This window comes from Python bivittatus, unplaced genomic scaffold (assembly GCF_059951505.1).
Source record: "Python bivittatus isolate LINGU-HERP-01145 unplaced genomic scaffold, Pbiv_v1 ctg000060_np1212, whole genome shotgun sequence".
In the NCBI taxonomy this organism is placed as follows: domain Eukaryota; kingdom Metazoa; phylum Chordata; class Lepidosauria; order Squamata; family Pythonidae; genus Python; species Python bivittatus.
The window spans coordinates 47588-108535 of record NW_028277044.1 but is presented as its reverse complement, the minus strand read 5'-3'; the positions used below and the strand labels follow the sequence as shown (position 1 = coordinate 108535).

General features: G+C 39.4%; 1 protein-coding gene and 1 long non-coding RNA gene across 2 annotated transcripts; one reads left to right on the top strand and one right to left on the bottom strand.

The window, feature by feature from the left end:
* Positions 1-413: 413 nt before the first annotated feature.
* On the top strand, positions 414-44638 carry SCEL (sciellin). The gene is made up of 15 exons (XM_088136617.1): positions 414-435; positions 1460-1577; positions 3626-3688; positions 10309-10377; positions 17094-17162; positions 21085-21144; positions 21536-21583; positions 24463-24522; positions 25504-25563; positions 28284-28346; positions 29060-29107; positions 32258-32344; positions 37208-37313; positions 41443-41545; positions 44541-44638. Exons 1-15 carry the CDS (start codon positions 414-416, stop codon positions 44636-44638), a joined length of 1074 nt encoding a protein of 357 aa, XP_087992743.1.
* A 9473-nt stretch (positions 44639-54111) lies between these two features.
* Positions 54112-59371, bottom strand: LOC112542592 (uncharacterized). Its single transcript, XR_015795420.1, has 4 exons — positions 59195-59371; positions 56046-56134; positions 55348-55498; positions 54112-54674 (listed from the first exon to the last, which is right to left on the bottom strand). It is a non-coding gene; the product is annotated as an uncharacterized LOC112542592 (long non-coding RNA).
* Between the last annotated feature and the right edge of the window lie 1577 nt (positions 59372-60948).

Genomic DNA, 60948 nt, shown 5'->3' with positions numbered 1-60948 from the left:
AGAAGGCACAGGTTATGGACAGAGGTTTGGCATTCTATCCAAAGACTCGTGTCCACATGTCATTTGGCAGCTTGAAAGATGGTTAAGCCCTCCATCTCAAGCACCCTCCTACACCCACCCATTCTCTCCCTACCACACAACTGATGTTCTTCTGACCAACAGGTGATGTTCAGTGGAGCAGGAACAAAACCAGAGGATTCACAAATTCACAAATGCTTTCCTTAACTTGTAAAAACTGTAAACTTTAAAACTGTAAAAAAAAAAATCTGCACCTTGGCAGCCTCATTCCTGAGACAGAATTGAGCTTGGCAGTTGGGGCAGCAAAACTTAAATTGGCATAATTTTCTGCCAACTCAGAGACTGGAGGATAGCATGTTAATGCAGCTATGAGCAAGAATCCTGTATGCCACACAATGTGGGGAAGAAGTTTGGAGAGTGAGTGAGATGATGATTGTCTGGTAATAGTTTATGGGCTGTGGACATAAGAGGTTTCTGAGGCTTGCATATGGCTCATGAGCCACAGGCTGCCCCACATATACTCTAAATCTTCCTTAAGAGATGCTCTTTATTTTTACTTGTATTGCTTATTAAAATGTATCTGGAAATAAATGCTTAATTATAAACCTATATTTATAACTGTATTAACTATATTTCCATAACTATATTAAGGGATAAGACCCTCAAGTGCCAATTGGAAGAGAAATAATTGCTTGCTTGATCTGTCTCACTTAAGTTCTTAGTTCAGTCAATTTATACTTCACTGGAATCTAAGTTGTTTTGAACTCAGTGGGATATGCATCTTTGAATCCAGATACAGGCTTGCACTGTAATTGTTTCTGGCTTAAAATAATTAGTACTTGTTTGTCATGTCAACCATATCCTGATTCTAATTTTTGAGATTTATATGGGGAGATAAATTAGTAGTGTTCCACACCTGTCCTTACACGTTGCACGTACAAGATTAGCTAAACAAACAATTACTATTATAGATTGAAATTTTATTAGAAACAATAAGACATTACAACGTAATATATAAAATTAGTAATGTTATAGCTCCTCATAGGGTTGATCTTTTTCCAGTTAAAGTTACTGACTATAGCATATTTACAGACTTAGATGTGTTTCAGAGATCTGAAATAATAAAAATCTGGAGGAACATTTTAAGGGTCTAGTATGATGGCTTTATTGGGCTTGACCATCATACATTTTTGTAAAAAGTAACAAAAGTTTCCAACTCAGATTGCCTGAATCCAATGAAGGCTTAAACAGAAGCGATAAATATTGAGAGGGTCCAACTTAAACATAGACCACATTAAAGGCCAGTTAAAACAGAAAATCCTGAGGGTTGACTGAAGGGACCCAGCTAGACTCTTGGGGCAACTAAACTCTGTGACATTCCAGAGAATATTTGATTACATTATACTACGTACTGTTTAATATATTGTTGGTATACTTACAGATATTAAGAATGCTTCCCTTGCAATGAAGAGCAGACAGCAAGTTATTAACGAGGTCAACAAGCGAAGGACCCTTTTGCAAGATAATAGCTGGATAAAGAAAAGACCTGAGGAGGAAAGGTAAGGAAAGAATCCATTGGCTTTTTGGCAATATGGTCAGGCCTTGCAACTTTTTCTGGAATTCTTATGTAAATCCATGGAGGTGATTGACTTGTTTTCATTGGTTAAAGTCTGTTCAATTTTATGAGCTTAGTTTTCCAGGTAGATATTTTCCAGGTGGATATTTACAACTTGTAATTTACATACCTGAAGCCATGCCCCCACTTCATTGCACATACATAGCCTAGCAATCTTTTTTTTTCTGCTGTGTTCCCATGAAGCTGTCTTTTTCTTGTCCTGAGCCCATGAGGGAATCAGTCGTGAGTTCTGTTCTTAGCTTAACTTCTTAGCTTACTGCTGTTAAAGCAATATTGTTCTCCCTATTCTGACTCTTTCCAAGAGCATCTTCAAAGTGCATAGAATCTATTAGGCCTTCTCTCCTATTACCTTCGACAGAAGTCATGGAATAGGACTGAGTGACTGAGCACAGAGGCAGGAGGGGCAGCATAAGAATTAAGAAGGGGGATGGCCAATATCATGCCAGTATTGTTTTCTGCCGACTGTAAATTGAACAGAGAATTATTTATTTATTTAGTTTATGTAGCTGCCCATCTCACTTTTATTTAACTATAGGTAGCTTACAATAAAACCAATAAAATACCTACAATTCACAGTATAAAAAACAAATGAAAATAAAACACATAGCAGCCAGGTGTAATCTAACCAATCATCCACCCAACCAGAAGATGGGCTCTATGCCATGCCCAGGGCCCCAGGTTTGGGCACAAAGCCATCAAGGCCTTACAAAAGGCCAACAGGGACAGGGCCAATCTGATCTCAGGGGGGATGATGTTCCAAAAGGTATCTCTCCTGGGCCTTGCCAGCCAACGCTCCCTAGCTGACGGTATCCAGAGCATGCCCATCCTGCCAGATCTGGTAGGAAGGGTAGAAACAACTGGGGAGAGACAATCCTGTAAGTAATATAACTCGGCTCTGAAGGCTAAAGGTAAAAAGTGGTTGATCACTTTGTGGTTCATTGTGTTGTGCCATCAAACCAGTGCAGCAAGTTGATGGTTCAATGTACTATGCAAATTGGATTTATTCAGTTAATAAGGGATTAGCATGTTGTGCAAATGGAGCCATGGTGATCTGCCAGGTGGAAATAGAAGGGAAAAGAAGATGAGTGTTGGAGAAGAGGTTTAAATTAAACATAGGCAGCTCAAGAGATAGAATATTTAGTACTGCTTTATAGAGTTTTTTCTGTATACATCTTGTAAATCTTGGAAACTTCATAACTTCACTCCAGATGGCACAATACTTACAACAAATAATTAAAGAAGAGTTTTGAAATGCATCTGTTTGCTTTCCTGTATAGGTTGTGCGTGATACACAAAAGATGTAACACAAAATGGTTAATTTAATTTGATGGTTTTCAGAGTTTGTTCCAATGAACCTTAGAGTGTCTTAGAAATTTAACGTTTCCTCATGTGAAAAACAACCCAAAATCAAACTAATCAAAAGTTAGGAATCATTCTTGTTTGCAGATCTAAATGCAGTGTGCCTAATTGACATAGTACCATTTCCTAAAATCCTCTGCAATGTTTAAGACATACAGGGGTCCCCCATGACATAAGACTAGGTCCCAAGGCTTCTTTGAAGATTAAAGCAGGTTGCCAAGAAAGGGGTAGGTCATTTTACTGAAAGTTTGAAATGCTTCTTTGGAAGGGATGCATGAGACCAGATTGAGAGCTACCTGAGAAATTGAAAGACATATGCCATCCTAGAACTACAAGTCACTCAATTCTGGATTTAAAGTGCTGGCTTCATTTGGACATAATGAAGATCCAGGGTTTATTGGGACAGAGTTCAGCTGCAGTGAGCTTGGGGTTTGGATGCTTTCCATTTTTTTCCTCTTACTTTAATCCACTTAAAAATAACTAAAGTATTTTGTGTTACTCATTAAACTTATAGTTTAAAAAATCCAGTTTCCTAAGGTATTGTTGTTATGATGTCCAGTCAGATTTATTGTATTTAAATAAGGATGATATCTAATTCTTTATTTATCGCAGCACCAATGAAAACTATGGCAGAGTGGTTCTTAATCAGTACAAATCACAAGATAGCTTGCACAGGTACAGTAACATTTTAGTGTATGTATTCTTTCCCATGTACCTTTCAGCTGTTGCATATATATGTTGCAGTTCTTTGTTCTGTTTAATAATTTGTAGTAAGAACCTGCTTTATTAATTGAGTAAAACCAGGCCTTTGGTTTAATTCAAATGCTAGCATTTTCTGTTACTTGATTGTGATGCAGTAATTTCTTCATTATTTAAAACAATCACAAAATCTAATATATACATTAATTCATGATGAGAGATCTTGATAGTCAGCTGTATAATTAGTTTAATTAATAATAATTGCACTATTTAATTTTTAAAATGAAGTTGATCCACAGATCTGTTTCCAATAGAGGCGAATATGTGTAGCTCAGTGTTGAACTGTGGAGTCCTTGGGGCTTGGTTCTTTTCTTGCAAACGTTTCATTACCCAGCTAGGTAACATCTTCAGTGCTAGAATGGGTTGGGGTTTGCTCTCTATTTATATACTGTTGCATGCCTTGCCAGTGCTGGTGGGGGTGGGGGTTTTGTTTTGCTCCTCTGGTAGGAGGAGCACTTGTGCTCTGTGAGCACAAACGCATTACAGCAACCCAGAACAGCAGAAAAAGGACCACCTATACAACATCTTCCAACAAAATGGATATCCACACAACTTTATCAAAAAGTGCCTGACCACTCAACCTATTACAACACAACCTACACAAGCTATGAAAAGGATCACACTGCCATACATCAGAAATGTCTCAGAAACCACCAGCAGACTATTACAACCACATGGCATCTCTGTAGCATACAAACCAACAAAATCATTCCAAAATACCTTAAGTAAACCAAAAGACCCAGTAGCACAAGAAGAAAAAACAGAAGTCCTCTGCAACATACAGTGTAAGGACTGTAACAACCACTATGTAGGACAGACAGGCAGAAGGCTGGCAGAGTGCATCCATGAACACCAACTAGCAGTCAGAAGACATGATGAAAACTCCTTAATCTCACAACACATGGACAGACTTAACCATAGTTTTAACTGGGAAACTGTCAACATTTTAGACCAAGCTAAATCCAAAAATGCAGAAGAATTCTTGGAAGCTTGGTAGGCAGCAAGATAAACAGCATCTACATACTATTCAAAGAGACAAAAGACCAGAAGATCACCTCACCAGCAATCATCACCCAGATAAGCAAAAGTTACCACCAGGCACACAATCAAGCAGTAAGCATATGCTAATCAAGGAACTACCAGAGGAGCAAAACAAAACCCCCACCCCCACCAGCACTGGCAAGGCAGGCCACAGTATATAAATAGAGAGCAAACCCCATCCCATTTTAGCACTGAAGATGTTACCTAGCCAGGTAATGGAACATTTGCAAGAAAAGAACCAAGCTCAGAGAACCCCAAGGACTCCAAAGTTCAACCCTGAGCTACACATATTTGCCTCTATTGGAAACAGATCTGTGGATCAACTTCATTTTAAAAATTTAATAGGGCATGTAAGATAGTAAAAAATAGTACTCCCTATCTCTTGAACAGTTTATTCATTAAATTGAGATCAGATGTTGCTGGTCTGAATACACTTAAATATATTACAGCTGCCATTTACAGCTGCAAACATTTGGATGACCAATAGAAGACAACTCAGATCAGGAAACACAAACTCCTTGTTTCCATTTCTGGCCATCCAGAAAATCACTTTTGCAGCTCAGATATGATAACCATAATGGAAAGTGATTTTATCTTAATTTTGTTTTCACATGTAATATATAACCAAAATGTGGAAAGGAGTTATTCTATTTATTTTAAGGATAAAAGTATTATTTATATGGCAGTTCCTACATATATATGTAGGAAAGAAAAAAAAATTCTTGTTATTTGCAATAGTTATATTCTATAAAAATGCTGCAAATAATGAATTAGCAAATGCTGAAACCTCAGCTGGTTTCATGTGTGTTGTGTGATTCCAATGTTTTGTTGCTCAGCATGTCTGCAAATAAGCATGACAGCACCGTGAGTACTGATTTTGTGGTTACAGATACATTTTTGCAAATAAGTGAACTCGCAAATACGGAACCCGCGAATGACAAGGATTGTCTGTGCTTGTTAAATTAGGTTCATCTGAAGCTGTGTAAAAATATATTTACACTGATCAAGCATGGGTAAAGGCCTTTCTTAGGCATTAACTCATGGTGATAAGGGTGGCAAAATGTAATTGTTGTGCCCTTATTGTGTCCACAGAGAGGCTGCTGGTGGCTCTGAGGGTCCAGTCCCTCCTGGTTAAGGAAGACTTGGGGAAACACTTACAGGGCAGCTGTGAGGCTTATTCTAGGCATCTGTTGAATAAAGTTGGTTGGATTCTCTCAGAATTGGTATCTGGCTGTACATATCCTATGAAGGTGCCTGAGGCATGCTCTTTTACCCTGTTATCTGGGAAGAAATTGAACCTGTTAGCCCTTATGAACTAGACAGGACCTTTGAAACTGTGAGTTCAGCCAACTGTGTTTTAGATTCATGTCCCTTTTCGCTAGTCAGTACCACCTGGGAGATGATGTGGTTGGGTCTATGTGGTGATTAATACTTATTTGCAGGAGGGGGTGGTGCAAAGAGGTGGTTATTTGCTCCTTCCTCAAGAAGCCATGACTGAACCAAACAATTTTTGCATAGTTTCCAAACTTCCCCTTTTTAGATAAGGCAATCAGCCTGCAGCTCCAGAGCACCTGGAGGAAGTAGATTATCTGGACCTTTGCAGTTGGGATTCACACTTGGTTATAGCCCTGAGATGGCATCGATCACAGTTGCAGATGATCTCTGGAAGGTTCAGGATGGAGTACATCTCTGTATGGCCTTCAGTACATTGATTGTGGTATCCCTCTGGACTGCCTCAGGGGCTTGGGAGTGGGAGACACAGTGCTGTGATGGTTCTCCACTTTTTTCTGCAGCCAGTTCCAATTGGTTTTGATGGTGGGGAGGAAAGAGATTGAGCCTGAGGCCCCTGCTTTGTGGGGTCCCTCAGGGCTTTATTGTTCTTGTTCCTGTTTAACATCTACATGAAGCCACTGAGCTTCATGTATAATTGGACAGTGATACCCAATTATACATCTCTGCCCCAGACTGACCATGTGATATTGCTGAGGTTCTTTCTCAGGGTGTAGAGGGGTCTAGATGGGGAAAACAAGCTTTGGCTCAACCCTGGCAAAGCTAAGCAGCTGTGGGTTTTGCAGTTCTGCAGATGCAGAAACTTTCCATTTCATGCTTTGAATGGGGTTGCACTCCTTCAGACAGAGTTGGTGTGCAGTTTGGAGGTGGCAGTCGTGGTGCAGGTGGTAGTGATGGCTAACAGAGCCTTTGCACAGGTTTATTTTGTGAACCAGGTCCCCTTTATTAGGGAGTGTCATCTGGTGGGACCTAATCATGCCTGCTCTGTAGCAGTGCACGCCCTCTGAAACAGCATCCCCTGTAGAGATTCAGGTGGCCCTGACTCTGCTAGTCTTTTGTAAAGCATTATAGACTTTACCCTATAAAAGCTGTTACCCCTTTTTAACCCCTGGAGGTTGAATGTGCCCTGCTGGCTGATCTGTTTGGCCTTATTCTAGTGGACTGCTTTTAGACCTTGCACATATGTTTATGTTTATTCTGTTATTTAATATTTTTTTAAAATATGGCTGTGAAAGGTTATTTATTTATATTTTGAATTTAGATACTGCCCAGAGTCACTTCTTTGTGAGATGGGCAGTATCTAAATTCGAAATATAAATAAATAAATAAATAAATAAATAAATAAATATTATCAATGTTACTGTGAGTTGGATTCAGGATAAATTAACTGAAACTAAGATATAATTTAGTCATTAATTTTCAGTGTAAGAAGACAGATAAAATCACCATGCCATCTCCTCTGGGAAGTCATCAAGTTCTCTGATTTTTCTTTTTCTTTTCTTTACCTTTTTAAAAAGATTTTTAAAAATCTCTTTTAACAATGTCACTTGCTTGTTCTTTTATTTCTATGCACATAATCACACCTTTCTTTTTTTCCTCTTAAGAATGATCAAGCAGGATTTATAAAAACTAGGCAAGAAGCAGACAACATTAGGTTAATTTGCAATTTTATCATTAGATGCTGAAAAAGCCTTCGACAAAATATATATGTAAACGGTACATTTGCCGTACTAAATAGACTCAGATTTCCTCTGAAATTCATAAAATGGGTCAAGATATTATGTGAGTCGCCCACATCTAAAGTAAAAGTTAATGGTATGCTTTCTGCTACTTTCCCATTATTTAGAGGAACTAGACAAGGATGTCTACTTTTACCCTTGCTTTTTGATATTTGCATGGAACCCTTGGCTTGTGCTATTTGACAACATGAGGAGATTTATGGAGTAGTACATAATTCAGTTGAACATAAACTGGTTTTATATGCAGATGACATTATTCTGTTTATTTCTAAACCTCACACTCCAGTGTGATGCAAATGATAGATGCCTTTAGTAATATAGCAGGATATGCTACTATATCCAAATTGGAGTTGATGCCAATAGGTGAAAATTTGGTTACCCATCCATTTAAGGAATATCAATTCAGTATTTGTACTGAATTCACTAAATATTTAAGTATGTGCATACCAAAGATATAACTCAGTAACATGTAATATAAATAAAATATATGAAGAGGTTTCTTTAGATATGGATAGATGGGAGTCATTATATCTTATCCTTTCAGGAAAGGTGAATGCTCTCAAAATGTATTATTCAGATTAATTTATAATCTGAGAGGAATTCCTTTTCAAATATCTGGAAAATATTTTCAGAAAATAAGTTCTTTGTTTAGAAAATTTTTATGGAGTTCTTCGATTCCAAGAATATTGATATTTGTTATCAATAAATCAATTTGATATGCAGATGCTAAGAGATGAGTGGAATAAAGAATTACCTATATTGTCTAGACCAGGGGTCCCCAACCCCCGGGCCATGGACCCGTACCGTTCCATGGCCTGTTAGGAACCGGGCCGCAGAGCAGGAGGTGAGCAGCAAGTGAGCGAAAGTGAGCGAACTCTCCATCGCTCACGTTACTGCCTGAGCATCGCCTCCTGTCAGATCAGTGGCGGCATTAGATTCTCATAGGAGCGCGAACCCTACTGTGAACTGGGCATGCAGGGGATCTAGGTTGCGCACTCAGAATTCAACACTTATTTTACTCCGTGCGTGGCCCGCCCATTATTTTATTTACCACTGCCATCCACGCCTCCTTCCCGCACTGCGCACTTGTCTCAGTCACAGTTTTGGTAAGCCCACAAGCTTTTTTTTTTTTTTTAATCCATTCAATTGCGTCTGGTTCTTCGGAGACTCCCTGGACAAGTCCCGACCAGCAACCAATTTCTATCCCCACGCAAAGCGCTGCCAGTATTTCCTCCCACCGAAATAATAATAATAATAATAATAATAATAGAAATAATAATAATAGAAATAACGTGCACAATAAATGTAATGCACTTGAATCATCCCAAAACCATCCCCCTCCCCAGTCCGTGGAAAAATTGTCTTCCATGAAACTGGTCTCTGGTGCCAAAAAGTTTGGGGACCGCTGGTCTAGACAATGGGAGAGTGTCTTAACTTCTATAGCAAGAGTGTCAATGGACCTTAAACTCTGATTTATACAACAAAAAATAATATTTAAAATTTATTGGACTCTATTATGTTTGTATAGAAAAGAACTGTCTAAGACAGCATTTTGTTGGAGATGTAATGAGGATAATGCTTTTTTAAAACTCATGTTTTTACAACGTCCTGTACTTACTAAGTTTTCGGAGAAAATAGTAGACCATATAAATGTGACTGTGTGACAAAAGCTAAATTTTCAGAGGATAATATTCTCTTGAATTACATACCTAGTACATGGAACTTGACAATGGACAATGTGAATGGATTCTCCGTGCCCTTACTATGGGCAAAAGACTGATAATGCAGCATTGGAAAGATAAATGCTCGGCCCCATTCACTCAATGGATTGAAGACCTGATTGCACTTGCCACTTACGAGCGGATTGCTTATAGATGTAGACTTTATATGGACAAGTATAATGGGAGTCATTTATACAAAATACAGTAGTTTAAAAAAAAGATAGTCATATAAATATATTAGAAATATATATGTACTTGAATAATATTTGCATTAGATGTATATATAGAATTGTAACTGCTTACTGTTATAATGACTATCATACTATTTTTTGTCGTATTTCTTTCACTTTTTTCTAAAGTACATTTCTCTTTGACAATGTATATATCTCCAACAATATTATCATGGTGTTCTGTTTTATCTTTTGTTATTAATTAAAAAGCAATAGAATATAATTAAGACATAATTTAGTCATAAATAACAAAAGCTTATAATAATGTATATTTCACACTTCTTGTTTATAACACTCTTAATTCTGAAGATAATTTTGTAATATTAAACGTGTGTTACTTAAAGAAAATATATTATCTACATCTTAGCTGAGATGCTGCAATATTTTAATTTATTCCATAGTTCAGAAGATAATTTTATGATAGAAGCTAATCAGCTGGCAACTGTTATATCTCTGTGAGATGGTAACTAACAAATATTAGCTATCATGAATTAATCTTCCTTTCTTAATAATAGGAACCCAGAAGGGGAGGATGATGAGAAAGCTTTGCTTAATCGATATAGATCTGATACTACTTTAGACAGGTAAAAATTTAATTTATACTGGGTTTTGCTTTATATTATGGAATCTGAATGAAAACAAACTTCAGTTGTTAAAAAAGCTTTATTAATTTAAATATTTCATTTGCATTTTGTGACTATGATGTAACATATATTTACATTATTTATATTTATTAAATTGTTAATTAATTATATTTATTATTTATATGATATTTATATTTAAAAATTAACATATTTGAGTTAAACATCTCTGCTAAGTTTTTAAGCTCACCTTGCAATGCAATCCAATACATGTGTACTTAAAAATAAGGCAGACTTAAGTCAATATATTTTATGAAACAGATCAGATAAGGAGAGGATTGGAGATTCAATGCACCTGAAGGTTTGGAAAGGCTAAATAGCCTTACATGAAATGTGATTACTCCAGGGTTATCAGATCTGGGCTACAATAACTAGACAGCAGCAAAGAGGTATAGAAAAGTTTAACTGTTTGCTACCATCTCATACAGTAGTTGTTTTGCATCACAGATCTGGCAGCTCTAGATTAGTCTAAGCTAATTTCTAATGCTGTTGTGAAGACACATGATCCTCAGAGCAATTTGAAAGATGGGTAGGAAATAAAATTGATAGTAAATATCACAGACGGTGACAAACTAGTTTGGCTCCTACAGATACCTTTTAAAAACAAAAACAAAATGTGTATACCAAAGATATGGATGTTAAAATCAAGTCCAGTTTAATATAGAAAAATGCTATCATCTCCCATTTCATTTGCTTAGTGAAATAATTATTGTCAAATAATCTGTTAACTTCATAGGAATATGGTCCAAATTAGTTTAGCGTCTTACGCTGCATGGCTTAACTTTAGATACCAAAGAGTGAGTTAACAGTAAAGTGTATTCAAAAAGAAAGAAAATGCATTCATTTCTTTACTAGAAAAGAAAGAAATAGCTTTTCCCTATATGGTGTGGAATAGACGAGTTGCTATAAGGTCACCCTGTTACTTTAACAGCTGTATGGCCAGAAGTTAATACAGTGGTACCTCGGTTCACGAAAGCTTCTGTTCACGAACAATTCGGTTCACGAACAGCTCCGGCCGCAAAATTTTGCCTCCATTCGCAAACTCCGCATCGGGTTACGAACAGGATCCGCGGCCATTTTCCCTGCTGACACGTGGTTGTGGCTTCCTGTAGGCGAGATCGCGGTGGCAAACAGACATCCTGTGAAGCTTTTTGGTGTGCTTGTTAGCATGGCTCCGAAAAAGGTGCAGAGCAAGCTTGATCAGAATAAGGGTTTGAAGAAAATAACCATTGAATTGAAGAAGGAAATTGTAGAAAAGCACGATCGTGGTATTCATGTGACTGATCTGGGCTCGGAGAACAAGATGGCGAAGTCGACAATCTCGACTATTTTGAAGAATAAAGATGCCATCAAAGGAGCTGATGTGGCAAAAGGAGTAACGACATTAACCAAGCAGAGGACACAAGTGCTAGAAGAGGTGGAAAAACTTTTGTTAGTGTGGCTGAATGAGAAACAGCTGGCAGGTGATAGCGTTAGTGAAGCTATGATCTGTGAAAAAGCCAGGAAATTGCACAGTGATTTACTGCAAAAAAATCCCTCTATAAGTGCAGCAAGTGAAGAATTTAAAGCCAGCAGAGGCTGGTTTGAAAAATTCCGCAAGAGAAGTGGCATCCACAGTGTAACAAGACATGGTAAGCCTTCCAGTTCTGACAAGGCTGCTGCAGAAGCCTACAAGAAAGAATTTGAGGAATTCATGAAGGCGGAAGGATACGTCGCTCAGCAAGTGTTCAACTGCGATGAAACAGGGCTCTTCTGGAAGAAGATGCCAAAGAGAGCCTATATCACGCAGGAGGAAAAGGCACTGCCAGGGCACAAGCCCATGAAGGACAGATTGACCCTTTTGCTGTGTGCGAACGCAAGCGGCGAGCTGAAGATTAAGAATGTACCATTCCCAGACCCCTCGTGCATTCAAGGAACACAATGTGAACAAGGCCAGACTACCTGTCATGTGGAGGGCCAATGCGAGAGCTTGGGTCACAAGGCAATTGTTCATGGAATGGGTGCACGAGGTGTTTGCACCCACTGTTAAAAAATATCTTTCTGACAACCAACTGCCTGAAATGTGCCTTCTTCTGATGGACAATGCCCCGGCACACCCTCCAGCCTTGGTGGATGATATGGACGCCAAATACGACTTCATAAAGGTCAAGTTCCTCCCCCCGAACACGACATCTCTTCTGCAGCCCATGAACCAGCAAGTGATCTGCAACTTTAAGAAGCTGTACACAAAGGCGCTCTTCACCAGGTGTTTCAATGTCACTGAAGAAACATCCTTGACTCTGAAAGAATTCTGGAAGAAATATTTCAATGTCCTCCACTGCATCAGCCTCATTGACAAAGCCTGGGAAGATGTTACCTACCGGACCTTAAATTCAGCCTGGAGGAAACTGTGGCCAGAATGTGTCACTGAACGTGACTGTGAAGGGTCTGATGCAGAGGTAGTGGAGGAGATTGTGTCCATGTGCAAGAGTATGGGTCTGGTTGTCGATGGTGCAGACATAGAAGAGCTTGTTGAGGACCATAAGGAAGAGGTGACCACGGCAGAACTTGCAGAACTCCAGAGTGAGCAGCAGAAAGCACTTGGTGAGGAGCATTCCACTGAGGAAGAGGAAGACAGGGAGGAGGTTAGCAGTGACGTGATTAAATCTATTATGGAAAAATGGAATGAGTGCCAGGATTTCTTTGAGAAGCACCACCCCAACATAACTGTAACAAACAGAGTGCTGAATCTGATGAATGATAACGTGGTCTCTCATTTCCAGAGGGTTATGCAGCGCAGGAAAAAACAACTGACTTTAGACAGATTTTTCCCCAGAACTGAGCGTGCAGCTAAGAGACAAAGAAGAGAGGAAACCCTTGAAGGAGATCTCCCCGATGTCCTTTTGGAGGGGGACTCTCCCTCCAAACAATAACTGCCTCCCCACCCACCTTCCTGTCCTCCACGCCAGAAGTCGCCTCGAGCAAGGTCAGCGTCCTCTCTCTTCATACTGTGCTGTACTGTACTTTGTTTCATGTTTTTGTGGTTTAAAAATAAAATACATATGGTTAAGAACGGATTAACCATATTTACATTGAACCTTATGGGGAAATTTGACTCGGGTCATAACCAAAAATCGGTTGTCGACCAAATTCGGAGGGGTCAGAACGGATTAGCCGTATTTACATTGAACCTTATGGGAAAATTTGATTCGGTTCGTGACCAATTCGGTTTGCGACCAGAATCGCGGAACTAATTAAGTTCATGAACCGAGGTACCACTGTACGGTGCCTTGAATTGCAGATATCGAAAGTTCTAATTGCCGGATTTTTGCTTTCCCTTCTTGGTAAATATATACAGGATTGCATTCAGTCCTGATAGCAGGAATCTGATAACTGCATCTTTTCAGTGGAAGACAAGGAAATATTTTTTGCCAATGACTCCGTCATAGAATCATAGAGGTGGAAGGGACCTAAGAGATCATCAAGTCCAACCCTCCACACTGCAGGAGTCACTACACCATCCGTGATAAATGAGGATTTGGCCAGGGCTGCGGCAGCGGAAAGAGGGCTGGGCATGGCGTGGGCGGCTACAGGTGGAGCTGCCGCGCGATTTGCTCTCGTGGGGAGGGCCGACAGAGGAGTCCCGTCATGCCCGTCTTCCGGCAGGCGCCTCCGAGGGCCTGGGGCTTCTCCCGACTGGTCTCAACGCAGCGGTCACGGCCTGCCCAGCTGCTCCCGGCGCAGATGGACCCAGGGCTGCTGTGGCTGCGAGCTGGGAGCTCCTACGCTCATGGCACTCCTTCCCCTCTGCTGAACTTGGAGGCGCGGGAACAGCGCAGGCCAACCGTGTCCTCGCTCAGTCCCTGGACGGAAGCCAATAGCCGACCGCTGCGCTTCGCGTGACCTGCTGAACCAGCGCCATTTTAGCCGTGAGCGTGCAGGATTTGTGTTTCAGTGTCATGGGAATGCAGGAAATCGGATTAGTTCCATGACCTCGGTTAAGTCAACCACAAACACGTGATGGGTGTAGATGGCTGTCGCCCTTGTGCATGCATCAGAATGAGGCTGGTGCAAAAATAGCTTCCTTTGGGGATGCTGCCCCAGCGTAGAGCGGTTGCCGCCCTGGCCGCCGGGCGCAGCTGCTCCAAAGGAAAGGAAGCGGGTCTCTAAAGTCCATAAAGGCCAGAAAAGGGCTTGTGCTTTCTCTTTGGTGTAATTTTATTGGGTTAAAGAAAATCAGTGTTAAACATAATTCCCTCTTTGGTTTGATGTAATGACTGTGTTTTAGAGGGAATTGTTTGTTTGTTTGTTTATTAAACTTGTCCCCGCCCATCTCCCCCCAATGGGAGACTCTGGGCAGCTCACAACATATTAAAACAATAAATAAATATACAATTAAAATTTATAACAAGACACGTTTACAAAAATAAAAGGAAAAAAATCCAGGAGGCCGATGATAGCAACACCAGGCCTCTAGGGAGCTAGCCAACCCCACATCTGATGACCTCCCTCCCCACCCCAGGCCAGATGGCAGAGCCAGGTCTTCAAGTCCCTCTGAAAGGCGGGGAGTGAGGGGGCCTGTCTCACCTCCAGGGGCAAGATGTTCCAAAGGGCAGGGGCTACAGCAGAGAAGGTCCACCTTCTGGACCCTGCTAGTCGGAGTTCTTTTGCCGAGGGGGTCCGGAGCACGCCCTCTCTGTGTGATCGGGTGGGACAGGTTGAAATCGTGAGGGAGAGGCGGTCCCTCAGGTAACCTGGCCCCATGCCATATAGGGCTTTAAAGGTGATAGCCAACACCTTGAATTGAACCCAGAAGCAAACCGGTACCCAATGCAGCTCACAGAGCAATGGTGTTATATGGGTCCTTTGGACCCCAGAAATAGCTCGCGCGGCTGCATTCTGGACCAGCTGAAGCTTCTGGATACTCTTCAAGGGTAGCCTCATGTAGAGTGCATTGCAGTAGTCTATCTGGAAGATAACAAGGGCATGAGTGACTGTTCAAAGGGCATCCTGATCCAGGAAAGGGCATAACTGGTGCACAACCCAGAGTTGTGCAAAAGCCCTCCTGGTCACGGCTGCCACCTGCTCTTCGAGCAGGAGTTGTGAGTCCAGGAGGACCCCCAAATTATGCACTGGGTCTGTCTGGGGCAGTGCTACCCCATCCAGCACCAACGGTGACAATGTCCTGGATACAGAGGAGCCATTAACCCACAGCCACTACGTCTTACCAGGGTTCAGCTGGAGCCTGTTGTTCCCCATCCAGATCCTTACAGCCTCCAGGCACCGCGAGAGGGAGGTCATGGCATCACTTACCTCACCAGGGATGGAGATATATACAGTGGTACCTCGGTTCACAAACTTAATTCATTCCATGATTCTGGTCATGAACCGAATTGGTCACCAACCAAATCAAATTTCCCCATAAGGTTCAATGTAAATAAGGCTAATCCGTTCTGAACCATATGTGTTTTTTTTTTAACCACAAAAATATGAAACACAGTACAGTACAGTACAGTATGAAGAGAGAGAACTCTAATCTTGCTTGAGGCAACACCAAAAAGCTTCACAGCAAGTGTAAGTCTGCGACCGTGATCTTGCCTAGAGAAAGCCACGACCACGTGTCAGAGCAGGGAAGATGGCCGCGGTTCGTGTTCGTCACCCGATGCGGAGCTCACGAATGGAACGCTGCTGTTCACAAACAGAAGCGTTCGTGAACCGAGGTATTATGATGATACCTCATCCCATGATGACGGATGATCTCACCTAGCAGTTTCATGTAGATGTAGAAAAGGAGCGGAGAGAGAACTGAACCCTGCGGCACCCCACGGAGGAGGGGCCGAGGATGGGACCTCTCACTCCCTATCACCACCGATTGGGATCGGCCCTGAAGAAAGGAGGTGAACCAGCACAAGACAGTGCCACACACCCACAATTCCCTGAGCCGTCCCAATAGGATACCGTGGTTGAGAGTATCGAAAGCCGCTGAGAGATCAAGGAGAGCAAGGTTGGTCGCACTTCCACCATCCCACTCCCACCAGAGATCATAAGTGCGACCAATGCCATTTCCATTCCATAACCGGGCCTGACATCTGACTGATAAGGGTCCAGATAATTTGTTTCCTCCAGGACCCTTTGGAGCTGTGATGCCACCACTTTCTCAACCATCTTCTCCAAAAAGGGAGACTGGACGGAAATTGTCCAGTATGGTAGGATCCAGGGAAGGCTTCTTGAGGAAGGGGTGCACTAACACCTCTTTAAAGGGCACTGGAAACACTCCCTGTATATGATGGATATCTTCAGGTTATAGTAAACTTCCCAATCAATTATGTATGATGATTAATGGAACCTATTCCATTTGAAGTGGTAAGGGATCACTTTAACTGCAGAGGTACTTTGCTTCTTTGTTAAAGGGCTTGGTGGTGTAGTTTAATGTTTTTACTGCTATGGAAGAATGTGTCATTCAAGAATCTTAATCAGTTAAAATATTTTATTAAATTAGAAAAACTTTTCAAACAGTAACATGTTGGTGCTGTTCTCATGGTCACTGGAGAATTGCATGGAAGAGCTAATGTTTTTTTTTTTCCCAAGGAAATACTAGCTTTAGATGTTTTAATTTAGGCCAACTTTTTTAAAACAAAAACTAGTTTATACCTAATGTGAAAACTAACTTTGCTCTTTAGGATTCCTGGCAGAAGTGATGCTGATAAAGCAAATAGCCCACCTGTCTTAGGCAGCAGGATAAATAAGAGGTATGTATCCACTGAGCATGCACCCGGTTTGGTAGAGGATTGTAACTTTTCTGAGACTGATCTTTTAAATTTAGTTACAGCTTGTTTGCCTTCCTCAGATCTGGATAAATATTCTGAGTTATCTCAGAAAAATAGTTAGTGTTTTTTAAAAAATATTAAATGAGTAGGTATGGCCCAGTAACTTTTATGCTAACGTATAAACTTACTGTATCCTTATATGCCACTATGGAGAGAACGAGAAGGTAGGAGTTGCAGTGTATTTTCTTTACATGTCATCTCAGTGTAACAACTAGTAAGGTGAACTAAGTAACCCATATGGGATTCTTCTGAGGATGAAATGAGTTTCCTGCTGTAAATATCTATATCTACATTTATATTTATCTATATGTATCTATCTCTTGTCAAAACAAATGTGAGCAGGCCTATATGATTTGACCCACTAAAGTAGTAATTATTATTTAAGCAATTTATATGGTCGCCCAACTCACGGTGACCCTGGGTGGCTTACAAGAATAAAAATCCCAAATACAACCCCACTACACCCTCACCCATCCCCACACATTTACACTAGCCATTTGATGGGCTTAAAGGTCCTCCAAGCAGCCATGTCATTCCTTTGGTACAAGCTTGCTTATCTGGGACTACAAAAGTGGGTGCAGGGCAGATGGGGAATGTGTAGTCAAACAAAGATGCTGTTTGTACCTGTGAGTTGTGTAAAACCTTGAATCATGCAGAGTCTTGTCCAGAAAGAATCAGAATCACATTCTCATTTAGTTATGAAATCGAGTGGTCTTAGCAGCCCCAGTCTTAATATAACAAGCACATAGAGTTGTAAATATATACATGTAAGTTGCCATAATGGAAATCCCATTATAAATATTCCATGAGGCTTAGACAATTTATAATTGTAACTAATTGGTCACTGAAATATCTTTAATCCCATTGGTTTTGTTTCATCTTTAAAGGAGCCAAGACATAAAAGCCATTGGTGATAAAAATGAAGGGTAAGTCTCAGAAGTCTATTTTACACAACTCAAATATTATTATTATTTCTCACTCTTATTTAGTTCCAATATGATGGGGTTAAAGGTAGGAGTCACACAGAAATGGATTTAGTACCATATTAATCATTCCAGCAGATTCACTTTTGTCAAAAACTAAAGTTATCTTAATTATAAGTTAAGATTAATAGATGACTTAGTAAGGTTTCATGTAATTTATACTTTGAATATCAAACTCATAATTTTCATAGAATCAGAGTTCAAAGGGGCCATTTAGACTATCACTTCAACTCCGTGCTCAGTGCAGGAATCCAAATTAACAGCCCCTCAATGGAGCTTGAACACATCTGATGAACAGGAGCCCACTGCCTCCAGGGTCATTGGCTCCACTGCTGAACTGTTTTTTCTGTTGGGAATTTTTTTTTCCTAAGATTCAATCAGAATCTATTCCATGCCCAATGCCGCTCCCATAATATTGTGTTATATGAGAATATAGGATCCCAGTTAATATGAGGCAGCTGCATTTTGCACCAGTTGCAGTTTCTGGATAGTTCTATGGGCAGTTCTATGTAGAGTGCATTGCATTCTGATGCATCTGTGGTGCAGGATCAAAAAAGTAGTCATCTTTATTATGGTCACAGACCAGAATTACAAATAAAAATACATTAAAATACATTGAAATACATTAAAAATACATTAAATGAAGTGAACAGAACATGATAATATATTTATAGATTGGTGGGATCATCAGTGGGCAGTCAAAATCTGCCTAATTTTTCAGACAGTATAACAAAATTAAGGTACGTTCAGGGAAACTAAATCATTCTGATCAGATAGCAACAACTGGACGTAAAAAAGATCAGAATTCCCAGGATATTTTATCGGATGAGGAGTTATTAAATGGGTTTGTGAGTCCTTATAGAATATACAGTATAACGGGACATGTGCTATAGTTTCAATAGCCCCTTGTCCACAGGGGCACGATCTCAGCTCATATGGGACTTTTTTGTATCGGCCCTCCAAAACTGCTTTTGGAGAGCATTACACCTGCTAGAGTTAGTGCCTTCCAAAATTTGGGGACAGTGATGTAATTTAGGTATCTTGCTGGCTCATAACAAAAGGCTTGACTGCTCAAAAAAACATTCTTAGACAAAGCAGACTGATCCTGCTGGATTTCCAGATCTTTGATATGCTGTTTGAATTCACTGAGTGCACGTTCGTAGCCCATCATTAGGAATGCCTCACTAGAGAAGCCGAGATATTGAAATTTTTGTAAGATAGTCCTGAACCGTACATCAAAAAATCAAGATGGTGACAACCACATGGTTGAAGCACTGCCTCTTTTTTTTTACATGTGCCAGTGCCCCCTTCCCTTGAGAGTCAGAACAATATAAGAAGCATTAATTGTGAACTTTTAAAAATAAGAAGAGGGATAAAACTTTTCATTTCAGTATAAGTTTTCTATGAAAATAACCACTATTAGAGAAAATAATCCTACAGTGCTGCTAAAATCACTGTAGGATTATTTTCTCTAATAGTGGTTATTTCTGCTAAAATCAGTGGCAGAATCTTAGAAATTGTATCTCATAGGATGGTATAAAAGACAGTTCAGATGACTGGAAGACCATGTCAAAAAGCCCACATACCATATGAACAGACCCTGAAACTAGAGACAATTACAAGCACAAAACCCTTTAGGGCATTTCCCTGTTGGGCTTGCTTTAAAATAAAGCATAAAATCCTGGAGGAGGGTTTTAGCCAAATTGTTCCCCTGTATCTGCCCAAATGACAATTCACAGAATCCAAAATCCTCTTCCTGATTTAAATTTAACTTTTTTGGGGGGGAAGATCCAGGCTTCCTCTTAAAAGAGGCTCTCTTGTCTTCAGACTCCCCTCCTTTTCTCTTTCAGTTCATCCTGAAAACAGTGGCTTTCCCCCCAGAGATGGAGGCACTGAGGGTATTCCCTTTTGCCTCACCTGGGACTGTTCGGACTGGGCTTCCTTGCTCACCTACATGTTCCCAGACATGGCTTACATGTTAAATAGGTTGATTTCATGTCTGGGAATCAGCCATCCATCTTGTGATGGTGCAAAGAAGGCAAGATCCATTAGATAAAAGAGACAATAAACAACATCTCAGCCCTGGGAAAAGAGGGACCATGAGAAAGAGACTCAAAATAACCCTGCCTTGATTCTATATGGTATAAGTGGGGGCAGAAGGAGACTCTGGCAGGCTTTCCGGATTCTGTTGTTACGCCTTACAACAACAGAGTTCTAGTAGCCCTTGCAGTGTCTGTTTCATTATGTGACCTACCTTGAAAAGCTGATAGATGGGTGAAATGAGCCCAGATGATGAATGTGGGAGAGGAGGGCAGGGCCATCTGTAGAGAGGGATGACACACATACAAAAGTAGTGCAAAACTGACACAACACAAGCTCCATTCCTTTTGTATGTGTGTCATGTTATTGAACACACATACAAAAGATGTGGATCTTATGTTGCAACAGTGTGAGACTTATTTTGAGTAAAGTTTAGCAGTTGCCTCTAGAAGAGGGCTTGCCTATTCACTACACATGGTCACTTTCCTACAAAGTATCTGCTCTTCCTTTTTTCCAATTGAATGTTCCTATTAATTAATAAAGCCAAGGATAGCTATTCCCTTTGTGCCTTCTGCCATCCTCTGAAGGTGGAAATTATCAAGAAATGTCAGTGATTTCTTAGAAGGACCATGCTTGGTAGCGTTTGTCTTTCAAATTGCTTGTAAAATTGTACAAAGGTAGGGAAGATAGAATCACATCCATAGCCTTTAGAATGCAGCTATTAGAGACTGGTGGTGCTTTTTCTGTTTTGCTTCTGTTATCAAGTAAATTTTAGACTATAATGAGAATAAATCACCTTTGCTTTTGTTTCAAATTTGCAGGTACCAAGACCTGGATGACCTCATCAAAGTGAATCCTACATCTAAATGGCAAGACAAGGGGTAAGTCTTCAAGTCAAATCAGCACCTAGATTTCATTTAATCTAATTTTTGAAAAGAGGATTATTTTAATTTTCCCTTGTCATTCTCACCCCACCCCAAAAAACCATGTGAATCTAACCATTGATAAGGAGGCAATAGTTATACTTTCATGTTTCCTTACTGAATTTTAATGCATACATATGCATATGTTTTTCCTTCCAAATGTAGCTATAGTATTCATATACATTATTTGTTAAATTTATAACTCATCTTTTTATTAAAATAATGTCAGTGTTGCTATAATAATAGCAACTTGCTGATAGAATCCAGAATTTTAATTCAGATGTTAAAACAAATATATTAAAAGGAATACAAATATCTTTGTACTGATTTTGTTTCATATTTAAAGAAGCTGCAACCTGGACAGTCTCATTGCAGTCAAAGATAACAGTGAGGAGGAGTAAGTCTCTATTCAGTTTTTGGTATAGGTCCTTCGCTACTAATTTATACCGCTTCCCACCATCCTTGACGCTGCAGAAAAGTATACAGGTAGTCCTTGATTAACGGCGGTAATTGGGACCGGAATTTCCATCGCTAAGCAATGCAGTCATAAACTGTAAGTCCTGTGACTGCATCGCTTAGCGACAGCAATCCCAGCAGTTCCCGTTACTGTCATTAAGCAAGGTTTGCAGGTCATTAAGCAAGGGCCTCCTCACAACTTCATGCTGGCTTCCAACAAGCAAAGTCAGTGGGGAAGCTGGCAGGAAGTTGCAAATCCCAGATGTCTCACAAGCAGACCAGGCAGGTAAATGGCTGCTGCTGAGTGGGGGAGGTGCGCAGGGGTCCACAGTGGCCATCATGGTATGTGTGTGGCAGGGCTGGGGGTAGCTGCTACAGGGTGTGAGAAGGTGCATGATGGGCTGGCGCAGCGCAAACTGTAGGGCTAGAGGTCACTGCTGCAGGGTGTGCGAAGGTGCACTGCAGTGTGACTGTGGCAGGGCTGGGGTGGCTGCTTCAGGATACAGGAGGGTACACGAGGAACTGGTGAGTTATGAGTGCAGCAGGGCTGGGGTGAGTGCTGCTGGGTGTGGGAGACTTACCAGAGTGACTTGTGACCTTCCCTGCCAGTCTCCCCATTAACTCCTTGGAAGCTGTCAGTGAAAGTTGCAAATGGCAATCACATGACCATGAGACACTGCAACTGTCATAGGACTGCCGGAACTTTGAGGACTGGTTGTAAGTACCACTTGTTCAGCATTGTTGTAAACAGTCGCTGAATGAGGACTACCTGTAGGGCATGAAATTTGCTGTCTCTGCTGAACGCTGTCTTGCTTTTAATGGCTGTTTCAAGGCACTGCCAGTCACTAACAGAATTTATATTCTTTAAGATTGTACTTGGATACAGTCAGAAGAAGAGGAAAAATATTTTTGCAGTACTGGTACAGCTAACAGTGACTTACGTTTGCCCCCCTCCCACCCTCATGGTCTGGAGACAAAGGCAAGTTGGCAGAATGAGGCTGAGCCAGGGCATGTGTGTGTCATGCTTAGGTTTAAGTGGGGACTGGGCCTTAGAAGGAAAACATTAGGTTTCAAGACAAACACAGATATTACAATAATATCAGTGTTCCCCTATTGCAGTTCTTAGTTCCCAGAAGTTGTAGCCTGAAAATGATAGATTTTTCATTACAAAACATGCTCACCATACATAGAATGGAGATCTACAACAACATAAATATTATAATATCATGTTTTTGTAGAAGAGTCCAGTTCTAACACAATTCTAACATTTTTAGATTTACACTAGCAATAGAAGGGTGATACTAATAACTGATGTTGGATGTCTCCCTGAGTTAATCAAAATGCAATGCATGTTAATATCTTTCACTTGATTTCATCTTGGCAGACATCAGGACTTGAATGACCTCATCAGAGTAGATCATACATCTACCAAGCATGACAAAATGTAGATTTTGTAATCACATCAGACATTTATGTTGTGTTCTTAATCTGGTTTGAAAAAAGTGTTCCATTGTTCCTTCCCTTAGAAAAACTATTACATTGGTAAAGTGGTGGTAATTGCTTTATTCATTAAACTTGTTCCTCTGTGAACTTAGAGAGTTCCATGTTGCCTGTTGAAAGTTTAATACATACATATCCTCTTTTCTACTTAGTACCATGCAGCCATATTGTTTAATCCGTCATCTATGTGTCAAATTTATATCACATCTCATAAAAAGGAATACTGTGGTTGACTAAGAATAAAAAATGCTGATTAAAAAAGAGCAATATTGAAACAAAAGCTAAAACAGATATATGAAATATGTCACTGATTCTGGCTTCCTTCACTGGTTTTGTTTTGCTTCTAAAGAAGCAGTAACCTGAAAACACTTATTGCAATCAAACCTAAAACTGTTGAAGGGGGAGTTCCTATTTCATATTTTGTTGAGGAGGGGGGGTCTCTATTTCATGCACAGTTTATTGGGGGTTCAGTCTGATCCAAATAATCACTTTTGTTTAGATCATTGCTCTGAATCAATACTCTGAATCAGTTTGGAAAATCTAGTCAATTTGAGGCATCTACTTTAGTTTGGTAATTCAATTTGACTTCCTGATTCAGTTCACAGACTTGATTGGATTTGAAAATTCAATCAGATCTGCTTTAATGAAAATACCTAATTGAAGTTTCACATAGCCCCATATTTAGAAGGAAATCCTGAATCAAAGAATAGCAAAATGATATGAAGGTAGGCACCATATAGCAGAATTTCCTTACTCCTTTGCTCAGTTCCCAGGAGCTGTAGACTGAAAACATTAAATTTACATGACTCCTCCTCTACCAAAGTTCCAATAGAGTTTAGATAGATAAGAATTTTTTCAATGTCTATCACTACGTGTCTCTTTGCCTATAAGATTGCTGTCTGAGGTCACTTCCTTCTCCTTTTCTTCCCAGGGACACTTGCAGAGAGTACATGCTCTTGACTCTCTTCTTGGTAGCATGTAGCCAGCTAGGCGTTCAACTTTGGCTATCCCTATAATTTATTTCATGTAAATAAATGCTATTATTTTAAAGTAATTAAACTTGCTTCACTAATTCTTGCTGAGGTTACGTTTCCTGCTTTGAAAATGCACACATAGAATGTTTTAACCTCTAACGGGTTTTTACTGTAATTTGCAGATCGTATAAGGTAAGTAACATAGAAAAAATGATTATAAGATTGTAGGAGGCTAAACCTTCAGGTGTGCTGCTTGGAACTGGAAGTTCCTCCTCCCCCTACGCCCTTATATCAGTTTAATTTCACAATATATTAAGAATAAATTACCTTTGTTTCATCTTTGCAGACACCAAGATCTGGATGACTTCATCACAGTGAATTGTACATTTGAGCAGCATGACAGGAGGTGAGATTTGCAGCCACACTGGGCATTTATATTACATTCATAATCTAGTGTTGAAAACAGTAACTTTCATTGTCCCTCCCAGTCCCCTGCCTGACAAAACCCCAAGCGAATCTTACTTTATTTACAGTCAGGACCAGAAATATTGGAACAAAGTTTTGGCATTTGGCCTCTATACACCACCACATTGAAGTTGAAAGGAAACACACCCAGATGGGAGCGAAGTCAGGACTTTCAGCTGTAATTCAAGAGGTTTGACAAAAGTGGGGCAATAACCATTCAGGAAGTACCGCCAGTGGTATACACTCCCATCTTATAGATCACCTACCCTCTCATCCTCATTCTGTACTACAGAGTGGCCTATTGGACAAAACTGGGACAGATGAATTCTCCAGCATTCTGATGGTCTAGTGTCTTTGATATTACCAAGTTATGATTTTATCAGTGTGATTAAGCTTGAATAACAGTGGATGTTTTACCAGCAGCTGATTAGGGATTGAGAATCTTTTGACTTCTTTTGGTTAGGGTGTAGCCTGCGTTCCCTTCCCTACAGCAACCCAGTTTCACCCTTCTGTTGTAGCTCTCCTGCTATGCAGGCCATGAGTTTTTGCTCCAAACCATTTTCTATTTCTTATTTTCATCTGTTTTCTGGGTACATCTCTTAACACCAGGCCACAGCTAAGCAGCAGTTTTCCTTCCTCCCATGCAATGGCCTACTTTTTCTCCTGACGCTCGCATAAACATAGAAAAATACAAATGAGGTGCCCCTTGGCTCCATTTAAGAGGTTTTAAGAGCATCCCAAAGGAAATCACATATCAAACAATAACCTTTCGGCCCCAGGGCAGTGTTCCTTTTAATCCCCAAAGTTGGTACGCAGAGAGCAGAGCAAGTAAGTATCTACTCCTGTGTGAAAACTCTTTTCCACAGGTACCAAATGCACAAAAATATACAAAGAGGTAAACTGCCTTGTTTCATCTTTGCAGATACCAAGACCTAAATGATCTCATCAAAGTGAATCATATGTCTAACCAGCTCAGAAAGGAGTAAGTTTTACACTCAAATCCAAAATCTGTATTACATTCAGAATCTAGTTTTGAAAACAGTGTAAAATACCGTGTTCTTCCTTATTCCACCCTCCACGCCCAAAACTCTAGTGAATCTTATGTTTAAGATTAGGGTGTTAAGTCAATTTCTACTTCTTTTATGAAGCTATATGTTTCACTGTTCCACGGGCATCCACGGGGAAGGTAAAAAAAGTCAAGATTGCAGTTGCTTCCATATGATTGGAGCTGCAACTTTTTGTTATGTGCACAGGATGTCAAAGCACATACAAAAGAGGCTTCAGTCAGGTGATCACAACCTCTACCTTCACTATTTGCATAGCCACTGCGTAGTAGTTTAATTGATTTTTAATCCATATCCTTTCTTCTTCCAATTTGGCATAGTGGTTAAGGCACCAGGCTAGAAACCAGGAGACCGTGAGTTCTAGTCTCACCATAGGCACAAAGCCATCTGGGTGACCTTGGGCCAGTCCCTCTCCCTCAGCCCTAGGAAGAAGCAGACAGTGGCAAACCAATTCTGAAATCTTGCTAAGAAAACTGCAGGGATTTGCCCAGATAGTTGCCAGGAGTCAACCTGACTTGAAAGCATCACAAAAAAAAAAAATGTGTGTGTGTAAAGATATTTTTATGCTCATAGTATTCTTGTCTTTGACATCTGATTTCTACAAATAAAGATTAAAATGTTTTTTTAATCTCTGTCAAATTGAGTGATTATATCTGTAACGTGAAGTTGTTCCATTTTAGATTTTTACTGAATTGTTTTGAATGCAGATAAGAAACACTCCTTTTAATCAATATTGTTATAATTTGGGCATGTTGTAAGTCATTTTTGTTCTGTATTATATTATTTCTGTTTATGGGTAGTCCTCCCTTAATGACCATTCATTCAGAGACTGATTCATTTGACATTGTAACGGCACTGAACAAAGAGATTTATGTCCTGTGGCCGAAATTATGACTGTTGCTGTGCCCCCACAGCCATGTGATCAAAATTTGGGTGCTTGGCAACCTACCCACACTTACAACCACAAGGGCACTTTTACTCCACCCACCCACCCATCTATCCCCTACATCTGCCCTTTTGACCTCCTGACACCCTGCACTCTGTCACCCCAGCTGATCTTTGCCACCGTCTTCTTGCTCCCACTGCTGATAAGGCATGCCCGGCCTAGCTGCTAGGCCCTATAGGGCTGGCTTTGCATTGCAAAGAAGGGGAAAAGAGCCAAAAGCAGCCTTTTTTTTCCTTCTTCCCACCGCAAAGCCCTCTTTGGAGCTCCTGGGAGGGGGCAGGGCTGGCTTCACGCTGCAAAGAAGGGAAAAAAGCTGAAAGCAGTCTTTTTTCCCCCATCCTTTGCAGTGCTCCCTCTCGTCCCTGGGGGCTGGCTTAAAAAGTTCCGTGCCAAAATTTAAGCAAGATTGTGCCACGGAGCTTTTTCAGCCAGCCCCGAGTCGAGAGGGAGTCCTCTCAGCAGGTGGCAGCAGCTTGCAACCTTCCCTGCTGGCTTCCCCATTGACTTTCTGGGGAAGCTGGCAGAGAAGATTAAAAATTGCAATCACAGGATTGAGGGGCGCTTGGCAATTGCAAGCCACTGTCGCCTGCCGAGAGGACTCCCTCTCGTCTCTGGGGGCTGGCTGAAAAAGCTCTGTGCCAAAATCCAAGTGGGATTTTCAGCCTCAGTGGAGAGGCTTCAGAAGTCTCTTCACTCTGGGGCTGAAAATCCAAGTGTTTCTGAGGCCCCTGCACACCTGACCCGCACCGCACCTCTGCACACCCTCACTGACCCTCCCACACATTCCCTCACTCCCTCCCCCACCCAGCAGCTCCTGGGGCTTGCAACTTCCTGTTGGCTTCCCCACTGACTTAATTGTGGGAAGCTGGCAGGAAGTTGCTTCGCCTAATGATGGGGCGTTCACTTAATGACAGCAACTGGGACTACTGGAGTTGCTGTTGCTAAACAAAGCGGTCATGTGATAATTTGCTTAATGACCACATTGCTTAGTGACCTAAATTCCAGCCCCAGTTGTGGTTGTTAAGCAAGGACTACCTGTGTACAGTGCTGTTGAAGAAGGAATATTTTCTGAAATGTGGCAAGCCAAATAAACACTTTTTTCGTGATACTTGGGATTCCTCCCTCTCTCCCTCTTTAAATTGGCTAACAAAAAATGCAGATAAATCCAAGATTGTAATTGATTTATTAAAAGCAATGAAAACACAATATTCTTAATTAAATTATCTTTCTACTTTCGTTTCTAAAGAAGCCATAATCTGGACACTTTCCACTGAAGTCAAAGATGAAACTGATCAAGGTTTAGTGTCTATTTCAGTTCCAGTTCAGTATCTAGAAAGAAAACATAGAATATCATGATATGAAAGTTTTCTGGCTCTACTACTCAATTCCCAAATACCAAAGCATGCATTATGCAACTATTTATTATCAAACTTCCTTATCAGCAATATTTCATACCATATCAATGTGATAGCTGCCTGTTATTTTACAGGGCTTCCCCCTAGCAGAGGTTTCTACTCCTCCTCCTCAGTGTGCAGATTATCCACACACCTAAAACACTTTCTTACTCATGCAAAGTTACTCTAATGATAGTGAGATCAAACCATAGCCTTTATGGAGTAGTCGTTCCCCCTGCTTTGTCTCTGTATTGGCTAAAATTCAAACTATATGAAGAATAAACTACTTTGTTTTTAGTGGATGTCAGGACCTGGAGGATCTCATCAAGGTGAATCCTATATCAAACCAGGAAGGCACAAAGTAAGTTGTACAGTTGAATCAGGAATCTACATTACCTTTCCGAATCTAGTTTTGAAAACATTTAAATCATCTCACGCTTTTAAAAAAGAGAATCAAATATTAGTATGGAGATAGTTGTTTTATCAGGCAATTCCTTCATGAAGTTGCAAATGCTGTAGTTTCTTACTGAATTGTTAATATATACAAATGAAACCTTATTTTAATGGACTTTTTTAACATAAAAGTCAGTGAGTTATTCGCAAATGTCTTTTAAATATGAAAATGTATCATTGGGGTGATTTACATCATTTACATGATTTCATTATGTGAAGGACCGTAAATGGACAAAAAAATATTGTACCATTTGTCATAATATGTCATTTGCATAATGTTATCATTTTGCAAATGTTGTAAATCATTGTAGAAGATCCATTGCATCCAAAGTTAATTATACTGAGATCCAATAAATCAAACTTTCACTGAACATACATAGTCTTCCCTTCCAAATGCATTGTAACTATGATCCATGTTTATGATAGATTGTTTTTGGTGAAAAGATGGAATATAAACTTAACAATGTTCCACGTTAAGTAATAATAAAATACTTATAAAATAAAGCATTATAATTTGAATATTAAAACAAATATATTAAAAGAAATTAAAACCCATTCTGCTAAATAATCATTGAAATCTCTGTACTTCCTTCTACTAATTTTGTTTCATTCCTAAATAAGCTGTGACCTGGACAGTTTCATTGAAGTCAAAGGTAAAAGCAATCAAGGGTAAGTCTCTATTTCCAGTTTGGTGACTTTTAGAATGGGCATGTTTTTGCCATGGTTAAACAAAGTGGGGTACAACTTGAGAAGGAAAATACGAAATGTGAAACTAAATAGAAATGTCGCAATTACATGAATATCCCCCTACTGCTTTGCCTGAGCACTTTTTAATCACATAACTCCTTAATTATGAAGCTTCTATACATGAAAGTTCATCTATGAACTTAGAGATACTACTTTTGCAGGCAGTCCAATTCCAGAGGCATTTTGTACTACAACAGGACAGTTTGCAGATTATGTAAGGGACGGTTATTGGTTCTAAAAGTATTTCCTTATTCCTGCAAAGTTACATTAGTGATAGAAGGTTATACTATTGATGTTGGGCCTCTCTGTTTATTCATGAGTCAACCAAATGCAAGATATGTTAAGAGTAAATATCCCTTGTTTTGGTTTCCTCTTTGTAGGCCCCAAGATTGAGTTATGTCACCAAAGGACATCTTATATCTAATTAGTATGGCAACTGAAATCAGGCATTTGCATTATATCCTTAATCTGGCTTTGCAGATGTGTATAGTTTGTTTGCAAATGTGTATAGTTCCTTCATGAAGCTACAATTTCCATAAGTAGGCAACAATACTCTCAAGTCAAAGTGTTCTTGAATTTCATGGACAGATCTGTATAATTTTATTGGCAACAATATGACAATAGTTTGCTACAGGTAGTCCTCAACTTACAACAACAATTGGGGCCAGATTTCCATCATTAAGTGATGTAGGCGTAAAACACAACTACATCACTTAGTGATGGCAATCCCTGCACTCCTGGTTGCCATAATTAACTGCTGTCGTTAACTGATGATGTTGTTAACATTGAGCGAGGCAATTTCCTGCCAGCTTCCCACAACCAAATGCAGTGGGGAAGCCAGCAGGGAGTTGCGAGTCCCAGGCCAGCAGGCAGGTAAGTGGCTGCTGCCGGGTGGGGGTGGGGGATGGAGGGAGGGGGTGTGGGAGATGGTTGGGGAGGGTACAAGGGGGTGCATGAGAGGTACCACATGGGTCACGAAGGATACATGAGAGGCCCCATGTAGGTTGGGGAGGGTGCGAGGGGGTGCGCAAGAGGCACCGCAAGGTTCATAGAGGGTCCATGAGGGAGTGTGCAAGAGGCACTGCATGGCTTGAAGGGGGTGCAAGGGGTTGTGTGAGGGTGTGAGGGAGGCACAAGGAGGGTCAGTGGGGGTGCGTGAGTGGCCAATGCAAGCACAGAGGTGCTGGGGAGGGTGCACGGAAAGGGGAGACTTACCCCAGCAACTTGCAACCTTCCCTGCTGGGTTCCCCATTGACTTTCTGGGGAAGCTGTCAAGGAAGGTTGCAAATGGTGATCACGTGATCGCAGGGTGTTTGGTAACCGGTCGTAAGTGCAAACAGGTTGCCAGGTGCCCAGATTACATAACTGCGGGGGTGCATTGCTGGAATAGCCGGAACTCCGAAGACCAGTCATAACCATCATTTGTTCAGTACTGTCATAACTTTGAATGGTTACTGAACGAATGGTCGTAGGTTGAGGACTACCAGTATTGCCTCCTTTTTATAAAAAATTCTCCAATTTGCTTATATCCCAGGGAATTCTATTCAAGTACTATCCAGGCCACACTCTTCTTAACTTCCCAGCTCAGACAAACTTGCAATCTCCTGAGAAAAACTTTCCATAGTTCCTTACTATTTTTTTTAATATTGACATGGCTTTTTTTCATTAATATAGTATAATATGGCTGGGTGACCTCGGGCTAGTCACTCTCTCTCAGCCCCTGACATCAGGCTTGGGCGACAAGCCGGTCGGTCAGTTCCTGTTGCAACCAACAGATCAACATTCAGTTGATCCAAAAAAAGTGGACCGTGCACATGCAAGAAAAATGCTAGGAAGAAAAAAAAATGTATAATATGGGTTCTCCTCTTATGTGAGAGAACAGATATAAAAATTATAGTTTAGGCTTTCTATATTTTTGGCAAATAGTTCCCAGTGTAACACACACACTCTAAAAAGGATTTCATCTTTGAATACAAATTTTCTGGGACTTAGACTTTACATCAGAGCAAATTGTTCTGTTTATTCTACCCAGAGAAATGGATCTGTGTATTTAAATTTCTGGCGGCGGTAAAAAAGTCAAAATTTTCCTGCTTTATGTATTGTCGAAGGCTTTCATGGCCGGCATACGATGGCTGGTGTGGGTCTTCCGGGGTGTGTGGCCGTGTTCTGGAAGTTTTGTTTCCTAATGTTTTGCCAGCACCTGTGACCGGCATCTTCAGAGAGCAGGAGCACAGACAGGAGCAGTTCTGGGCACAGAGAGAACTGCTCCTGTCTGTGCTCCTGCACTCTGAAGATGCCGGTCACAGGTCCTGGCGAAACGTTAGGAAACAAAACTTCCAGAACACGGCCACACACCCCGGAAGACCCACACCAGCCATTTCCTGCTTTAGTTTCTCATTTTAACACTTTTAGTATCATGGTGTGTATCTGTGTATGTATGTACATGTGCACGCACCTTTGGGGCAATATCCATTTAACTCAATGAAACATGCATCTTAAAATGGACGTGCTTTGGATTGCACTGCTTATAACAAAATATAATAACTCTAATGCAGTTACTTAACAGAAGATTATTTGCTCTAGTCTTCTACCTCCCTCTGCCCCAGTTTAGTTCCATTCTTTTGTTCGCCTGAATCCTTTCCACTGCTGGCTAATTTTAAAACATGAGGTTTTGGGCACAATTTTGGCAGCAACATCAGATTCACTTCAAGCACAAGTCCAATTGCAGCCCTAGATAGGAAGAATGGGCTCTGTTCTCTCCATTCAGAAATGCATTATTGAACAGTGGCAAGATCTAGCTGAGGGCACATGCTCTGCATATTTAATAGCAATGGGTGCTGAGAGCCATTCATTCAGAAGAGCTTAAAGTTTTGGCACAAAACTATCAACATTCAAACACAAGACAAAGAAGACAGCATGAAGATTTGTGAGGGATACATTCTCTGAGAACTCTCTCTTTAAAAATTTTCCCCTTACCCTTTGACTATTTTGTTACCTTTATATTTTTTAAAAATCAGAGAAGAGAAATAATGAAAATATTTTTACTAATCCTTTGTTTTTCTTCCTGCACAGGGCTTCCAAACAAAGCTGTGAATCAGAAGGTATTCCAAGGAATCAGTCAGATATGAGCCATTTATCCCAGGTCTCTGGAGACTCTAGGTAAATTAATAGGTTCATTTTTGGATTTTTTTTCCTTCTGCAAAATGCTGCAGGAGGAAAAGAAACATTATAATAATTATTCTCCGGTGAGCAAACTGAAATGGAAAAAAATGACCTTCCTTACTTTTCAGCTTTCCCATTCATTCACTACCTTGCCTGTTTGTTTGTTTTTTAAAAATTTTATTCATTTATTTAGAATATTTTTACCCTACCTTTCTACTCCACAAGCATTCAAACTAATTCTTGAACAGTACATGTTAGGGCACTACATGGGCATAAGAGAACATATAGAATTGCTATATCTGATTTTTTTCCAGCATCTTCGGAGGTTCAGAGAGCTGGGGAAAAACTGTATTATATTAACGGGACTTCTTATAACCATGTGTCATTAAAGAGATTTCTTATTTCTAAATCTCATCAATGACAGCATTCTGAAATTGGGCTATTCAAGTACTACAATGCTTCCCAAGTACAGTAGCATTAATTTCTGTGATACCTGTAATTTGTTGTGATGAGCATAACATCTATAGAATAAGTATGGCAGAGTTGCTCTTTTGACACAGTAGAATATAATAATTAGGAAGATACTATTAATGCAGGGTCATGTTGAACTATTTGTTGGCTTCCATATTTCCCCTTGCGTACAGTATTTGTCAGTCACCAATGACCATTTACAAAGTGGTAATTTATTACTGGGTACTTATATTTACTTACTAAAATGATTGCATTTCCAAAGATAGAAAAGAATTCTTCTGCTCTGGGCAACATATGGTCCTTTTTTACCTTTATATCTTGGCCTTAAGAAACCCTATACAAGTAGTCCTCATTTAATACCATTTGTAATGGTATGTGAGAAAGACTTTGAGAAATGGGGTGAAGAGATGCTGCCTAGGGAACAATCAGATAAAAGAGCCCTAGCCACATAGCCCGCACCTGAGTAACAGATGGAGAAAGAGGCTCAGAATGGACCCTCCCTAACTTCTTAGGCTGTAAAGGAAATGATGGGAGATTTGTATTTTCAGACTTGCAAGATTCTGCAAGTACAATGGGGAAGCCAACAGAGAAGGTCACAAATCGCTCCAGTAATTCACTTGCACTTTCCATTACCCAGCAGCAGCCATCCCTGACTGGCTGCGCTCGCTGGCCACTCATGCACCCTCCCCCACCCAGCAGCAGCCACTCATGCTGTACCTTACCGACCATCTGCACACCCTCCCCGGCCCGGCAGCAGCCACTTATTTGCCTGCTGTCCTGCTTGCAAGCCAGCTGGGACTTGCTTAACAACCCAGTCATGTGATGTTACAGTTTACAACCACATACTTAGCAATGGAAATTTCATCCCAATTACCATCGTAAAGCAAGGACTACCTGTAGTACTACAAGAATGCAAGTGCCTTTCAGGTTGTGGATTCTGTGTGAAGGACCTATGTAATCATTTCATCCATGTGATTATCCCTGCAGCATGGTATCATATGAATGGACCCAACATCTATCATTCCTCAAGTGGTTACTTATTACAAAGGGAGATAATCACTTGAATCTGCTGATCATCTATGTGTTAATCCCATTTTTAATTCTGTATTCAATCAAGAAACTACAGAAGTACAATTTACTTATCATTTGATTGGATGATAAAGATGATCAGATTCCCAAGAGATTATGTGCATATAAGGGATCTACGAAATGCTTCAATTCAGAACATTTTGAGTGGGTGCTTCTGATCCATTGTTCTGAGCTCAAAACAGCCCAATTTCAAGATAAAACACTGATTAATATTTCAGAATACTTCTTGAATGGTCAGAAAAACATGTCTCAAGCTTAAAATGTTTTGATCCTTAATGATATAGTAAATTCTAGCTTAATGTAAACATTGCGAAATGTGGTTGCCACTAGAGGACCACCTCTTCCTGCTGTCAACTTAATTATGGAAAGCCTTGAAAGGAGTCCCCATGATGGATCATTTGCATGCTACCATTAACTTTTGGAAACTTAGTTAATGCTAGTCATTATGATATGGTCTCCTCCCATTTGGTCCAGGCTTTCTCGTATTGCCATGTGACATATGCAAGGCTACAAGAGCCACGAATTGCTATAAAGTTCTTGCTTTAGACCTCTGCAGTCAACATATGAATCAAAACATGGTGATAAAATGCTGATTGTATTTAATCATATCAGATTGTGGATGAAATAACTTTTTTGAATGGTTACTGGAAGCACAATGTGGTTCTAGATCAGCACCCACCCTCCTATGCTAATTTTCTATTTGCAGAAGTTTTAGGAATTACAGTGAACACTTAGGCACTTGATTTTTGCTTTTCAAACTAAGCTCTACATTTCTCTCAAATCTATGGGGATGCATCAGCCTCAGTATTGTGCAGAAATGTGTTACTTAATACTTAATAAACCCTTCTCTGCCTGAAATAGACAGATGCCCGTATACTCCAACATTTCACCCATATTGTCCAACATTTCAAAAGCAAACATGGTTCAAAAACACAGGAACAATAAAACCATGCATGTACTGTAGATGTATTGTGACACTTCTTCCAGTTTGCTTTGTTTATTTTTAGAGAATGAGGTTCTCTGTATTTTTGTATGTATTTCAGCTACTGTGCTTCAAGCAGTCACTCAAGTTCAATGGATGCTATTGTGTATACGAGAATATATGAGAATAGATACCTGAAATATATGTGGAGTATTTTTCACACATATTTCTTTCTCTACTAATTCAAAAATAACTGTTTAAATATGATTTAAATATAATTTATTTAAACATAAGTACTGCTATTTTTTTAATCTTATGGAATGCCTGGCTTGGGATTTCTTGTTTATAGTACTATGACAAAAATGTCTTGAATATTATGACACCCTAGAAATAAAACATGAACATTAAATGGAAGTTTTAAAAAAAGATGAATGAAAAAAGGATGTTATATTTATTTGCAAGCTATACCCCCATAGCATATGGTATATTGCTAAGCTCATTAATGTGGTTGATACCAAAGAAGGAAGTTATTTGTACAAGGTTAGCAGTAACATAATTTAAAACCATAGAATCAATTAATTGTTTACTAAAAGTAAATAAAATGAAAATATGGGACACATTTATCTGCAGGTTGAACTAGATGCATGGCAGATTGCTGGAGGAGAAGGAGAAGCATGTGTTTGCAATTTAGAATTGAGAAACATAGCTATAGATGATTGATTGATTGATTGATTGATTGATTCCATTTATATAGCCGCCCATCTCAGACCACTGACTCTTGGCAGCTAACAATTAACAATTTGTATTAGCTACAAATTAATTAAACAGACAATATTCAGCTTACTCTAGCTTAATTCTTGATGTATTCTGAAATGATACAGTCGTTTGGAGAGGATTATACCAATATCATATTGGCTTTAAATTGGCAAATTAATAGATTCTTGCCAGCATTATCAGCTCCCCAAATCCATAAGATGTAGTGCAAAAATGAAGTCTTGATGCTTTAGTCTTGAGAATGTTCAGTTAACAATTCGTTTCATTTAAACCCAAGAGATGTTAAAGATTTAATATATTTATAATGGCATATGCTGTCAGCATTCCATGTGTCTCTGACATCATTGATTTCAATTTCTTATGTGTATAGATTCCACAAACTCAGAATCACCCTTCATGCATTTGATCAGATGAATTCCAATTTCCAAAAGCTTATGCCATAATAAAATTATGTACTTTTAAGGTGGCTTAAGACTCTTAACAAAAATCTTCCATTCTTGTTCAATTATCTTTGTAACAAAAAATGAAAACAGTTCTTGCAATCCTTGTGCTTCAGCATTTCTGATTCTGAAGTGGTTTCTCAAAGTAACAGTGAATGAAGTGAATAAATATGAATAAAGCATTCATATTTCCTCTTACCTAATGTCTGTATTGTTCATATAATCAATTGCATCTTTAATATGTATTTTTCTGATTTAGAAATCTGTTAATAATAATCCACTTTGGGTACAATTCTTTTTCTGCATGAGGTCCACTGAAAGTAATGGGAGCTTTGCAAAAATAAAGTTTGTGCCCTAAATAAATAGCTCTTTTTCTGGCTTTATGTGTTAACTTTGGTTTTATCTGATGTTATGCTTTCCCTTCTGGACTACACATTTGAACAGTAACTTACTTACTTACTTAGTATGCTGCCCATCTCCCCCAACAGGTGACTCTGGGGGGCTTTTTAAAAAGTATTATTCACTTAGAACAAATTTGTTATATTGCACCCACCTTCCTCATGCTGCTGGTGAAGACTGCATTCCCAGAAGATGTATTAAAACTGTTTGTTCTACTTCTGATAAGTAAGGCACACATGAATATATTTCAGTTCATGTGAATTGATTTCACTGAAAATTATTGTATTGGAGCTATATGAAAGGAGTGCTTGTTAAGTTAAATTTATATTGGTGGCAGCAACTACCAGAGCTATTGTCTAGACTGGGCAGATTAAAAACATTCCAGTAGAAGCCAGTGGCAGACCACTTCTGTATTGTTGTTAAAAAAAAAAAAAAGGCGTGTCCATGTCACCAAGAGCTGAGCTGAACTTGAAGGAAAAGCTGCATTCCGAGACAAGCAGGAACTGCCAAATATTGTATCCATCCACAACACTGGAAGTTGCAAGCTTATTTAACCAAGGCTAAAAGGCAAAAAGCTTATTTTAAACTGACTGTCTGGATTAACCTGCATTTCCCTTAGGACATTTACTATCCACATAATTAGTGAGGTCATGGTTTAGGACAAGGGTGAGACTGTGAGGATGCTAACACCTTATGACATCAGTGGTGACTGTGCACTATTTCTTCCAAATAATTATGAACAACCTGCACCTTTTTCTTACAAAGGGCTATTGAAAAAGAATTGTGTACCTATTGCCGGAAGCCATTGGGCACAGATACTAAGATGATTCTTGAAGCCCTACAGATTTGCTGTCATGCAACTTGCTTCAAGGTAAGAGTGCAGTTTCACTGACTCTCCTAAAATAGGCATATGTGCATATAGTTGAGATTGTTTTGTATTAGCACACATTTTCCCCTCTAAACAATAGTAAACTTATATTGAGTCTGGCCTGCTGCAAAATGCAGAATCCAAGGCAGCAAAGTTTGGATGCTGGACACTAGGGAATAATGCAGAAAATTCCACCTTGGAAGAACAATTCTGAGCTTGGAATGTCTACAAATGGTTCAGCCTTAAAAGGCTAAAACACCCAGAATGGGCCATTCCAAGGTTGGAATACTCTGTGATGAAACATTTTACACACCCTTGCTAGATAGCAGCAGTGTAAAGGGTCTTTGATCTCCTGTCTATGTGTGAGCTTTCTGAAAGCATCTGATTAGCCAGCATGGGATGTAGAATGCTGGAAAGTTGCTACTCAAGCAAAACACCTTTTCTAGCATACAGGTAGTCCTCAACTTATGATGGCAGTTGGGACCAGAATTTCCATTGCTAAGCAATGCAATATAAAGCGTGACCGCATTGCTTGGCAGTGACAATTCCTGCAGTCCCAGTTGCTGTCGTTAACCGAATCCCATGGTCATTAGGTGAGGCAACTTCCTGCCAGCTTCCTAGAGCCAAGGGCAAGAAGTTGCAAGTCCCAGGTGGCTTGCAAGCAGGCTGGCAGGCAGGTAAGTGGCTGTTGCCGGGTGAGGGAGAGCGCTGCAGCAAGTCTCAGTTGTAAGGGAGGCGTGGTGAGGCTTGGGGTGTGTAAGAGAGGCGTGGGAACAGTCAGCGTGCAAGAGAGTAAGGGAGATGCGGCAAGGTCGGGGGTGCATGGGGATGCATGAGTGGCCAGTGCAGTGCAAGCATAGAGCCGCTGAGGAAGGATGTGCGGGTGGGGAAGACTTATCCAGCGACTTGCAACCATCCCTGATGGCTTCTCCATTGACTTTCTGGAGAAGCTGGCAGGGAAGGTTGCAAATGGCAATCACGTGATCATGGGGCACTGCATGACCGCAGGGGTGCTGGGATGGCTGGAACTTTGAGAACCAGTTGTAAACACCATTTGTTCACCACTACAGTAACTTTGAAAGTTTGCTGAACGAATGGTCGTAAGTCGAAATCTATCTGTACTGCATTCTGTTCCCTCCCCCTTTTGTTTTTCTTTCTTCCCATTAAAAATCAATCAGCGTTTTATGGCCCAAAGACAGACAATATTCTGTGCTCACTAAGCAAGTCCACATTAGGATGTTGGAGTTCTTTTGATCCCTGGTAATTTTTTTCCAAACATATGTTTTTATACGTATATTGACCATAGGAGTTTCCTAAAGGGATTAATATTTTGGTTCTATAAAAATCCAGGTGAAGATAAGTTTAATATTAACATTGAAGGACTGATGTAAAAACTAATGCTTTACATACAAATCTATATTCCTTTTCCCCTTTATTTCTCTGACATGACCATAAAGACGGGATTAGAATAATTTGCTTCAGTTTTCAACTGATTATATCTGCATTGTTAATTGTTTATTTGAGTAAACCATAATTTAAAATTATATTTAAAATGCGTTTTGTTCATGTTTGGACATATTAGTTCCAAATCAATATAAACTTGCCAAATCAGGTTTGGGAAGCTCATCCAAAAGAGAAAAAGATGGGTCTGAATTGAATGCAGTTAGGGAACTCTGAAATCATGCTTCTATTCATAGGAGCACATAGAAATTCAATAACAAGATATGTGCTTTGCTGAAGGTCTTTCTGGTGTATCCAGTTAAAATAATCAAGGAGTAAGAGATAATAAACACTTCTACCACTGCTAGCTGCACTGACATTGAACTGGATGAATATTAAATCAGCTTTTTATAAAATAAGCATCTGCTTATTTTATCATTTATCTTTAGCGTGATGGAATGCAGGATAATTATGAAGTTAGGTAGCCAAAATATGGGAAGATTAAACTGTTAATTCAGTTCAGTAGATGATAGTAAATAATAATAAAGCATGGCTGGTGTGGGTCTTCCGGGCTGTGTGGCCGTGTTCTTGAAGTTTTGCTTCCTAAAGTTTCGCCAGCACCTGTGACTGACAACTTCAGAGTGCAGGAGCACAGACAGGAGCAGTTCTCTCTGTGCCCAGGGTGATGTGACCCTTCTGTGGATATTTATAGAGATCTGAGGGGGAAGGGGGATTGGGGGTGTGTTGGGGGGTTGAGTTACTGAGTGGCTGCTTGTTTTGGTGTCAGCATCTGTGTGTATCTTCCTGGGGATTAGGCAGGTTTTTTTTTTTTCTTCTATTGAAATGTTAACGAGGGGCTGCTGGGGGTGATTAGCAAGTTCATTGTGTGAACTGTTCACATGTCCTGGTGGTTGAGCTGAGTTCGTTGACCTTTTGCAGGCTGTATTTTTCTTCAGGATTGGTAGCCAGGTTTTGTTGATTTTTAGACTCTCCTCTTTTTTATTGAAACTGTGCTGGTGTTTGTGAATCTCAAAGGCTTCCCGGTATAGCCTGGTATAGTGGCTGTTGGTGTTGTCCAGTACCTCTGTGTTTTCAAATAGGATTTTGTGTCCAGTGTGCCTGAGAGCATGTTCAGCTACTGCAGATTTTTCTGGTTGCTGTAGTCTGCAGTGCCTTTCGTGTTCTTTTATCCTGGTATGGATGCTGCGTTTTGTGGTCCCCATGTATACTTGCCCGCAACTGCATGGTATGCGGTATACTCCTGCGGCGGTGAGGGGATCCCTTTTGTCTTTTGCTGATTTTAGCACTTCTTGTACTTTTCTGGTGGGTCTGAAGATTGTTTGGAAATTGTGTTTTTCCATCAGTTTTCCCATGCGGTCTGTGACCCCTTTGATATAGGGCAGAAATACTTTGTTGGTGGGTGGCTGTTTTTCTTCTTCAGTCGCATGTTGCTTTCTTGGTTTGATGGCTCTTTTTATTTCATTTTTGGAGTAGCCATCAAACCAAGAGCCATCAAACCAAGCCATCAAACCAAGAAAGAGCCATCAAACCAAGAAAGCAACATGCGACTGAAGAAGAAAAACAGCCACCCACCAACAAAGTATTTCTGCCCTATATCAAAGGGGTCACAGACCGCATGGGAAAACTGATGGAAAAACACAATTTCCAAACAATCTTCAGACCCACCAGAAAAGTACAAGAAGTGCTAAAATCAGCAAAAGACAAAAGGGATCCCCTCACCGCCGCAGGAGTATACCGCATACCATGCAGTTGCGGGCAAGTATACATGGGGACCACAAAACGCAGCATCCATACCAGGATAAAAGAACACGAAAGGCACTGCAGACTACAGCAACCAGAAAAATCTGCAGTAGCTGAACATGGTCTCAGGCACACTGGACACAAAATCCTATTTGAAAACACAGAGGTACTGGACAACACCAACAGCCACTATACCAGGCTATACCGGGAAGCCTTTGAGATTCACAAACACCAGCACAGTTTCAATAAAAAAGAGGAGAGTCTAAAAATCAACAAAACCTGGCTACCAATCCTGAAGAAAAATACAGCCTGCAAAAGGTCAACGAACTCAGCTCAACCACCAGGACATGTGAACAGTTCACACAATGAACTTGCTAATCACCCCCAGCAGCCCCTCGTTAACATTTCAATAGAAGAAAAAAAAAAACCCTGCCTAATCCCCAGGAAGATACACACAGATGCTGACACCAAAACAAGCAGCCACTCAGTAACTCAACCCCCCCCCACACACCCCCAATCCCCCCCTTCCCCCCCCTCAGATCTCTATAAATATCCACAGAAGGGTCACATCACCCTGGGCACAGAGAGAACTGCTCCTGTCTGTGCTCCTGCACTCTGAAGATGCCGGTCACAGGTGCTGGCGAAACGTTAGGAAACAAAACTTCAAGAACACGGCCACACAGCCCGGAAGACCCACACCAGCCATCGTATGCCGGCCGTGAAAGCCTTCGACAATACAATAATAAAGCATGTTCATACAGAAAATAAACAAGCGTTGATGCTGAATTTCTCTGAAATCTTTTAATTCATACTAAAATTCTAGTGAGATAGGTGTTAGCAAACTACAGTCAGATCTTAAAAATAACTGACAGGTATTTTCTTTCCTGGCTCTTACAAGTAAAGGTTTCTTTTTGATTCCATGTCTTCAAAGTGTGAAGTCTGTAAAGCAACTTTAGAAAACCTGAAGGCAGGAGATAGTATTTGGATTTACAAGAACACAGTGCACTGTTCACCATGTTATTCTAAAGTTAAAGGTAAGTTATATCCAAGGCACTTTCCAGTAGGTAAGGATTCAAGAAATACTTGTTCATCCTGAATTTTTGTACAAACATCCAATTTGCAATTTCCTAAAAGTACATGTGTACTGGAATGTGATTGATTGATTGATTGATTGATTGATTATGTCCCATCAATTCATTATCAACTCTTAGCAACCAAGTCTTCTAACGATGCACCCATTGCCACTGTAACTGAGCTTTGCTGCTGGTCTTTTCCAAGGCCTTCATGGCTGCTCTAGCAAGTGCTAGTCTGCGGTACATTTCTTGACTACTTGTTCCTTTAGTGTTGATGTTTGGTCCTAAAAGGCAGAAGCTATCCACCACTTTAATATCTTCATTGTCACTTCTAAGGCTGGTTGTTTTACCTGTTGTCATTAGTTTGGTCTTCTTTAGTTTTAGTCCCATTTTTTCATTGTGCTCCCTGACTTTTATTACTAGAGCTTGCAGATCCTTTGCATATTTAGCTATCAGGGTAGTAACATCAGCATAGTGCAGATTATTGATGTCTCTTCCTGCAATTTTAAAACCATGCTTATCTTGCTCCAATACAGTTTCCCTTAATATATACTCAGCATATAGTTTGAACAAATAAGGGGAGAGTATACATCCTTGTCACACTCTTTTGCCAACCCGGAGCCAGTCTATTTCGCCATGTTCTGTCCATACTGTGGCTTCCTGACCTGTAACTTTCTTTTGAAGACAACAAGATGTTCTGGGATTCCCATTTTTCTGAGCACATTCCACATCTTGATGTGATTAACATAAGTACTAGGCCTTTTTATAATCAATGAAGCACACAGTGACTTCTTTTTGGTATTCGTTGGCTTTCTCAAATATCCAGAGTGCATCAGCAATAATGTTTCATGTTCCTTGGCCTAAAGCTAGCTTGAACATTTGGCATCTCTTTTTCCATGTAGGGCTCTAATCTGCATTGGATGATCCTAAGCATTATTTTGCTAGCATGTGAAATTAAGGATATTGTATGATAGTTTGCACACTCTCTTAAGTTTCCTTTTTTGGTATTGGAATGTAGACTGACCTCTTCCAATCTGTTGGCAACTGTGATGTTCTCAAGATTTCCTGGCATAGCTTGGTTAGAACCTTTACTTATGATTCTTCTTCTGCTGTTTGCCATTTTTCCGTGGGTATTACACCAGTTCCTGTAGCCTTCTGATTAGGTAATAACCGGAGTGCTGCTCTAACTTCACCTTCTAGGACTAGAGGTTCTTATAAGTAAGGAATATCTTCTAGGGTATCTTGGATATTGACATCTCTACTGTACAGTATTTCAGTATACTCCTTCCATCTTTGATCTCCTTTGAATCGGTTACTATCTGTCCAGTGGTGTCATTTAGCATACCAGTGAGATTGGAACCTCCTTTTGAGTTTAGAGATCTTTTGAAAGATTTTTCTTGTTTTCCATGTCTGTTTCCATCTTCAGTGTCTTTACAGATGTTGTAATACTGTTGCTTGTCTCTTCTAACAGTTCTCTGAAACTCTTTGTTAAGTTCCTTTCTGAGATTTTTGTCTTTTCTTGGCATTATTTATTTCTTTGTTTGTTTATTCAATTTCTATAGCCGCCCACCTCAACCCAAGTGACCCTGGGTGGTGAACTATTTCACAATCATTAAAACCATTACAATTATACATATAGGCAGCCAAGAAGTATCATAATTACATAAAAATTAACAGTGCAACCAGGTAACTTTTGGGACCCCAGGCTTGGGGACAAAGCCAGGTTTTTAAAGCCTTATGAAAGGTTAGTAGGGTCAGGGCCATCCTGAGCCCCAAAGGAAGAATGTTCCAAAGGACGGGCTGCTGCTAAGAAGGCACAGCTGACGTTCCTTGGCTGATAGGATCCGCAGCATCCCTAATCTACTAGACCAAATTGGTCAGGTAGAAACTATAAGGAGAAGATGCTCCATTAGGTAACACAGTCCCAAGCCATGGAGGGCTTTAAAGGTGACAACCAGCACCTTGAATTGCACCCAGAAACACACCAGCCACCAGTGAGCTCCCATAGTAGTGATTATTATCCGTGCAGCCGCCTTTTGCACCAGTTGAAGCTTCCAAATGCTCTTCAGAGGCAGCCCCGTGTAGCATGTGTTGCAGTAATCCAAACAGGCGGTAACAAGGACATGAGTGACTGTGAGGAGAGTATACTTTCTTCATTTTTGGCAGTGTCCATGTTCATCCTTAATGATTTCTTTTAATTCATTCAATAATTCCTCTAAATCTCTGTCAATGAGGTTCAGGACTTCAAAGCGATTCCTGATCTTCACCTTGAAAAGGTTGGTATATGTTCAAGATTATATTGTGGAAACTGACTGGCTTCCTCCTTCTTCTTTAGCTCAACTTGGAGCTGGCACATGAGCAGTTTGTGATCTGTTCCACAGTCATAACCTGGCCATGTCTGACTGTCTTTGATGCTATCAAAGTGAGCTCCTCCACCTCCTTTTAGTAATAATATAGTCCATTTGATTTCTATATACTGTGTCTGGTGATGTCCATGTATAGAGGCATTGTTTGGTTGTTTGAAGACAGCATTAGCTATGAAGAAATCATTGGAGTGGCAGAAATTGATAAGTGCATCTCCTGCTTCATTTTAGTTTCCTAAGCCATACAATTCAACTACCTTTTCCTTTTTAATGTTTCCAACTTTGGCATTTCAATTTCCAATTACAAGCTGCCCATCTTGCTTGCACATTCTGTCAATTTCAAATTGAATTTGATTATAAAACTCATAACCTACTCTTCTTCTGCATTGGTGGTTTGAGCATAAACTTGAATGGTCATCCTGTTAAAGGGTTATCAATGAAGTCTTATAGATCCCTCAGCATTTCCTAGTAGCATGTTGGGTGCCATCTTACCTGAGAGGTCCATCATCTGGCACTATATCGTCAGTCAGTTTGGATTTTCTATCCATGTGGTTTTCTACAAGAGTGGTTTACCATTGCCTTCTCCCGTGCAGTATACATTTATACCTTTGCCATTGTCACTAAAGTGATCTTCTACCTCCAGCATCTTTCTGTATTGCTGTTGTTCAATATAGGTGCCTGCTTGCTTTAGCTGGGTAGCTGGGATGACCTTCATGCCTTGGGTGACCCTGCTGAGAATATTTACTCTTGGCATTCACTCCCAACATTCTTCGCTTATCCCTCCCAGGAACAGCCCCCACTCCCACCATGATTTAGCAACACACCAAGAACTTGTAAGAGGGGAATCTTCTTATACAATGAAATCTTCATTTTTCAAACTGTAATTTGGTTCACAATTGAAAAAATGCAGTAACATGCTTATCAAAAGTATCTGGAGAAATGAATATATTCAAGAAAAATAGTTGAAAAAATTAAATGTACTGGGAAAAATGCAGACAGAAAATGTGAATATTAGGAGAAATGCCATAAAACTTTCTGTGAGCTTGCAGACTTTGTAAATGTCAAAAAGATTAAAAGAAACAGCCTCTTCTCTCTCTCTGCATGCGTGTATATGTATAAATAAAAAAATTAGTTTGAATTAATTTGATAGAAGAAACAGGCTAAAATAAACTTCCCAGTGATGAAACGGTTCACATTGGGGAGCAAAGAATTCATTGAGTCCTAAGTCTAAAAGTCTACAACACAATTTATATGTGTGATTATGTGAATACAAAATTGGATAAATATTTGATATCCAGAGTTGACTTAGAAATAAGAACTAAATGAACATTTTCCTCCAAATTTTGGATTTAAAGTTATTTTATACTTTATGAAATATAATTTAACACTTTTCAAACTCCAGTTCATACTTTGGAAATACCAAAATATAACTGATTGACTGACAGTCAAATAAATGATGCACCCAAATTGGTCAGAGATTTTCTTTTTTCCCAGGCTGAAATAAAATTTAAAAATGCAAAAGCAAAATCTGAATGAAACTGGATTTTAGTTTAGAGTCCATTTGAATTAATTTAAATGTATATATAACAAATCCAGATTAAAAGAAAAAGCCTCTTCTCTCTCTGTGCGTGTATCTCCCCATTTGTTTGTCAGAGCACCAGAAAATACTAAGAGTTCTTTGAACTTATTTGGAGCTTCTGGGAGGGGAGTACAATTATCATAAATCCTTCAACAAAGAATGGTACACCTCTTCTACTTTTACTCTTTTCCACTAAGTCTCCAGTTTCAGGAGAGATACCTATGGAGTGATGATGGAGAAGGAAATACACACACACACAAAGTGATGGAATGTGAGTGTGGCCTTGAAAGAGGTGGGAGGGGAAGAGATCTGCCTAAGGAACAATCAGATAAAAGAGAAAGGAGTTAACAAAAGGGTAACAGTCAAAGAAAGAAACTTAGGAAGGACCCACCTTGACTATTCAGGCAGTAAATAAGGAGGGTGGGAAGTTTGTGCTTTCAGACTTGCAAGATTCTGTTAATATAGCCTTACAATAAAGTAGAATTAGTTCATCTAGTCTTGTTTCCTGTCTTGATTTACCTGGGAGGGCTGACACATACACACCCCAGCCAGCCAGATTAATCCTGGTGGTTAGTGGGGTGACAAATGTTGTAGTCATATGCTAATTTTGTGGTTATCAGCATTTACTGAGTTACTTCTGAAATCATGGACATTCACCAAATTTGTCTAGAATTCTCAATGTTGATTTTATCAATATGTGTTTTAGTTGAGGGGTTATTAAACGCTAATTATTTTTCACATTAATGTTTCTAAATGTTTTTATTTCTTTCCTTTACAGCCACATGGACTTACTAATCATTAATGAACTCTGATCAAGCATGTGCTCAGATATTCCAGCTATCTTTATTTATATCTGAAAGTTTTATGTTTTTTTAGAATAAGATATTTCAAAAGTAGGCATTTGAGAATAAAATATTATAGACCATTTCTAAATGAAAGATAACATTATGAAATGTACCTAGAATGCTCCTAGGAGATGTTTTCATTGTTAGCAAGAGAAATGTCTAAGATTGTAGCCTCTAGGACTATTATATTGAATAAAGATGCAAAGAGTTGTACTATAAATACAGCATATGAAGGTATCTATGGTATCTTTGCTTAACTTGTATTCTTTTGTGTTCATGCACTGATAATTCACATATGGGTATTCATAATAGACAGGTTTCTTCTTCCTTTAACTACAGTAGTTCTCTCTCTAGAGAGAGATTTAAGTCTTATTACATTCACAGGTGTTGCAGCTTTCTTTGATTGGGACTGGCATTTTGGAGAAAGACCAAAGCTTTAGAAAAACCTAAAGCTGCCTGAAAGCAGGTGAAATGAAATCAAGCAGTGTCCATGCATGTGCGAATCATCCTTTTCCTATGATAATGGTCCCTAGAAGTTCAGCCTGTTTCACTTTGGATCCATCCATACTGTGGCTCTGTGGAAGAGAACATTGCCTGCAAGAAAATCCATCCTCTGTCTGCTTGCTTTACACTTTTTGTTCGGTCTTCATAGAGTGTCCCTATATAAAAATAAATCAATATAGCAGTGTCATCTGCAATGGGAAACCAAGGGCTAAAATTGCAGGTGCAACTGTGGTCAAAGCTCTGCCACTTTGTATAATTGTGTGATGGTGATTTATGTACAAAGGGTTCCGCCTGCCTACCTTTTTAACCTCGGTTCCTCCTTGAAGATGGTTCTGCAAAGGATGGTCTTCTACTTGCATGTTGAGCTAATTGGAAGAGGCCAAGTCAGGTTTGAGTACACTGTAGGCCAGCACAAGATATGCTAGCATCTGATGCAGTCATTTGAAGATAGAGATACGTGAAGTTAGATACATCTTCATATGATCTGCAGCCAAACATCAACTCTTATGATTTGAAAATATCTTTTTGTATCAATTAATGAATCAGTGAATGATACAATGAAAGTACCTTTTTGTATCAATAATATTCAAATAATTCAGAACCAGTCTAAACTGTTAAATAATATAATTTAAGGCACATACTATAGCATGTAATTTTATGGAATCATATAATATGCCGTCTATATATATTCTAATATGAATAAGCCATATTATGGATGCATATTTTTCTTTTGAACCTATGTGAACAGAAATGTAGAGAAATTATCTTAATATGGAGAAATATTTTAAAATTAAAAATGTGAAATAAAAAAATAAAATAGTGGTTGCATTCATGTGTTACGATAACCTGAAATTTATTGAAACAGGAATAAGCCTCAGGTAGCAGATCAGACTCACATGGTTCCTGCCTATCTTCTCTTTCAGTATGGACACAAGTAATAGTCTGAAAACTTTCAGTTCTATTTTTATTCACCTCAGCTTGTAGTTTAAGATGAAGCTGGTAAACTATTATGATTTATTTGAAGTTTCACTGAACCATAGATTATACATACATACATACACACACATACACGCGTGCACACACACATACAAAATCTAGTAAATCATGGTTTCTTAAGACTATCCATTAACATAACAGTTGTAAAAGTGTATAGCAAGTTAAATTTGTTTACGTATAAAAAAATTGGTATAACATTTTGGCAGAGGGAGATGGAGATGCTATTTGGTCTCTTACCAGAAACTTACTTTTGCCCCTTCTGAATCACTACAATTAAATACTATGAAAATGTAATAATAGAAGATTTCAAAGGAGACAGAGTCTTAGTGTTTATTGAAAAGCAGTGGTAAGAATCTAGTTAGAAAGTGACAGATGTAAAAGGATAGCTCAAAATGCTCAGAATAATACCTTAAAGGGATAAAAAGATAAAAGTCTCCCCCAAAGGAAGCTGAACTTCTGATGACTCTATGAAGGCATCCATGTCATTTTCTTGGCAACAATATGGAAGTTTTTTGACATTCCAGTTGGGGGAGTTCCTTGTAGTTTTCCATCTATAGGAGAATTTCTGGGGATTTAATTTATACCCCAATATAGTCTTGCAAATCTAGTGAAATTATTTAATAGGCTGCACTATAGACTCAGCTAAAGTAATTAAGCACCTGGGATCCACCACCATGCCTGAAGTAACCACAAAGAAATGAAACTGAATGGCAAGAATGCAAGCTAGCTGCAAAGAGTGTATCTGACAACTGGGAATTGCTAGCATTTAGTGCTGGGAACCAAGGTTTTTCTGATAATGGTTAGGTAAAAGTAACAATTTAAGGGCAGGTTCTAAGGCCCTTTGTTTTTAAAAAGACTTTGTTGGGTAGATAAGTGTGATCTTAAATAATTAAATAATCAATCTACCCTGACTGTATACTGTATTTTAATATGCATAACATTAACACAATCAGTAAACCCTAGCCCTCTACAAGCTATTGCCTTCTGGTACTGAATCTGTCAATAAATCATTTTGTTTCAATGTGTGTCTTGGTCTCCAGTTAAAATGCACCCTATCAGGTCCCCCCCCCTTCACATCCATGTAATAACCAAGTCCCCCACTACACAGCATTTTCAGGATTAGCATATGCTGGCTAGCTGTATGCTATGACTCTTGGTGGGATATGTCATTTTTTTCAGTGCTGATGTCATTTCTATAGAGTTCCTTCAATCTTTCAGACGTAAACATTTTTCAAAACCATCTATGTCTCCGCCCACCTTATGGAGGTATGAAAAACTGAGAGGACACTCCACCCCAGACCTTGTGTGAGCTTCCTAGTTCCACCTCTGAGGCCTAGAATCATAGATGGCTGCACTAAAAAACCATATTTGGAAATATTTTTTATTATATATGAATGAACAGCAGTTCCAGCCAATGGTATCATAAGCTAATACTATTTCATTAATATTGAATATTCAATAGTATTATTCAATAATAATGTAATATGTAACATACAATAATAGTATATAAAATTATAGTAAAATTATAATTAATATCCCTGGCATTGGGAGCTCTATAGTAGTTAAGTTCTAAAGGCATTCTGGATTGGCCAAGTTTTTACAAGCTTCCAGAAGACCAGGAGAATTAAAGCAATCTAGGTGTGCAGCTAAGTACACAATCTGGACTTCAGCTCAGAAACTTCCAATTTTTGAGGAGGTGAATGTGTATAGGGCTCACTGTTCAATGCATGGATGTAGGGTGGAATTTGAGAAGCTTCAACATGACCAACAAGTCCAGAGTCACATTCCCACAGGCACATAACTGCATGGACCTTTTTTCAAGTTAAATGTGCTCTAGAAAATAATAGAATTAACTTCCAGCTTATATTTAGTTTAGTATATTAACTATTTGTGATTTTAAATATGTTTTGCAAACTACTTGTATATTTGAAGGGTGAGTTATAATTATAAACAGTAAACATCTATTAAGTCTATGGCTGAATGTAGTGAAAAAAATACATTAAATACAAAATTTCTAACTACACTTGTCTACACTCCTTTATGTATGAACTATATTTGTACAAATATAATTTGTACATAAAATACAAACTACACTCCTTTATGTACAACTTATATTTCAGTTTTTGAACACTGAAAAATGCACCTAGTCTTTTAATTCAGTGGCACATGCAGCTTCCTTAAGTAAACTGAATGCTGGATTTAACTTGACAAATAAGTGAACCTGAAAGGAAGAAAGTGGTAGGGTAATGGGAGAACAAGTGAAAGTTGCCTGAGAATTCCACAGCAACTCACTCCGTTTACACTTATGATGGCCATTTTGCAATAGAGCTACAAGTTACATAATTATACATCATAGCAGTAAGTGTGGGTTTTTTACTGCTCTGCCAGCCTAATATGGAGAGTAAAAAATAATGGTACTGTAAGCCATTTAGAACCTGATATACAGTATTCAGAGTGAATTCAATTGTTTTTAGAAGTACCAAAAATAAAATTGCTAGCCTCCAAGAGTGAGAAATGTGAGTAGTGTGTGAATATGGATTGTTGACTGGTGGTCTAATGAATAGAGATTTCTGCAATGGTAGTGCAAATGGTTGATAACTTGTAATGGACCAAGGGAGGTATAGTGAGGGGCAGAGGTTGGCTATTCCAGCAGAAGGGAGATTGACAATTCGATGTTAATCTCTACTTTTGGTCCAGCTATCTAATCTTTGGTCCTGGTGGCCAGTCCATTTGTTACCTTGGTCTCAAGTTGTCAGTGGTAAATACCAGCTAATAAGACTTTGGTCATCCACAACTTGGTGGTGGACAAGTGAGTGGACATGGCTTATATTATTGGAGATCTGCATTCCCAGTTTCCAGATCATCCAGAAACTTTGATGCTGAGACTGTGTGAGTATATCTGTGCCAGAATGTTGCAAGATCTGTAAAGAGCACTGTGCCCTAACCAAGGCCTCTGCTTCTGAAGTGATGGGTGTGAGTGCCTGTTTTTTAAATTGGGCCATAGGAACCAAAGTGGAAAGCCTGCTGATGATTCAGTCACTGCCAGCTGGAAGGGCTGTACTTGAAGGGTTGCCTTGAAGCTGGTGTTGGAGTCACCTCCCAGGGGCTGGGCTCAGGAAAACTTGGGAGTTCATGATCATCATGGTGGTCATGGATTTCTCATTTATTTCTGGCTGGATATATGGAATAGACTACACTTTTAGTTGAACTCTTAACGGGATCTGCCTTGTGAATTAACTGTTACTTAGTTCTCCTTTCAGAACAGCTATGCAAAAGAGTCCATTAATTGACATACCATAGCAAAGTGAAGTTTCTGATTTGTTGTTTTGTTTTCTCTAAAGTGAAAGAGATATTAATGAAACAGTTTATTTCAAGATTTTCACAACTGGGCAGAACATGGATCAGGGGGCTTTTTTCAGCTATTGTTCCATTTCCTTCAAATGTCATTGACTTCAATTGAGTTCCATTTCCTATACCTATCGCTTAACAGCATGTGCTTAGAGAAGGCCTCTCTTTTATAACATTGCAAATGAGAGAGGCAGACTAGACTACATTTGTCAAAGAACTTTCAAATGGGTCTGGACTATTAAAGTCTCTCTGTTGTTTACTTTTCCCATCATTACAGCTGTGCAAATAAATCTGTTTACTGATATCTTAGGAATGAAAAGTTGATATTTGATTTTGTTATTTTCTTCTCTCTTAAGTAAAAGAATGAAATCCAGTTAATTTTCCAGTTCTTGCTAGGGAGAGCATGGAGCAACAGCTATTTGTCAAATAAATGCATATACATATGAAACTTCTGAACTCTCATTGGATAGCCAAACTATCACTCTTTCTCAGATTTGGTGTTTTGTTATCTCTTAAGAAAAAGAGATATAAGAGAAACACAGTTAACTACCAGATTCTCCTTACGAGGCAGAATGTATAGCTAGATGCATAGCTAGATGTATAGATTAATCTCTCAGTTATATAATGTTTAGCTTGAATCCAACTAAGAACTCCATTTTGTGAAATACTATAGTAAAGAATAAATACTTTGGGTATTTTATTGAAGAAAGATTAGTGTACTCCATAGCACAAAACACCAAATCAGAGAAACTAAGCAATAATACCACATGTCAAAAATTGGAATCCATTACAGAATGCAAACAAGTTCAAAATTAGCAACAATTGCAGTTTACCAATCCAATGAGAGTTCAGAATTCTGATCTAAGTGCACCCTAACATCATAAAAACGCTTCCTGTATGCAAAGCCATGACTCATTTCATACAGAATATGAAATTCAACTGTAACCTTTGAAGATTGCAAGTAAGTGGAATACCAGATTTGAAAAACAGCTGTAGATCAATGCTTTCCCTAGCGTTATATCATGTCAAAAAATGGAGTCCATAGCAGAAGTGCAAACAAGGGGAAAGTTAACTCCAGTGTTACTTTAGCAACCAATTAGAGTTCAGAATTGTGATCTAAATGAAATGTATATATAGATTGTTTCACCATGATAGAGTGGCGTCCTCATAGCAAAGCCTGTGAAAGCTTATAATATAGAATAGGGAATTTAACTTTTGTATTTTGTTCTCCCCTTGGTTCCATTAATGTCTCTCTTACTTGAGAACAAAACACCAAATCTGAGAAACTTCGCTTTATCACTGCATGACACATTTAGATTACAATTCTGAAGTCTTACTGGATTGCTAAAGTAACGGAGTTAACTTTCCCCTTGTTTGCACTTCTGCTAACTCCATTATATGACATGCAATATGTAACATGCAATAAAGTTTCTCAGATTTCTTCTTGGGATCACTCTGAAGGCAAAGTTTCATATTTTTTGTTTTGATCTCTTTTAAGCAAAAGAAAGATTCATGAAACCAAGTGGTTTTCCTGATTCTCCTTGTTAAAGAGAACATGAATCAACAACTGTTTTTCAAATCTGGTATTCCACTTGCTTGGAAACTTTAGTGCTTACAGTTGAATTCTGTATTCAGTATAATACATGTCACAGGGATTGCTGCAGAAAATGAGTTGATTTCCATATTCTGCTTACTAAGGAGAAAAAAAGTGCAGCCCTTTTTCAGTTTTAGTATTTCCTCTTGTTTTTAATTTCAGTGAATTTTGTTCACTTTTGCATTGCATATAAAGCACAAGAGAGGAGTTGTTTAGACTAGGTTGCTGTATGATGTTCATGCAAGTTATATATATAACTTCTCTAAACCCTGTAACCTTTTACAACAAACTTGACCTTAATTTTAGAATATTTAGAACATATTCCATATATCCTCAGGAATAAAGGAAATTAGGGTTTCCTTGAGTTATAGTTCTCATCCTGGATCAATTCAATATTGTTCTGTTATCAAAAATTAATAATTGTTCATTAAACTTTCATTCTTCGCAGTTTCACATGTTATTTTACAAAAATCAGTAAAAGAAGAGAAAGAACACACTTTTCTAAGGTGGAAGAATTCACCAAGATACTTCAGATTGTTCACAGTAATAGGATTTTTTTCTCTATAAGAAATGTGTGCTAAACGAATGCTATAGTTAACTTTTCCATTCTTTGCACTTCTGCTACTAACAATATTTTGTGGAATGTGGTAATAAAATGAAGTTTCTCTGGTTTCTTGTTGAAATCTCTTTTAAGCAAAAGGGACATTCATAAAACCAAGTTGATTGTACATGCAACAGAAAACAGGTGTAATGAATTTAAGCCTTCTATATATATAATCATATAGCCATAGAACAGCCATGTTTATCCTATTCATGGACTTTACTAGGAAACTCACGTTGCTGGCATGAAGGAATGTTGGAATGTACGCTAGATACCTTGTATGAATGAGTTCTCAACAATGATAAGGCTGGAATGCTGGTGGGTGTAAGGAATAAAGTGACACATCATAAATTTATAAGATAACGGGACGAGAGGTACCATTGTAACAAGTTACCCAACTGTATCAAACATGAAATGTTCCTGGCATGTACTGTACCTGGACAACCTGGATGGAGATGACCTGGATGAATTCTAAGTAAACAAGTTGGGTATAAAAGAAAGGATGGAAACCATACCCACCTGGAAGTGCGAGACAACTCTTGTTGGAGCAGGGGACGCCCTGAGTCTGATTCCCAGCCCACTCTAGCACAGCCTGATCAACTGTGTTGAGAGTGTATGTAAGTATTTTGTGTGAATGTGCAGCCTAGTTGGGCAAGAATATTTACAGCAACTTGGAAGGCCTAGATGGGCAGTTTTCTTTATTGAACACAGTTGTTAGCCTAGGTGGGCACGTACATTTATTGCTAGCCTTGATGGGCAAATATTTTATTGTTAGAAATATTACAGGTAACTAGAGAAATTGTATGTATTAATCAACTTTGATTAAACACTGATTATACACTTGCTTTGCTCTCTGTCCAAATAATACAAGAATAAAAGAACTAATTTTGAACTCTGTTTTGAGTGGATTTCAATCAATCATTTTATAACACAGGGATCAACAGAACCTTTTCAAATTTACCATTCCAATAACACGGAAACTATAGTACTTAAATTTAAATTCCGTATTCTATGTAATACAAGTCATAGGATTTGTTAACTAGATGCCACACAATGACACAGAGTCAAATTAGACATTCCACAGTCTAATCATTACCCTGACCAGGAAACTATAGTTTTTACACTTGAATTCTGCATTACCTAAAATAGGCATCAAACAGATTGGTAACATGAAGCCTCTCTATGATGTTCGGTCTTCTGCTCTGGCATCCTTTGTGTGACATGTGGTAATAGTGAAGTTTCTCAGATATGTTTGCATCTCTAAAGAAGAAAAGATATTGTTGATATTGTTGTTCATTTTAGAACTAGACTGGACAACTTTTGTCATCTTCCTTTGTATAACATATGTCATTATAGATTTCTATTGTTTTTACTTTGCTTTTTTTCCCCTCTAACCACAGGGTGGCACTAAAGAATAACAAATGAATACAATCTTCCCTACACCCTATAACTTGTAGGTAAAACATCTGAACCTAACAATAAACCTTATCTCAAATTTAGAATAAAATCAGACTGCTAATATAACACTGAAGTTATATATCCCTGTGGGTAAACTTTTGATGTGGACCCCCATTTTGTGACATACAGTAATGCAGTAAACTGCGAAATTTGTCAAATTAGTTCTTGGGATCACAAGGCAGGGAAAGAGACATTCATTCAACCATGTAGTTTATCTCATTCTCCTTCCTAGCAAGAAGAAAAACAACAGTTTTTCTTTCTTTTTCTTTTTCTTTTTTTTTCCAAATCTGGTCTTTGACTGACTGGCAAACTTTAGTGCTTACACTTCAGTTTCAATTCACTATAATAGGCGTCATAGGGATTGCTAATATGAGGCCTCTCTATGATGTTTGGTCAAACTTGATAGGTCTCACAGACTGCATTTGGATGACAATTCTGAACCCTCATTGGATTACAAATGTAACATTGTACTTACCTTTCCCCTTGTTGAACTTCTGCTCTGACAACCCTTTTGTGACATGCAGTATAAAGCAAACTATTTTGGTTTTTTTAGATATGAAGAAGAAAAGATATTGGTGATAATGTTGTCCATTTTTGAAGTAGACTGTACAACTTTTGTCATCTTCCTTTGGAGAGAATGTAACAGTATAGAAGACAGTCATGGTTTTTAATCTACATTAACCACAAGGTGGCAGCAGAGCATAGGAAATCAATACAAACTCCTCTAAACCCTTTAACTTCTGAACCTAAAAACAGAGACCTCAAATTTAGAATACAATCAGATTGCTCATCTAAAGCTGAAGTTAGGTTTCCCTGCGGGTGGACTATTCATCTGGATGCCATAGGTGACGTGCAGTAATAAAGCACAGTTTCTCAGATTTGTCCTTGGGATCACAGTGTAGGAAAAGAGAGATTCAGGAAACCAAGTGGTTTTCCTGATTCTCCCAGCTAGGGAGAATAAGAATCAACAGCTCTTTTGCGAATCAGGTGTTTCACTGCCTGGGAAACTTTAGTCCATACTCCTGCATTCTGCATTTACTATTATGGGTATCATAGGGATTCCTAATATGAGGCCTCTCTATGAAGTTGGGTCAAATTCGATAAGTCTCACAGACTGCATTTATATGACAATTCTGAAGCCTCATTGGATTGCAAATGTAACATTGTACTTACATTTCTCCTTGTTGAACTTCTGCTCTGGCAGCGATTTCGTGACATGCAGTACGAAAGAGAAGTTTGTCAGATTTGTTCTTGGGATCACTCTGAAGGCAAACAGAGATTTATGAAACCATGTGTTTTTCCTGATTCTCCTAGCTAGGCAGAATAAGAATCAACAGCTCTTTTTCGAATCTGGTCTTTCATAGACTGAGGAATTTTAGTCCTTATGCTTGCATTCTGCATTCACACTAATAGGCGTCATAGGGATTGCTAACATGAGGCCTCTGTATGATGTTCGGTCAAATTTGATAGGTCCAACAGACTGCATTTGGATGACAATTCTGAACCCTCATTGGATTGCAAATGTAACACTGCATTTACCTTTCCCATTATTGAACTTCTCCTATGGCAGCCATTTCGTGACATGTACTAACAAAGCGAAGTTTTTCACAGTTTTTCTTGGGATCACTCACAATGCAAAGGTAAACTGATGAAACAATGTGTTTTTCTTGATTCTCCTTCCAAGGGAAAATAAGATTCAAGGCCTGTTTTTCGAATCTGGTCTTTCGCTGACTGGGGAACATTCATCAATCTCTCATTCCCAAAGGTCCAAAGAATTCCTTCTCCAAAGAATAAATTTGGAAGAAAGGGCCTATTACCACATATGCTCAACTGCTCCCCACACCTGAAGTCTCCATCTGAGGATTCATGTTCACCCTAGGTAGTAGAATCAGAAAAACATCATGGTTCCATGAATCATTCCTTGCCTTAAGAGTGATCCCAAGAATAAATTTGGAAGAAACGGCCGCATATGCTCAAAAAGCCTATTGTAACAAGGGCAAACCTCCACTGTTACAACTGAGGGTCCCGGCTCAGAAAAACACTGTAACGAGCTGCCACCCGTTGATCCGAAATCCAGTAACTTTCCTTGCGACCAATATTGATTGAAGAGAAAGTTCATTTATTGAGAATAAGTGTACAGATCCAAAGCATTGCTAAGACTGATCAAAAGTGCGCCAAAAGCTGTTTTTCTTACTTTCCTCCCCCTACATCGTCCTTACTTCTTGGTCCTCTGATTCTCTTGCTGGTATGATCTTGAGCATGCCAGAGCTTGTGATGAGGACCCATCTGGTTTAAACGGTTTCTCATTCCAACTTCCCCCCGCCGTTTACAATGGCAGAACTGCAACATATCAAAAACCTTTTTTTTTTTTAAACTAGCCATCTAATAACCTATTATAAAATCTTGCAAGGATTCTGACAAACACCAGATTTGAAAAAGACCTGACGATTTCTGTTCCCCCTCGGTAGTAGAATCAGACAAAGATCATGGATCATCAATCTCTCCTTGCCATAAGAATGATCCCAAGAATAAGTTTGGAACAAATGGCCTATTACCGCTTATGCTCAAAAGGCCTATTGTAGCGAGGGCGAAACTCCACTTTCAGAACTGAGGTCCCGGCTCAAACAAAAACCAGATATGAAAAAATCCTGAAGATTTGTGTTCTCCCTAGGTAGTAGAATCAGAAAGACATCATGGTTTCAAGAATCACTCCTTGCGTTAAGAGTGATCCGAGGAAGAAAGTTGGAAAAAACCGCCTATTACCACATATGCTAAAAGGCATATTATATTGACTGCGAAACCCCACTTTCAGAACTGGCGTTCCCGGCTCAGAAAAACACAGGATTTGAAAAAGACGTCATGATTCATGTTCTCCCGAGGTAGTAGAATGAGAAAAACATTATGGTTTCAAGAATCTCTCCTTGCCACAAGACTGAACCAAGGAAGAAAGTTGGAAAAAAGGGACTATTACCGCATATGCTCAAAAGGCCTATTGTATTGACGGCGAAACTCCCCTTTCAGAACTGGCCTTCCCGGCCCAGACAAACACCAGATTTGAAAAAGGCGTCATGATTCATGTTCTCCCGAGGGAGTAGAATCAGAAAAAGATCATGGTTTCAAGAATCTCTCCTTGCCACAAGAGTGAACCAAGGAAGAAAGTTGGAAAAAAGGGCCTATTACCGCATATGCTCAAAAGGCCTATTGTACTGATGGCGAAACTCCCCTTTCAGAACTGGCGTTTCCGGCCCAGAGAAACAGCAGATTTGAAAAAGACGTCATGATTCATGTTCTCCCAAGGTAGTAGAATCAGAAAAACATCATGGTTTCAAGAATCCCTCCTTGGCTTAAGAGTGATCCAAGGATGCAAGTTGGAAAAAACCGCCTATTACTGCATATGCTCAAAAGGCCTAATGTATTGACAGCGAAACTCCCCTTTCAGAACTGGCGTTCCCGGCCCAGAAAAACACCAGATTTGAAAAAGAGGTCATGATTCATGTTCTCTTTTGGTTTCAAGAATCTCTCCTTGCCTTAAGAGTGATCCAAGGAAGAAAGTTGGAAATAAAGTTGGAAATTATTACCGCATATGCTGAAACCTTTTCCACAAGGAACTGCATCCTAGGGAAAAGTGAACTACAGCATTACGTTCCGAATAGAATGAGATTTCAGAATTTCAGGATGAAACCGCAGTCTTTGACATTTATCTGCTTCCATGCAACATGGCACAGACACTCCATTATCGCATTTCTCTAGACATGTATATAGTTTAACCCAAAATCACATGGAGGCCTCATGTTACCAATCCGTATAATGTCTATTAGAGCAACATGGCTCAATTACATCATGCCAGCCATTGGACTCCTGACTGCAGATGCAAAGCTGAGGAAAGTGAACTGCACCATTACTTAACAATGTAATGAGGCTTGGAATTGTCAGGTAAATGCAGTCTATTACACATATCCAGTTTCATGCAACAGCACAGGGAGGCCTCATGTTAGCAAAACCTATAGTGCCTATTACACTGAAACCAAAATAAAAGTTAAAACTACAGTTCCCAGGACAGTCACACTCCAGATTTGACCAGCACCTAGTGATCCATCTTGTGCCTACCAAGGGGAATCAGGAATACCATACACTTGCATGAATTTCTCCTTGCCTACAGAGTGAACCCAAGAACAAATTTGAGTAAGATGGCATTATTAGTGCATGTAACCCTTTGGACTCCAGAATGTAAGCGCGAAGCTGACGAAACTAAACTGCAGCATTACTTTAGCGATCCAACAAGTGTTCAGAATTCTCATGTAAATGAGGTCTATCACACTTACCTAGTTTGATGGAACATCACCTGGAGGCCTCATGTTAGCAATCAGTAGAATGTCTATTAGAGCGCGTGCAAATTCAGGCTTAGGAACTAAGCTTCCCACAAGGGTCAAAGTGCAGATTTGAAAAAAGCTGGTGATGCATGTTCTGCCTAGAAAGGGGAAGCAGAAATACCATATAGCTTCACGAATCTCTCCAGGCCAATACAATGAAAACAAGGACAAATTTGAGCAACTTGGCTTAATTACTGCAAGCCAGCCATTCGACTCCAGAATGCAAGTGCAAAGGTGAGGAAAGTGAACTGCACCATTACTTTAGCGATCCAATGGGGGTTGAGAACTGTCATGTATCTCCAGTCTATTACACGTATCTACTTTGACACAACCTCACATGGAGGCCTCATGTTAGCAATCCGTATAATGTCTATTAGAGTGCAAGGAAAGTCACCTTTACGAACTAAAGTTCCCACGAGAGTCAAAGTGCACATTTGAAAAAAGCTGGTGAAGCAGGTTCTGCCTAGCAAGGGGAAGCAGCACTACCATATAGCTCCACGAATCTCTCCAGGCCAATAGAGTGAAAGCAAGAACAAATTTGAGCAACATGGCTTAATTCCTGCATGCCAGCCTTTGGACTCCTGAATGCAAGTGCAAAGGTGAGGAAAGTGAACTGCAGCATTCTTTTCCCGATCCAACGAGTGTTCAGAATTCGCATGTAAATGCAGTTTATTACACGTATCTAATTTGACACAACATCACATGGAGGCCTCCTGTTAGCAATCCGTATAATGTCTATTAGAGTGCAACCAAAGTCACTTTCAGGATCTAAAGGTCCCACGAGAATCAAACTCCAGATGTGCAAAAAAGCTAGTGACGCATGTTCTGCCTATTAGGGGAATCAAAAAAAGAAAAAAAAGAAAAGAAAGCTGAGGAAAGTGAATTGCACCATTACTTAACAATGCAATGAGGCTTGGAATTGTCAGGTAAATGCAGTCTATTACACGTATCCAGTTTCATGCAACAACACAGGGAGGCCTCATGTTAGCAAAACCTATAGTGCCTATTAGACTGAAAGCAAAATAAAAGTTAAAACTACAGTTCCCAGGACAGTCACACTCCAGATTTGACCAGCACCTAGTGATCCATCTTGTGCCTACCAAGGGGAATCAGGAATACCATACACTTGCATGAATTTCTCCTTGCCTACAGAGCGAACCCAAGAACAAATTTGAGTAAGATGGTATTACTAGTGCATGTAACCCTTTGGACTCCAGAATGTAAGCGCGAAGCTGACGAAACTGAACTGCAGCATTACTTTAGCGATCCAACAAGTGTTCAGAATTCTCATGTAAATGAGGTCTATCACACTTACGTAGTTTGATGGAACATCACCTGGAGGCCTCATGTTAGCAATCAGTAGAATGTCTATTAGAGCGCGTGCAAATTCAGGCTTAGGAACTAAGCTTCCCACGAGGGTCAAAGTGCAGATTTGAAAAAAGCTGGTGATGCATGTTCTGCCTAGAAAGGGGAAGCAGGAATGCCATATAGCTTCACGAATCTCTCCAGGCCAATACAATGAAAGCAAGGACAAATTTGAGCAACATGGCTTAATTACTGCATGCCAGCCTTTGGACTCCAGAATGCAAGTGCAAAGGTGAGGAAAGTGAACTGCAGCACTCTTTTAGTGATCCAATGGGTGTTGAGAACTGTTATATAAATACAGTTTATTACACGTAACTATTTTGACACAACATCACATGGAG

Coding starts and splice junctions, on each gene's coding strand:
- SCEL (XM_088136617.1), top strand. CDS start 414: ATGTGGGGAAGAAGTTTGGAGA. Junction 17,163..21,084: donor GGCAGCAGGATAAATAAGAG/GTATGTATCCAC, acceptor TCAAATTTGCAG/GTACCAAGACCTGGATGACC. Junction 41,546..44,540: donor ATGTTATTCTAAAGTTAAAG/GTAAGTTATATC, acceptor TCTCCCGTGCAG/TATACATTTATACCTTTGCC.